This window comes from Larimichthys crocea, chromosome XXI (assembly GCF_000972845.2).
Source record: "Larimichthys crocea isolate SSNF chromosome XXI, L_crocea_2.0, whole genome shotgun sequence".
NCBI classification, from domain to species: Eukaryota; Metazoa; Chordata; class Actinopteri; family Sciaenidae; genus Larimichthys; species Larimichthys crocea.
Window position 1 is genome coordinate 21,891,547 of NC_040031.1, and position 72,089 is coordinate 21,963,635.

General features: G+C 39.1%; 1 protein-coding gene across 4 annotated transcripts; it reads right to left on the reverse strand.

Annotated features, from left to right (window-relative positions):
* Nucleotides 1–8,642: 8,642 nt before the first annotated feature.
* ano1b (anoctamin 1, calcium activated chloride channel b) lies at nt 8,643–60,023 on the reverse strand. Of its 4 annotated transcripts, XM_027273115.1 has the most exons (26): nt 59,563–60,023; nt 54,697–55,089; nt 51,465–51,563; nt 50,436–50,540; nt 49,218–49,369; nt 44,960–45,014; nt 44,391–44,439; nt 42,763–42,818; nt 42,512–42,553; nt 41,217–41,281; nt 39,322–39,456; nt 33,627–33,787; nt 31,904–31,986; nt 30,292–30,303; nt 26,784–26,858; nt 23,145–23,213; nt 22,837–23,038; nt 21,638–21,749; nt 21,494–21,551; nt 20,283–20,383; nt 18,049–18,191; nt 16,772–16,924; nt 16,574–16,626; nt 13,204–13,388; nt 11,672–11,777; nt 8,643–9,356 (listed from the first exon to the last, which is right to left on the reverse strand). In XM_027273115.1, the coding sequence occupies exons 1-26, from the start codon at nt 59,665–59,667 to the stop codon at nt 9,099–9,101; spliced, it is 3,027 nt and encodes a 1,008-aa protein (XP_027128916.1). In that variant the 5' UTR covers nt 59,668–60,023; the 3' UTR covers nt 8,643–9,098. The 4 variants fall into 4 exon arrangements, with proteins under 4 accessions (XP_027128916.1, XP_027128918.1, XP_027128917.1 ...); XM_027273117.1 differs by lacking the exon at nt 50,436–50,540; XM_027273116.1 differs by lacking the exon at nt 30,292–30,303.
* Between the last annotated feature and the right edge of the window lie 12,066 nt (nt 60,024–72,089).

Here is a 72,089-nt window from a genome sequence, read left to right on the forward strand (position 1 = left end):
CACGTTGTTTCATTGCATCAACTGCGTCACGCCACTATTCGGCCACTTCACCGAAAGCCGAAATGCACTTTTGGGCCATTTTCGGCCGAAAATTTTCGGTGGCCGAATTTTCGGTGCATCCCTAATTATTATTATGCTTTGACTCCATTGTTTAGTCCGCTGGTTCCCAAAGTGGGGGTCGTGATGCAGCAAGGGAGGGGGAATCTAATAAAATTTAAAAACTTTTAGAAATAGCATATTTTAGCCATAACTGTAAGAAAACATAAAAAAGTAGTTAAATTTAAAAAAAGCCTTTCGATTTTCTTTGCCCTCTTCTGACCCCTGATGTGATTACGACAGATTAACAACTTCAGCAGCAGAAACATCATTAGCTAAGGTCTGTCAGCATCGTGCTAAACATTACAACATGTAACAAGGACAAATCATCTGACATGTGGCAATAGTGGGGGTCGCAAGTCACTTGTGGTGGTTTTGGGGGTTACAGGCTGAAAAGTTTGGGAACCACTGGTTTAGTCTATAAGATGTCATCTAATCGTGTAATATCCCCATGATCATTGTGATAGCCTAAAGTGCCATTTGAGAGTTTAGAGATACAGTGGTCCCTCGTTTATCGCGGGGGATACGTTCTAAAAATAACCTGCAATAAACTAAATCCGCGAAGTAAGTTTTACAATTATTCTACATGTTTTAAGGCCGTAAAACCCCTGCACACACACTTTTATATACCTTTTTACACGCATTTTGTGCAGTACTCCCTTAGTTAATCAGGACGCAGAACACATGTGCGGTTCTCCCTTAGCCAATTTAGGACGCAGAACACAATGCGCGTTCATACTGTTCAGTACGCAGTAAAAAAAAGCATGCAAAATTACACTAGAAAAATCCGCGAAACAGCGAGTCCGCGAAAAGTGAACCGCAATATAGCGAGGGACGACTGTATTTGATTGATAGATATGTAAGGAAACCAGCAAATGCTCATAGTTAGGAAGGCATTAATAAAGGAACTGAAATGACTGAAAGATGATTCATTGCCAAAAGGACATTCATTTTTAAAAAACGTGTAGTGAAGGAGGGGTCATTTTCATATGAAAGCACTGAGCTTCAGGTTCATCGGGTACAGCTACATCACAGTATGTCTGTGAATTGTCACATATACACCGTAGATCCTTTGTTCTAACATCTACAGACAAATTGAAACAGTTGAAACGTTACAAACACATGATTAACTGTCTGCAGGCAGGCCATCCAAACAAGGCGCTACGCTGCATTCATAAAGTCTGCATATAGCATGACAGCCATGCAGCCTGATGTGTTTATACTGGACTGAGATGAGATTTTTTTCTCACACATGCTAAGACTTTTGGATTTAAACAGATTATTGCATTGAATATTTGTTTCACATGTCGGCCAGACAAACACAGGTCACGACAGGAACACTTAAGCCTGTCACCTCCAGTGATTTCTGAATGGAGCAGAGGAATATCTGGAACATTTGTCTGATCATCTGAGTGCTCGTATTTTTTTGACCTGTCTGACTTGTTTTTAGTGATGTCACTGTCTTCATAGAGCTTAGCCTTTACTTTTAGGACTACAATCATTTTTACAATCTTAATTAGCAAGTATTGTTGTAATCTATTTTTTAATCTACATAAAGAAGTTATGATGCAGATCATGTATGGCCCTGAGTCATTTATGAACCTACACTGCAACACAGAAGCACGGGTTAAAGTGAGTATTCTGTGAATGCTATAGAAGGTAGATTTGTTTAAGAGTTTAAGAATAATTCAGTGATTTAGAATCAAGTTACAGACTGAATTCTTAAGGGATGTCAGATGAATTTAAAACATCTCTCTGATATGAATGTATGACTACATCTGTTTTTGAAACTTAAATATAAAAATGACATTTAGTGTGTTCCCTCCAAATCAGTTTTTACATTACATCTTTATCAGTGCCTGATAATGTTTTAAGATTTTTTTGGGGGGGCCTTTTTCAAGTTTTATTTGATAGAGAGAGCAGAAGAGTAAAAGGAATGCTGGGAGAGAGAGATGTAGAATGACATGCAGCAAAGAGCCACAGGTCAGATTCAAACCCTGGGCTTCTGCAGCAAGGACTGAGCCTTTGGACATGGGGCGGATGCTCTACCAACTGAGCTAACTGACACTCAGTGCCTGATAATGTTTGACAGATTATTTTTACTTAAAGGTCCAGTGTGTAAGATTTATTGGCAGGAATGGAATCTAATAACATTTTTATTAGTGTGTAATCACCTGAAAATAAGAATCGTTATAATGAGCCTTTATATCTACAGTGGGAGCAGGTCCCACCCAGTACAGACAAACTAAACACTGATCGAGATATGGGCATGGGAGAATATTCAGTTGGTTGTAATCTGCAACTTTACCTCAAGGTGCCATTAAATCCTACACACTGGGCCTTTAAGCAAATGAAATAAAACTGACCCAAAGTCATGTACTGCAGAGTGAAACTGAGCATGTGACATATGACTTCACAGAAGCTCTCTGAATAGTTAAATCAGTTGTTGCACACACCAAAACATTTGGAAATATTACTTAGAATGTATGACGTGCCACTACATCAAAAGAGACACTAAAGTGTACTATGTCCCCATGTAGGCCAGCACAACCTTTGTTAACCAGCATGACAGAATGGATGACATAAGACAGGAGTGTGTAAGCTTTGTTTTCATCCTGAACATTCATTAGAGTTGTAGTTCTTCTTGCAGCTATAAGGGTTGTAAAATTCCAGGAATTTTCAAAGTTGGAAACTTTCCGTGGGAATTAACAGAAATTTATGTGAATAAACGTGAATAAGCTGGGAATTTACCAAGTTGAAGATAGCCCCTTAATGGGGAACATAAATATAGTTGGGGAAGATATATTTTAGCACAATCTTGACTAAAACAACCAGATTTTCAAGTACAGTACATCTGTTATCCCAGCCCCAGGTTTCTCTTCAGCACTGTAGCCAGGCTAACAGAGAATCACAGCTCTACTGAACCATCTATTCCTTTAGGTCTAAGTAGCAATGACTTCATGAGCTTCTTTAATGATAAGATTATAACTATTAGAGACAAAATCCATCACCTCTTGCCCTCAACAGGCACTGATCTGCATTCTGATACAACAAGTTTGGAAACAGCTGTAAAACCTGTTATGTATTTAGACTGTTTTTCCCCCATCGACCTTCATCAAATAACTTTAATCATTTCTGCAGCTAAGCCGTCAACCTGTCTCTGAGACTCCATCCCAACCAGGCTGCTCAAGGATGTTTTACCTGTAGCTAGTAATTCGTTATTGGATATGATTAATCTGTCTTTATTATCAGGATATGTACCACAGTCCTTTAAGGTAGCTGTAATTAAACCTCTTCTTAAAAAGCCCACAGTCAATGATGAATCCTCCATGCATACCAAAGTTTGTCATGGAGTCCCACAAGGTTATGTACTAGGACCACTTCTATTCAGTTTATATATGCTTCCTTTAGGGAACATCATTAGGAATCACTCTATCAATTTTCATTGTTATGCCGACGACACCAATTACATTTATCGATCAAGCCTGATGAAATCAATCAGTTAACTAAACTCCAAGCATGCCTTAAGGATATAAAAAGTTGGATGACCTACAATTTTCTGATGTTAAATTCAGACAAAACTGAAGTTCTTGTAATTGGACCCAAACACCTCAGAAACTCTCTTTCTAGAGACTTAGTTACTTTAGATGGGATCACCCTGGCCTCCAGCTCCACTGTAAAGAATCTTGGAGTTGTTTTTGATCAGGATTTGTCCTTTAACGTCACATAAAACAAATTTCGAGGACTGCATTCTTCCACTTACGTAACATCGCTAAAATCAGATGCATCGTGTCATAAGTGGATGCAGAAAAACTAGTCCACGCATTTGTTACTTCTAGGCTGGACTATTGTAACTCTTTGTTATCAGGCTGCTCCAATAAGTCTCTTAGGACTTTGCAGTTAATTCGGAATGCTGCTGCACGTGTTCTGACAGGAACCAAGATCAGAGATCACATCTCTCCCATTTTGGCTTCCTTGCATTGGCTACCTATTAAATCTAGAATAGAATTTAAAATTCTTCTCCTTACTTACAAAGCTCTTCATGGGTAGGCCAACATCGTAATCTCAAAGAGCTCATAAGACCTTATTGTACCACTTCTAGACCACTGCCGCTCTCCCGGACGCGGGGTCCGGTGGGGGTCCCTTGAGTACCCCCCCCCCCCCCCCCCCCCCCCCCCCCCCCCCCCCCCCCCCCCCCCCCTCCCCCCCCCCTCCCCACCCCCCCCCCCCCCCCCCCCCCCCCCCCCCCCCCCCCCCCCCCCCCCCCTACCCCCCCCCCCCCCCCCCCCCCCCCCCCCCCCCCCCCCCCCCCCCCCCCCCCCCCCCCCCCCCCCCCCCCCCCCCCCCCCCCCCCCCCCCCCCCCCCCCCCCCCCTTCTCTCTCTCCTCCTCTCTCTCTTTTCTCTCTCTCTCTCTCTCTCTCTATCTATCTATCTATCTATCTATCTATCTATCTAGCTATCTATCTATCTATCATCTATCATGGTTATGCCTAGTCAGGCCGGTATGGGTGAAGATGCAGTCACCTCTCTTTTACTGAAAACTCTCTCTCTCTCTTCGCTCTCCCTCTCACTCTCTCTCTAACTCTATTACCCCACCATCAGTAACATACATGTCTCATTAATGCATGTTAACTACTACTAACTACTAACTAAACTTCTCCCTGGAGTTTCTGTGCTCTGTCGTCCAGCAGGTTCTCATGGATCGTGGCTGCTGCTGTGGTCCTGCATGACGTCCACTACACATATTATCACTGTCATTATTGCTGCCATTCTCCATCACGTTTATAGTTAGTTTATGATTTGCTGCTGCTGTGCATCTGTGTCTCTCTATCTCTATCACAGGTTCCACTGCTACTGTAATCATTTTATCATTCATTGTAATTCATTGTCTTTTGTCATTCATTGTAATTGTACAATATGTTTGTGTTGATTTGTCCTGTACACGTGACATCCATTGCACGTCTGTCCGTCCTGGGAGAGGGATCCCTCCTCTGTGGCTCTTCCTGAGGTTTCTTCCACCTTTTTTCCCTGTTAAAGGTTTTTGTGGGCAAGTTTTTCCTCACTGGAACCGAGGGTCTAAGGACAGAGGGTGTCACTCCCTGTACAGATTGTAAACCCTCTGAGGAAAATGGACTTTGTGACTTTAAAAAGTAAAATTGATTTGATTTGATTTGAAAGGGCACACCTCGAGCTAAAGCTCACGTCTCACATGAAAGAATGCGACAACACCCAAAGGCTACCCACCCAGTAAGACTGGGCTCCTCACTCTGCTCTGCAGGCTGTCCTGCCCTCTCGTTGCTCTAATCACTTATCCCAATGGTGGACGTGTGTGTGTGACTCCTGTTTCCCATCTCTTTGTGTCAGTTTACTCTTGTTAGCCCGCTTTGGTCTGTTGCTGTCCTATTCCAACATGTTTGTGCTCATGCTCCTTCTAAGGGTCTTTGTTTTTATGTCCTGGAGGTCTAATCCCTCCTCTTAGCCGCCCTATTGGCCCCTGCCACTACACCCTTGTGCCCAACTAACAAACTGAGTTAACATTAGCTAACATTAGCTACAGTTGGCTATAGTTTACTTCACTGTCCATCAGGAAACTCTGTAAATCTGTGCTGCCATGTCACAATTTATGCTGTATTATCTTTACATAAACAGTCTATTTGTGGTGGACCTGTATGCATAATTGAAGCAGGGAATCATTCTTTCCTGAGTAAAGATGATATAAAAATACAATATTTATTCAGAGTAAACATGTAAACTCACATTATTCCTCCTCTCCATATTTTATTAAGTAGGAGAGACAGCAACAACTTCTCTAACAGTAGAGGATGATGTACAGAAGTAACGTCATAGCAATTACAATTCAAAATAGGAACATTTCTCTGGGCTGCATATGAAGTTTTTACTTTTTTAAAAAGAAACCTAAAAAAAACCTTGTTACAGTGGCAGGCAAACCAGATACCATCAGTAGAGAACTAATACAAAGCTACAGTTTACAGCTTAACAATCAATGAATTAGAAAAGTAGCTAATTAAGCAACGCTCACAACAATGAGACATCATTTTATCATCATGAAAAAAACGCATCTGCACTGTACACGTCACACTGTGTAGCTATAGTCACTACAGGCACTATACGACAATGTTTCTTTAATGTTTCTTCATGGTTCTGTGTACCCACTGTGACTGCCACCTTGTATTTATGACATTTGCGGTGGACATTGTGTTGAGCCAAATATAAATATGTAGTCTAATAATTTGCTTGTGTGTGTGGAAAGTTATGAAACTGGTTCTCCGACCTCGTGTGTGAATGTGTCCACAATTCTGTAATTGTGTAAAGAGATTTGTGAATGTGTAGGCCTACACACGTAGAGAGTACTCAGGTGTGTGAATATGTACTCATATTTCATGTTTGTACATGTGCAACATTCAGATAATATGTATTCATTAATTCATTGTAAAAAAGCCTTTTATTAATGAATGAAACAGTATTTTACTTCAAGAGTTTGAAAAACAGAATTCTTCCACCACAGGTTTGCATGTAATTGCTGTCTTTCAACATGTGACTTCTCTACACTCCTGCTGTGCCTGAGATCTGTAAATGTGTGTGTGTGTGTGTGTGTGTGTGTGTGTGTGTGTGTGTGTGTGTGTGTGTGTGTGTGTGTGTGTGTGCGTGTATGTGTGTGTGTGTGAGTGTGTGAGTGTGTGAGTGTTGTGTTGCCTTGGTATATCAGGGTCCGGACCTCTAAATTAGGAACTTCTAGCAGGCCACAAGAATGAGAGCACTGAAATAGCATAATGGCATGACAGTCAACCAAACTGCACCATCCAGTCTCACTGCTCCACTTAGAGCCTCTTAGTCCTCAAGCAGGCTTTTCAGCATGTTAGCTTATGGGCTGCAGTTAAACATGTATGGGAAGTGTTGAGGGATACTAAACAGTCTCAGCAGTGAGTACATACAGCTATGATAGGTCCAGAGGACATACTGTAGCATGTGTGTCACCACCTTGAGCAAAGCCAGCACAAAGCTCTGTTTGTGCTGCAAATGCTATTGGACAGTTCTTGACTTCACACCAAGCAGAAACAGGCTTATGTACCTTTTCACAACTTTCCTGACTGCCGGCTTGGTAGCATTGCAAATTTTGTAATCTGGAGACTGTTTGTCTCTCAGCTGGACCCTCACAGCATCGCATTCACTTGGAAGGAAAAGGAGAAGGAGAGAGAGTGAAAACTACAACAGATATCACCGTGTCAAAGCTCTTGTCTCCAGGATCTGAACCAGCTTGAGGCTTGACGGTCCTTTAGAACAAAATGCAATTTGCGCTGTGCTAACCACTCAGCTTGCTGCTCAGTGCAAACCACCGGCAGATCATTGTACTGCGCCATTATAGATATAATGAGTTTGCAAGAGCAGTGCTGCCATTGTTACGTTATGTGGAAGGGCCACTACATGGTTGATCTGCACTGTTGCCCATAAAGTTGGAATCATTTTGTCATTTTCATCTTTAGCTAATATGTGCATAATATGTTTGACAGTCAATAATAGATAAATAGATAACAGATAGATAGATAAACTAGGTTGAGATATGCAGCATAGACCAGTGTGTATGCCTACTGCAGTGCACATATACAGTATATAGCTAGTTATATAGTTATAACTAGTATTTTTGACCTGAACCTTTCAACCCCTGAATGAAGATTTGGATGGATCTTTGGTTATTTATTTGGCCATCGAAACAAGTGCAGTTTGGTTAGGTTTAGGCAGCAGGACTGCGTGGTTAGGGTTTGGGTTATTTGATTACTGGCACTGGCAATGCTGCTCCTTAAATGCCACTTTAGCAGTTTCTGGCTAGTTTAAAACATTCTAGTTTTTCAGCTTTCAAAGTTACCAACCCTACCAAGTCCATCATCAGATGAAAGTGAAAATGAAAAATGTAGATCCACCTGTTTCTGTTTGTTTGAGGAGCAGTTAAGAACAGTATAATGACATGCACACTTTGCGGAAGGGTCTGTGAGCTTGTCATATGTGATCCGTGTCATACATGTGACCATAGACATGTATTATTTTGAGGTGTGGTCTATAGAGTGTAGACTGTAGCAAAGTCACTTGAGAAGCATTCTCTGATTTTCAGCTCTTGAAGCTAAATACCTCAGAGAGATATTCACTAAAGATTTCAGGTTTGCATTTGTTAATTACAAATTAGATTTGTCCTTATATACTGGGGGACCACAAGAAGTTGGTAAAACAATAACTAATAAATAAATAAATATCACAAACACATAAAATTGAGATTAAAAAAAAGTTTAGCTACAAACCTTTTGCATTTACATTTGTAGTCTGAATATCTGATGTTTTTTCAGCCCTGACAGTAATCTGCATCATGTTTAGTAAATATCCCACTGGACTTTTCACTCATTAATAAGAAGCCATTTACACTTTTTTTTTTTTTTTAAAGATTGGCCTTTTCAAGCTTTATTTTTGATAGAGACAGCTGAAGAGTGACAGGAAATGTGTGGAGAGAGAGATGTAGAATGACATGCAGCAGAGAGCCACAGGTCAGATTCAAACCCTGGGCTTCTGCAGCAAGGACTGAGCCTTTGGACATGGGGCGGATGCTCTACCAACTGAGCTAAACAACACCCTGTTCTTTTTTTATTCTTATACAAATGTAGAAATGATATGTGCATCGTGTACACAATCTGAGCATGCATTATTCCCGTACATATTCTCAAATTTGTGTGCACATTTACAGGTTTGTGTACACATTCATGAAATTTGTCTGAGTACGGACGTATGGATTAAGATACAGACTGCAACATATTTGGCCCCACACATTCACCTTTACTTTCCTTCCTCCATTTTGACACCTCATCAGCAAGCTGCTCTCCCAATTGTTGGAATGTTCTGAACAAGAACAAAAACAGTTTAGATTGGCCTGAGCGAACAGGCTGCTAGCAAGCTTTGGGTTGCTAACTAAGACTGAACTAAGAATTCATTGTTACTAGAATCAGAGGCTTTTAGTGCTGTCGGTGTGCAGTCTGGAGCGTGGGTGAGCCGTTGTGCTGTTGTTGTTGTTGTTGCTCTTGCTGCAGTTCTCTTTGGCTGCTGTAGACAACCTACTCTCACGGAACTGGAGCTTGACTTGCTCTTCTTTCATGAACAGATCTATCAATAGAATCTTCTCCTTGTGGATCTGGAGGCTGATGTCTTTAGGGATGTCTGGAATTAGCCAGTCCACGATGTCGCTCATCAGCATCACAACATTCTGGTAAAAATAAATGGAAGGGAATCATGTAGTCTTTATCCTGATGAACTTATTGGAAATGTGATTTAGAACCCAGATTCTTTTTCCATACCCAAATGAGACATAAACTAGGCACAAAAAGTAAGGAAATTTGTGTTTGGTTGATTATTTCTATGTTGTCACAATGCTTCTTGTCAATAAATCTCATATCATTGAAAAGCCTTATTTAAATGGTGCCACATTTGTAAGGATCATGCATTTGTCGGATGAGCAGCAGAGCTGAGTATGTGGGTTGCACCCACAGCTTTTCTTTGCTGTTGACTCTTGTTTGGTGTTGTTTGGTAGATTGGATGATTGAAATCTGAAGAAACAAGACATTGACAGTTCCTTACAAATGTGGCACCATTTAAAAGGAAAATAATCAGGTTTCCCAATGGTATAAGATTTATTGCCAAGAAGCATTATTACAACAAATAAATAAACTACTCAACACAAATTTCAATACTTTTCCTTTACATATAGAGAAATGCATGTAATGCAAAACATGTCACAAGGAAAAGTTACAGGAAATATCAAATAACGAAATTGGGTTGTCATGACTTTTTTGGAGATGTCAAGATGCCACAATAGTTTGGGCATCACATTAAGATGCAAGAGAAAACAACAAAGCACTAAACAAACGTGGCACACAGTAAAAGTAACAGAGGTGGGAAGACCTGTCCAAATGGGTTGCTGTTGTGCTCCAGTTACTGTCCATCCACCCATCCATGCATCCATCCATGCATCCATCCATCCATCCAAGCTGGGGCCTTTCTATGTGGAGTTTTCACTTAATGTGTCTGCCAGGGTTCTCTTGGGGTACTCCAGCTTCCTTCCACAGTCGAAAGAAATGCAGTGACTCCAAACTGTGAATTGTTGTTTGTCTTTATGTGTCATCCCTGTGATGAGCTGGTGACTTGTTAAGGGTGTACCCTGCCAAAGTCAGCTGGGATAGGCTCCAGCCCCACCGTGACCCTAATGAGGATAAGCAGTACGCTTGTATGTTTGGTCAGGCGCAGGTGGTAGTGTCCTCAGACACCATCCAGCCATCACAGCCATATTAATTGTAGTCTTAAGTCTAATTGATATTTTGCTTATATTTTATGGTTTAAACATCTCTCTACCACTCAGTCATACTGTACATTTGTGTTAAGTTTACAGACCCTTTTGTAAGTTATGCAGTGATGGTTGCATAAATGCTTGGATCCACGGGCTCTCGCTGTGCTTCTTATGTGAGGAGACCAGCAGACAAACGCTCCACGAATAAATGCTAGGCGCTCTACGTGTGGCGATCGACTAGTGTTAAGTGAGGAGAGTCAAATGAAATCACATTTAGTTGAATGTGGTGTTGTAATCACAGGTTGATTTGTTGACACATAGTGGCAGTCCTGTCTTTGATGCCAGCCACAGGCTGTTGTTGTTGATAGTTAAAGTGAACTAAATTAGCATAATTAGATCTTAAATTACTTACGCTTTGCCATGTGAATGCCCTGATAATGTTTAAACAAAAGTTCTATAGTTCAGAAAATTCACAAACCGCCAGTTTCTCATCTCTGGCAAAGTCAGTGCATGACAGTAGTTACTACGTTGTGTAGAAAAAAAATCCATTAGACTCCAGCTACAAGTGGAGGTGTACGATGGCGATGACCACAATAGTTTCTTGGCATTGCCCTGATTTTCCTCCCTTGTCGGCTCGCATCTCATTGAAAGTGAATTACGAGGCAAACATATGCTCACACAGAAACAGTCTTAAACTTTGACATAAAGAAGATAAATGAAACTTTTAGTAAGTTTCAGGGTTACTCTTCAGTGTTGACTGCAGTCATTTCTGAATGTTGGAAAAATGTGGCTTCGGATCAGTAGATCAATTAATGCACTTTGAATGATGTATAAAAGATAAAAAAAAAAAATATATATATATATGCAATGCTCCTGCAATTGTAGATGTGGTTAATATGTACTAGGAAGAAACATGTGATTCAATGCTGAATTCTTAAATGTTACAAGTTATGATTTTACCTTGTTAATGTTCTGTAGGTATTCTGTATTTTTGTACCTTTTGTTATAAACTAAACTTCTTTGCTGGTCACTCCTTGTTGGATTAGGAGACCTACTGAACATATATTTTCATATACATAAGACCAAAGACACAAACCAGCAAAGTTAAGAGAGGCATATTTGGATGTCTGAGATCACTGACATAGATGACAGTTCCACATAGATTTAGTTCACCTATGTATACTCATCTTTCTGTTATAAGTAATCTATTTGCTACTTATCTGCATGTGACACCATACCTGGAAAACAATGACGAAGGCCAGTCGGACAGCCAGCACTGCCCAGAATTCCTTGGAGATCTCATATGGAGTGGTTGACCAAGGAGGTTCTCTGTAGTCCTTATACCTTTAGAGACAAAAACACATCTTTTGGGTGGGTTTTCAATTCTGACATTTGTTGATAACAACTTTCTTCTTAATGTATCAATAACCCCTGTTCCTAGCTGCAGATGACTGACTGCTGGTGGCAGAAAAATTTAAATATTGTGCTTCAGTCCATACATGTTGGGCCAGCAGCATGCTCATTCGGGATGAGGTACAAAAGTCAATAGACTGACCTGCAGAGAGAACTGACCTCAACTGTCTGAGGTGTCCATGTTTAAAAGCTTGACCTCATCAGTTGTTAACAAAGACACACAAAGACACAAACACATGTATGTATATATATAAGACTATATATGAATATGTGTGCATGTGCACAGCACAGAAACTAAAGCTCAGTATGTCAATGTCCGTTGTGTCTCTCTGTGCTCTCCTCTGTGAGGACTGCAGGAGAACAGCGACTGGACAGCAGACACACAGAGACTCTTCTTGAGTTGTTAATTCACCTTACAAGTGTAAATCCATTACTCAATGAACAATGCTTCATTTCATTGCAGATCATCATGGCTGATCATCACATGGAGACAGGATTGTCTGTATTTAATGGACTAATAAATTCGGACAATGAAAAGATATTTTATGACACGGTTCTATGTGTTGTTGTGTGTGTGGGACAGTGTTTTACAGAGGTGAACTTTTTTGTTCCTCAAACACGTGTCTCCTCCAGGTCAAATTACTGCAACCAAAATTGGCAATTCTGGTTAAGCAAAGTTATGCTGACCAGTTCACTAGAACCAACACTAATAAATTACAGTTTTTTACATAAAAAGCAGTAAATCCAGCAGTAAATCCAGATGAGTTTCCTGGCTGAGGGCCACAATAACCCAGTATACTCTAAAGACAACATATGCAGTAAATCAGTCCAATCCTTTCATGGCAGGGGCCACATGGTGAAAAGGGTACTAATAGTCATAGTAACACAAATATTCATTTCATTTTATCATTACTTGATTTCATCCTATCCATATGTTTCCATCCACTTATCCAGAGTCAGGTCGTAGTGGAAGCAAATTAACAGGGCGTTCCAGACACTCTCCTCCTCAACAACACATTTCGGGCCCTCCCAGAGGATTCTCAGGCATTACAGGGAAGAAGGGCTACATAATCCCTTCAGTGAGTTCTGGGTCTATGGTTGATAATTATTGTTCTCCGGTCTTATCTTAATGAGAGAAAAAGACCGGAGGACAATAATTACTGCCTTCGAGTTCCTCATGGCTGCACAGGATCTTTGAACAACAGAATACTGCAGCATTCTGAGATCCTCACAAAGCACCATGAGACAGAGGCCATGGATTATCTCAACACTGTTCTTAAATAATTCTTCAACACATTTGGATTGACACGGGTCTATTGATTTCTAAAATGCTAAACAGTGCGAGCTGACTTCCCACCTGCAGATCTCAACGGGGTAGCCAAGGTGCAATGGATCCAAGGTTTCTTTGCCTTCCTGGAAGTGGCTGACATTAAAATAGGACAGCGTATGGTTGACAAATCCATGCATGGAGCCATCAGGGCTGTACATGTACTGGTAGACCATTCGAGGGATGAAGTCTGATGTGAAGGAGATGACAAATGCCTGGGGATTGTGGTTGGGGAGGATGGTTCACAGATTAGGGACAGAAATGGGAGTTAGACTAATATGAAAACATATTTCATGTATATACAAGACAGTGTGTAATGTAACAAGTTATAATCAGTTTGAAGTGAACCAATCCACTGTGATTTAGGACTGTTTTAGTAAACCAACTGAGAATGGCAGTGTGACTAGGACATAAAATAAAATCAGATAGATAGATAGATAGATAGATAGATAGATAGATAGATAGATAGATAGATAGATAGATAGATAGATAGATAGATAGATAGATAGATAGATAGATCGATCTACTAGAACATGGAGGACACAGAATCACAAGTGGTGGAAATATTAAATGTGATGAAAAGTTAAGAAGACAACTTAGTGTGTCAGTATACAGTATGCTGCCTGCAATAGCTGCAGGTAAACAGGAAGTACTTATGAAGCTGTCTACAGTAGTTCTTGTTCTGTAGTCTGACATGAGGAAACAGTAAAAACATGTAAATGAAATAAACTGCATTGTACATTTGGTTGAATTAAAACACAGCACAGGAGTTAACAAGAGGATGGGACAAAGCTGAGGTTTACCAGACTGACTCATGAGAGTATCAGGATGTCTGTGTAGTGTTCTCCAGCATGGCAAGGGTCTTTATTTTTTTTGTCCTTTATCTCATCTTATTTTAGATGATCGACATTGTATTTCAGCTTCCCCTTGTTAGACTGAATGTTAAAATTAAAACAGAAGAGATGGTTTTTGTGTTTAGGTCATGAAGTGTCAGTTTTGAGAAACAGAGTAGACTGGATCTTTAAAGATTATTTTTCACTCACCTACAGCAGCTCCAACCTTCATTTTGTCATTATGTAATTATTTCTGATATAATTATTACCTTCTACAAGGTACATTATAAAGATTAAACATCTTCAAGAACTGGCAGTTCAAACTCAAGACCTAGGAGAGATGCCTTTGTTAAACTTACCCGGTGTTGCAAAATATTTAAACAAATTTGGAGAAGTGGCAAAAGATAAAGCTTATTCTGTGGGGAAAAGTCAATATTATTAAAATGATAGTAGCCACTCAATTTAATTACTTAATAATGATGCTGCCAATCACAATACCGTCTGCCATTTTTAAGAAGTATGATGATATAGTTAAACAGTTTTTATGGAATGGGAAAAGAGCATAGATAAAACTAAGCAAACTTTGCGCCCCCATGGAGAAAGGGGGATTAGATTTACCAGATTCAAGGTTATATGGGATATCTTTTGAAATGGCTAAATTAGCCATATATTGGAAAATGACAGAAAACAAGCCAGACTGGATGGAGATTGAGAATGTGTTATGTTTACCATTTAGTCCAAAGGAGCAACTCAACAAAGTATTACAACAAATCCAATTCTTGTTCACGCTAAGGAAGTGTCGACCAAGGTACACGAAATGTATAAGTTGTCGCAATATGTACAGACATATGCTTCACTATGGTTTAACATATTGGTAAAACGTCAGTGTTTTGGAGGCAGTGGCGTTCAAGGGTGTATATACTATAGGAGACCTATAATGGACAATTCATGTCTTATGAGGAATTATCGCGTCAATTTAAACTCGAACGCAAACAACATTTTTGGAAATATGTACAAATTAGAGACTGTAAAATTTCAAATTGGTAATTGTTCAGAAAATGATATTTTGGACTATCTGAATGTGCCACAGGAATGCTGCACAGCTTCACAATTTTAAAAATTAACAAACTATTCAATAAGTGGTGAGTCCTCTAATGTTAAATTGTTATGGCAGAGAGAGCTGAGAATAAACTTTACGCAGGAGAAATACTAGCTAGGTACTGGGTATACTAGGTATACTAGCAGATTGTGGAAAGTAATGTAAGGGAGGCAAGAGGGAAGTTCACACAATATAAGATCATACATAGATATTATCATACCCCTGTGAGATTAAATAGAATGAAATTGATGAATGATAATATGTGTTGTAAGTGTAAAACAGAGGTAGGAACATTTCTGCACTGTGTATGGGAATGTGCTTTAGTGAGTCCATTTTGGATAAAAGTTGTAGACTGTATGTTTATTAGGGGACAGATTGCAAATACCAAATGTATCAACAAGAACTCGTTCTGTGATTATGGTGGGCTTGGTCACAGCTTCCAACGTTATTTTAGGACTGCTGTATCTCCTAATCTTAGAGACTGGTGTAATGCAATGTTGGAGACCACATTTTACGAGTCTATGCTTCACAAACTGTCAGCTAACAGGAGGAGGGATGACCTCTTGGGATCTTTTTTGGACCTACACAAGGATATAATGAAACTCAGCCTAAGCAATAATAAATCATCCCCCATATTTATATTTTCTTCTTTCATACTTGATTCTCCTTTTTTTTTTTCTAATTTCATATTTCCTCTGAGATATGTCATAATGTGTTTATGCCAAGATTCCAAAATGTATGATCAACCCCATACACATATACTCTGCTATCAAGAATTCAATACAAATTTAAATGAGAAAAAAAATAATTTGCAGTTCTACACTGTAAAGACTTAATGTCCTCAAATAGTAAAATTCATATATACAATGCCAAAACATCTTATCTTCTCCACATTAGAAGAAGTGATTTTAATGACTTTTCAAGGCAAAGAGTTGACTCCCTCCTGTATGATTTTCTGGTTGGAAGGTCTCAGCTGTCCTCAGAAGGATGGATAACATATATAGCATGGATAAAAGATCTTCACTAGGATTTATCAGAAATGATTGGGTGAAAATGTGAGGAAAGACAGAGGTCTACAAAAAGTTCTTACCCTAAACTTGTTGGCCTACTGTCCTAACCTAGTCTGGTGTACTCATAGATTTGATATTAACCCGCCAGATTGCAAAAGCAATGGCTATTGACAGGACCCCAAAGGGTTAATGCTACAGACCCTTGTACTAAATCATGCCAAATGAACACTTTTATTGGGAGGAGAGGTTTAAAAGGAATTTATGTGATAGGTGATATATGTGCCAGTCAATTGAAAAAAATCTCATCCAGTCTTTACACAAATGGAATGATCAGTTATCTGTTACATTTTACGTTTTTTTCACTGACTTTTCTGGACCTGCATGGTTTGATGGATTACAGAGCCAAAAACAGACTGTACATGTGTCAGCAAAATATAATATGTTCATGTTTTACTTACATTAATGATGACGGCCACTTTTGCCACCCCTCTCAGTATGTTGTACCATATACCTGCAGACACAACAACATGTATGAACTGCTGGCTTTTACAGATTCTTCTTGTACAGTGAACGGATGTCTTTACTTTTACTACTGGCCACTTTCATGCAGTTCCTGCCTTAATTATCAGAGCTGCAGTATATTGACTATAACACACCTATGTCTTTGGCTCTTGCTGCCACTGGTCTTCGTAACTCAGCCACAAATTTCTTGGCATCAAGTCGGATTTCGATGATATTGTTGAGCAGAGCAAAAAGAGGAGCCAGGGGGAAGGACGCCACGAACAACGTAACGAAACCAAACTGGATGACTGGACAGAAGAGCATATTAGAAAGTCTTCATTATTAATATATGTGATTAAATCAAGCCTAGACTGATGTAAGTATATTCTACTTCGATGTAACTTACTAAGTAGTAACATGCATTGTACTGAAAACCAGTCTTTATCAGTTCAGTGCTGGAGCCAGATGTAAAAACACAAAAACATGCTAATGCCATTTAACACAGGGCTTCACAGGAGTCCTGCCATAGATACCTCTGGTTTAGGTGCTAATTTTTAGCTCAGCATTATTTCTCCTGTTGATAGAACCACTGCAAGATGTATTGTATGTCTGTCATTGTTACTTAAAGGTACAATATGTAGGATTGTGCAGAAGATATCCAGCAGTTAAAAATGAACACCGCAGCTCAAATTCATAACACTGGAGAGTCGTCTCCCCCCACATCCCCCTCCCCCAGACCGAAGCTCACGCAGGTTGCACACTGAAGACACTGAACCTCCAACATGGTGTATTTCATGAAGCAGCTTCTACGTCTGAGTCTGACTTCAGTCTGTGCTGCAAAATAACAAGTTTAATTCAGTTTGTGTCTGTTTGTTTGAGAGAGAGACACACACACACACTGACAGAGGGAGAGAGAGAAATACAATTTGACTTTCTAATTATTTTACAGCAGTCAAGTTCAGTATAAATAAACTGCTCTAGACCTCCTCTAGTAAAGAAAAGTCCCACACAACCTCTCTCTGCTCCTCTGGACTCACACAGGTAGTAATAAGTAGCGCTGCACCGCTACTGAATGAATACAGGGGAAACACTGGCAGATATTTTTGGATTTACAGAGGAAATCAGGTGAAAAAAACAGCTGCTGGTCCTTCTGGGCTCTTTTAGCTGCGTTAGATGTTTCGGCATGAGTTGTGTAGACATGCCGGATCAAAACACAAACAGAGAGCCGACAAGACAAATTTGAAAATAAGAAACATACTGACTATAGCATGTTTCCTTAATCTCTGATGACACAGCATATTCATATTATGGTTTATTACAGTACATATCTTACATACATATTGTACCTTTAATGGTTTTATGCTTCTGTTTTGTCTGCTGCTGAAGGCACAAGTGTGTGAGTGTGTGTGAAGTTCTGAAGTGTGGTACTGACTCATTTCCATATATTCTGGCGTTAAACCAGCGAATGGTTCCAGGAAGTGGTCAGTTTCATATCTCTGGAGCTTCTTCTGTCTCTCTTCTTCTTGGAAAGCCACTTGCTTTGACTGAATGTAGCGAATCAGCTTCTTCAGCTTACTGAGGAATACACACACACACACACACACACACACAGCATATGTAAGTATTAATAGTGCAGTGCTCGTAGCTTTTCATTATATTATGACATCAGATCAGAGCTTAGAGCTTCTTGCTATATCTCTATGAACAGTATTATTGTATGTATTTAGTTTGTTTTGTTTTCACACTATGGAAGTTTCCTCTCCATAATAGACACAGACATAGACCGACTTTATTGTCATCCAACTGCACATTTCCAATGTACGTTTGAACGAAATTTCGTTGCAAAGGGTTCAGAATAAAACAAGAGACACTGCAAAAGCAGTATAAATATAAAAATATATGAAATATAAAAGAGAATCATCCTCTACTTGTTTTGTTTGACCAATAGTCATTCAATAAAAACTAAAGTATAGAAAAAAAGACAAAAGCAGCAAATTCTTCTATTTTGTGAGGCCAGAAACGTGATGCGGTCCATAGTGACGCATGCTCTGTTCGGCCCAGCATACACCTCTTTAGGTCTGTTCTTGTTAGTTGTTGTTCAGTGTTTATTGGAGAAGAAAGAAGCATTGTTCTAGACCAGGGGTCGGCAACCTGCGGCTCTTTCATCCTTACACTGCGGCTCCGAGTGGCTTGGGAAAATAAATTACTTTTAAAAAGTATTTACCGTATTTTCACGACCATAAGGCGCATATAAACGTCTTATATTTTTTACTAAATGTGCGGCGCGCCCTATAGTGCAGTGCGCCCTATGTGTGTTGTTAAACCTGTGTTGAGAACAACGTGCCCATCTCACAGCCGATGTGAAAAAAGAAGTGAAAGAAATGAACGCTGCACTTGCTGTTATTCCGGGAGGTCTGACAAAGGAACTCCGCTGGACATCGGTGTGAACCGGCCGTTCAAAGTAAGGCTGCGAGCGGCGTGGGAGCGATGGATGACCGATGGAGACCACAGTTTCACAGAGAGTGGCAGGCAGCGCCGGGCAAGGTACGACACGGTTTGTGGATGGATTGTAGATGCGTGGACTAACGTGTCTACTGGCACTGTTGTTCGAGCTTTCGCAAAAGCCGGCATCATTTCCGAGGGGCCGCACGGCACGGAAAGTGACTCTGACAGCGAAGAAAGTGGAACTGGCATATTTGATTTAGCGCAGCTGTTTAACTCAGAAACGGAGGATGAGGACTTCGATGGGTTTGATTATTGACGATTACCGGTAATGTGTGCTGTGGTAATGTGCTTAAAAAATGTTAGTACTTTGTAATAAAGACTTAAATAAAGCACAATCAAACTCAGTTTTGCTCCCGCTCTATTTTTAAATACGCACACTTGTATGCTTGTGTGTGTGTTGTTGTAAGGCGGTGCGCCATATGTGTGTGTAGACTGCGCCTTTTCGTACGGTGCGCCTTATGGTCGTGAAAATACGGTATGTGTATTTTATTTGTGTTAGTTATTGTTTTAGTGTTTTAGTTCTAAATTGGAAGATCTTGATGCGATCTTGAAATATTAAATATTAAAATATTAATAAAATAAGTATATTTTATTGTTTTTTGTCGCTCAAAATAAACGTCATACTCGCGAAAGCCGGTATTCCCGCCCCAACGCCATCCCAACTTTCAACCCCAACAAGGCCAGATATGGAGAAATCTAAAAAAAGAAAAATATCAGAGGAAAATAGATCGTTCAATGATGCTTGGGCAGACTCATTTGCTTTTCAAGAATGTTCAAAATGTGTTCATTAGAAATTAAATTTAATTTTCTCTGTAGCACTTTGTGGATTTCATAAGTAACACTTTATAGCCCATCTTCAAAAGGGTAGTCAAAGCACTAATAAGTGTATGTTTATTTTTGACTTTCTAATAAATGCGTTTTTTCTCCATTTTAGATGTCAAAAAGTATTTGCGGCTCTCAGTGGGGTTTTTTTTGTGGAAACCGGGTTCAAATGGCTCTTTTGGTGTTAAAGGTTGCCGACCCCTGGTCTATCTGCTTTCCAGCTGAATATGAAGCGTTTTTCTGCAACTTAATTGAGAATTGAGAAGGATGATTTCTGGTTTATGACGATGTGCTGTGTGTAAATGATGTGATGAGCAGTTTAAAGTGATGCATACTCACGGTACTCCAATCTCAAAAAGGTTGTTCTGAATTAGCTGCTTTCCTAACATGGTGATACTCAGCTGTATACACAGCTCCATCAGACAGCCTCCATGAGCACACTGTAAAATAATCCAAAACTATTTAGTCCACCACAGCAAACATTACAACACTCAGCCTGAAGCAAAATAACAACAATAATAGAACAATAGTTTAAAGGACTGCGGATCAGTAAGAATAACTAATTCATGACAACACACTTTCTTTCTTAGATTTAGTGTAACCAAAAATATCATGTTCTGTTTGATTCTGTCTTGTTGTCTATGTCTGGGTTGATATTGTTAATGTGCTGGATTGAGCTGTCGATCCTGGAGCAGTGCATCATGGTGAAGGTGTTTTCATACTGGGACCAGATGTCAGGTGAGGTAGTAGCCATTGTTAGAACAATCTGTTCAATAGATTAGTAACATCAAGCTTACTTGTAAATGTTGATCCAAGCTGAGGTTGGTAAGCTAGCTCAACTCACCAGCTGTGTGATCAACAGAAATCTGAGTGAACTCAACGTTCAGAACTCTCAGGAAAGCTGCTAATTTCTCATGACTGACATCTCTTCTTCATGTGGACCCACACTATTATCACCTAGGCTAGGCTCAAAAATGACATGATGGTACTTTTTACACTTAGACAAAAACAGCTTTTCATATTTCAGGTTGAAGGGGGATTCTTTTTCTCAAAGCACCATTAAAATTAATAATTTAGATAATTAATTGCAATGGGCTAAAAACATTATATGAATGTCTAAATATAGTCTGATATATTTAATCAGTCTGCTGGAGTTACAGCTAATTACAGTTAATAAATAAAACAGATTAAATTTGACTGAAATATTAATTACACCACTATATACCTGAATGTTCCAGCCTGAGGCTGAGTCTCTCTGAAAGGACTGTCTCTGTCAGATTTCCCTTCTGCTCCCTTCTTTTCTGTTGTAGTAGCTCCGAGTTCTCTTTCTCCGTTTTGTATATGTTTAAATGAATCGTGGACGTGTGGACTGTCTGCTCTCTGATCCTATTGACCAGACATGGTATCAGGAGTATCAATATCTTGGGATTGAAGCTCACACCCCCTGTGTCACATCCAACTTTATTCTGACATGGTGGTACAATAACAGAGGAGCATATGTGCTTTGGTTGTGTATGTAACCTCAAACAATTCAAACAGTGTAAGCTCACCTCTTCCATCCTGTAGGATTCAAACACATACAGGTAGCTGCCTGGTCTGCCTACCAGTCTACAGAAGAAAATAATGAAATGGGTTAGTGTTCGTTATTTTAAAACAAATGGAAGTAATGTTCTGAGTATAACGGGGTTACTAACCTTCCTCTGAAGAAAGCGATGTAGATGATGGGGCTGAAAGCGTTGACAAACTTGAGAATGAAAGTCTTAAAGATGAGTCGCTCCTCGAAACTCTTGTCTGTTTTAGGAACCTCTAAAATGACAGAGAGACATTGATATATATATATAATATATATATATATATATATATATATTATATATAATTTTTCATTTATTGCTATTTCCAATGAAAAACAGGAAACACTTTTAGAACCCTGATAAAAGCAGTGATGCTGAAACACGTGTCTTGGCATTGACTTAAGATATGAAGTCACGGCATGTTTGTTTTCAGCCTGGCTCCTCACATGCAGACATTTCTCTGGAACTATTTTCTTTTCAAATAGTGAAACTGTAAATGTCTTGAAGCGTTGTTCTTAAACTGTTTGCAGTTTCTCACAAAGTGTTGAACCAGGTTTTACACAGATTTTATGTTGTATTTCTGAACATATATACAATTCATACACAACACAAGATGTGTTGACAGTTCTACATATATAGAAGTAATGGAAGGATAACATATGAGATGAGAGCAGGAAACTCTGCACACTTCTCAACTCCATTTTAGAAAAGTTCACAGATCTCAAACAATACTGCAGGTGGTTTCTGCCACTGCAAAAAGAAGGTGATTACAAATTGCAAACAAATGAGTTTATGTTAGTTAATGAAGTGCAGACTCAACAAGGGATTCAAAACGATTCTGATTTGTTAAGAGGATTCAGTCTGGATTAAGATTGGATACATTTAACCCCACTGAGTGTAAAACAAGACCTGCTAAATTATATAGCCTGTGTCAAAAGGAAGTGGATAACAGGTAACTCTCTGGAACACCAGCCAAAGTGACGATTTTTCCACTCCACACCAAAGATCTGATATTTTCAAGATCAGAGCTGCATGCAAATGTCACCAAATCTATCTGAATTCAAACTTATTAATCACTGACATAAAAAGACCTGTAACAGGTGACTCCCTTTTAATTAGAACCTTGCATCAGTACACACAGAAACCGTGATCATCTATGTACTTCTCTAAAGACCATAAACACAGCAAACATTTAGTGAAAACCTTTCAGATTATTTTGTCACAGTCATGGTGTAAATGGGGTGCATTTGGAAAAAAACTATTTTAAGACATGAGGTGCCTGCACGCCTGACTGAGCCAGTTCTCCTCCTGACCTAACTTACCGAGCACAGTGAGCCATCGTGCAACCGCTCCATACACCTCGTCCAGTATGAGGATGACCACCAGGTTGATGATGGCGGCGGTGGTTTTAACTGTCAGCTGTACGTGGTTACGTGTGATTGGATTGGAGCTCATATGAAGAGCAGCTTTGGTAGAGATCCGGTAGAGGATGACACCGAACACGATGGCAAATGTAACACCAATCTGACAATGAAAGATTTGGGTGATTACAGACAGGATGGAAATAATAAATCCACAACCTTTCTGTAAATCATCATGTATGTACAGTATGTGCAGAGGTTCTTCTTACCATTAACAGCATCATGACAATGTTAGTCATGTAGGCAGGGAGGCGGTCTCGACATGAGAGCTTTTCAGTCTGAAGATAATGAATAAATAAAATCATATTCACTAAGAACATTTTTACAAATGTTGTATAATGAAACTGACAACACCAAAGATGTTAAGAAAAGACAGCAGAAACTCTGACTGAGTGTTCCTCTTCTTTCCCCTTTGATTCCCATGGATCATTATTATTATCATTATTATGTTATTGTTTATATCTCCACAGCAGTGAGTCAGTTTATAGTCTGATCTTTTTTTTATTAAACACAGAGACATCAAGTGTAATGTGGCTGGATATCCAAATAGAAGAACCCACACTGAAGACTGTAAATGAATCTTCTATTTGTCAGGTTTGTGTTTTGTTTGATTGGCTTTATGGTTGCATTAAAACAGACTAATATAATATTAAAGCTCAGACTTTATTATGACGCACACAACTGTGACAACAACACTGATTCAAAAACTACGGATTTGGGCCACATACATTTATTAATTTTTTTTTTTTGAATTCTGACTTTTAAACTCAGAATTGTCAGGACCAGTTGCCGGTTTCTGTGGCAGTGGCCACTTTCCTGGTGGTGTCTGGGGCAGTTACGATTGCCCTGCCACGGCAACTACTGCTGTTTTGGCATTTGTGTATAGTTTTTATTTTATAGTGTTGTATTTGATTCGCTGGCAGTAGCATTTCCATTGCATGATTTCTGCTTTAATTTGCAAGGTCTTTTCTCTCAACTGCTGCCGCTGTGCAGGGAAGCTGCCACTGAAATGCTGCCCCAGACACCGCCAAGGCAGTCTCAGCGTGCATTCAGACAGGATCAGGGAAACTGGCAACCAGTGGTGGGGGAATGCAGCAGGAGGGGAAGTGTCGCTATTTGGCTTGGTGCATGATGTCATTTTGGTGGCATTAACGCCCAAAATCAGAAGGTGGAAGTAGTGAGCCCAAATCTGTTTTCCTAAAGAAGAGAAAAGACGCCCATAAGAACTTTGACCCGGAGCTTTTCCTTCATTTCCTATCCCCTAATCAAGACAGATGGATCCCAACGTGAAGAAGCTTCTTGCGATTGAAACACACGACCCCCACTGAAATTAATTAAAAGACTTCCGCTTTTGCCGGTTTCCCTGATCCTGTCTGAATGCCCACTCAGGCTGCCTCAGACACTGGCAGCTGAAGTTGCCACCGGCAGCAGTTGGGAGATTAATTAAGAAAACCATGCAAATGAATGCAGAAATCACGTAATGAAATTACTATTTCGAGCGAGTCAAATAAAACACTCACGACTGCCACTGACCTGCAACCTAGTCTTTCAATTCCCCCTTTCCAGAACAAAATGATGAGCCCCTTCCAACACATTGCGAGTTGCGAGCTGCGCTTTCCCTGCTTTGCTCGACCAAATAAAAAGTCAGTGGCAGTCGTTGAGTTTTCAGAGCGCGTTGGTTCTGTTGTCACGTTGTATAATAGTGGGAGTGTATTAGTAGCTGACTGTGTGTTTCCTTCCCAGCAACAGTTTGCTGCAGAATGACACCCATAACCTGTTAACCTGCCGCTGTTAACTACTAACTTTCATAAACTAAAGGTCATTTCAGTGGCAGCTGCCCACCATTTTATAAAACAGTCGTGTTTTATTTGAGTGGTTGAGAGATTAATTAAGAAAACCTTGCAAATTAAAGCAGAAATCACATAATAGAAATGCTATTTCCAGCGAATCAAATACAACACTGACAACTGTTTTATAAAATAAAAACTACACAAATGCCAAAGCAGCAGCAGTTGTCGTAGCAGGGCAGTGGTAACTACCCCTGACACCACCAAGGCAGTGGCCACTGTCATGGTGTAAGAATCTTGGAGTTGTTTTTGATCAGGATTTGTCCTTTAACGTCCACATAAAACAAATTTCGAGGACTGCATTCTTCCACTTACGTAACATCGCCAAAATCAGACGCATCGTGTCTCAAGCGGATGCAGAAAAACTAGTCCACGCATTTGTTACTTCTAGGCTGGACTATTGTAACTCTTTGTTATCAGGCTGCTCCAATAAGTCTCTTAGGACTTTGCAGTTAATTCAGAATGCTGCTGCACGTGTTCTGACAGGAACCAAGATCAGAGATCACATCTCTCCCATTTTGGCTTCTTTGCATTGGCTACCTGTTAAATCTAGAATAGAATTTAAAATTCTTCTCCTTACTTACAAAGCTCTTCATGGTCAGACACCATCGTATCTAAAAGAGCTCATAGTACCTTATTACCCCTCTAGAACACTGCGCTCTCAGGACGCTGGGTTCCTTGTGGTTCCTATAGTTTCCAAAAGTAGATTGGGAGCCAGAGCTTTCAGCTATCAGGCTCCTCTTCTGTGGAACAAACTACCTTTCTGGGTTCGGGAGGCAGACACGGTCAACACCTTTAAGAATAGACTTAAGACTTTCCTTTTTGATAAAGCCTATAGTTAGGGCTGGCTCAGGTCATCCCTTAGTTATGCTGCCATAGGATTAGACTGCCGGGGAACCCCCCCTGCCCTTCTCTCTCCCTCTTTCTCTCCCTCTCTCCCTCTCTCTCTCTCCCTCTCCCTCTCCCCCTCTCTCCCTCTCCCTCTCCCTCTCTCACCATCTGTGGACATGTCTCATTAATGTATGTTACTAACCAAACTTCCCCGGAGTTTCTGTGCTCTGTCGTCCAGCAGGTTTTTTTTATTATTGTATTTTATCTGTTCCCTTCTCTCAGTACTGCATCATTTTTGTAATGTCAGTTTTTGTAAGACCTTTTCTTAGTGTTAGTTCTTCTGCTGCTTTTCGATCTTTACTTTGTTCTCCTGAAACTTTCCTGTTTTTTGGATCTTCTGCTCCCTGTTGGATTTGTTTGACTGCTTAGTTTTGTAATTAACTGTTTCAAACTCTGCTTGCACTATTGTTACATTTTCAGAAAAAACTTAATAAACTGATTTGGGGAAACATAAATCTAAATCTCAGCACCTAATGTTTGAAACAGATGGAGCGTCACATAGGCAGGGTGAAGCAGGGTTTATTATCTACTACCAAGACTCCATTTTTGTAGTGTGTGGTTGAGTGACATCCTCACTGTGTACTTGTTAAGTTTTGCTAAGTGTGAATGCAGTTGGTTGTGCAGGGTTTGGAGGCTAACTGATCCTGAATATTATCTGTACTACTACCTGCAAGCTTCTGGCTACTAATCAAATCTATATTATGTGACAGTGACATCACTTGAAGAATTTTCATGTAAACCACGTTCTAATAGATGTCAGTATGGTTATTCATCCAGTCCTGCCTGCAGGGTTGAGGCAGCTTCACCCAACTGTCATGGAAAAGTTGGACACTTTAAGTACCACTGCTAACATTTTAACATTATATACAGTATTGCCATAATATTTGAATCCATTCATTATGCTTAGCCTTTACAAGGCGATGAGGAGGTGCAGCCTTTCCAAGCTATACAGCTCAGTAAACAACTCACTGTCTGCCACAGGGAGAAACATACAGACATTCCTTATACACAGACTGAAGGGTTTGAACATGTGAAATATTGTAGACAAAAAACAACAGAAAGGTTATAAAAAAACAAAAATATGAATGGACACAAATATGTAAAGCCTACCTTGTGTTGTAATTTCTGATCTTTGCTCAGAGACTTCTGCATCACTCTGAATTCATATTCAGCTCTGGGGTGGTCCTGTGATGGTGACATGAACAGAAACACAGAGAGGATAAGAGAAGACCAATGATACAGCCCACAGTTCACCACCAACCACTCCAACAACGTTTCCATCAGATTTTCCCCAGTCAGCGATACACCTGCTAAGAAACCATCTCTGCTCATTGGCAGCTCCATTTTGTATAGTGTGAAGTTAGCGACACCAGCGACCAAAGTCCAATGCATCCCAGGGGCCAGAGCGGGTGACATTGAGTCAAATTTGAAACTGCTGGCTAAAGATAAACATAAATACAGTATAAGTTATTACCCGGTTATTCATGACAGTGGTAATGAGACACAGTTATGACAGTCAGAGGTCACTAAAATTAATGTTGTTGGTGTGTGAATACGCCAAAACAATGTCGGACTCCGTAGTTTTCTCTGGACCCTTGTCCAATGTGACCAGTGATGACATGTTTAGCCGCATGTCGTCATTCCACTGCTGGCTGTCGAGGTGGTGTCCAGCAACTGATGTGGGCTTCATTTTCTGGGGAAAACCTGGTCTGATTAGGAGAGACGGCATCCATCCCACTTTGGATGGAGCAGCTCTCATCTAGAAATATGGCCAAGTTTATTAGCTGACCAAAACCGTGACAACCCAGAGTTGAGACCAGGAAGCAGAGCTGCAGTCTTACACGCTTCTGTAAACCTAAACTAAATTTTAATTAATTTGAAAGTTCTTAGCCTTACTCACCCAACCCAGAAAACATACAGGCAAATCTATTTGTTACAGTATATAACAAATAGCATCTGGAGCTGAACACCTCCAAGACCAAGAAGATGGTTTTAGACTTCAGAAGGAACAAATCACATCTCCAACCTGTGTCCATCGAGGGGGTTGATGTGGAGGTGGTCAGGATTTACAAATATCTGGGGCTGCAGCTGGATGACAGGTTGGACTGGGCAGCAAACATGGACACAGGAAAGGACAGAGCCGTCTGCACTTCCTAAGTCTTTCAACATCTGCAAAAAACTGCTACAGATGTTTTACCAGTCTGTGGTGGCCAGCACCCTCTTCTATGCTGTGGTTTGCTGGGGAGGAAGCAGCAAGAAGAGGGATGCTGCCCGACTGGACAGACTAGTGAGGAGGGCTGGCTCAGTAGTGGGCACAGAGCTGGACTCTCTTGTGACTGTGACAGAGAGAAGGACCCTGGACAAACTGCTGTCCATACTGGACAACGCCCACCACCCTCTGCACAACACCTTCATCAGACAGAGGAGTGTGTTCAGTGGCAGACTGCTGTCTCAATCCTGCTCCACCAACAGACTAAAGAAGTTTTTTGTCCCCCTAGCCATCAGACTGTACAACAGCTCTCTGTCATCTATCTATATCGTGGTCCTGGGTCTTATTCTGAACTTGCATCTGAATTAGCAGTTTGCATCAGGCTTGATCCTTAAAACAGATAAAGTAATTATTGTAGGTGATTTTAATATTCATGTGGACGTCCATAATGATAGTCTCAGTACTGCGTTTATCTCTTTTACCTCTCTCTCTTTAACTCAACCAGTCATGGTGCATGACCATCTACCAATGAGCTTGGTTCTGACCGAGGTTTCTGCTTGTTACAAGGAAGTTTTTCCTCGCCACCATCATCAAGTGCTTGTTAATGGTGGAACTGTTGGTCTCTGTAAATAATATTATAAAGAGTACATAAAGACCTACTCTTTATGAAAAGTGTCATGAGATGACACAGAACTTTATGATTTGGCGCTATATATATAATAATATAATTGATATGTATGCCTGTCGTAGTAGAGACTCCAAGAACTGGTTTAATAAGGCGATTAAGAATTTTTAACTGTTGGGCAAATGAATCGAAAGTTGGAAAAATAACTCAGTGCCTCATATAGGTACTAGTGCTGTATATTTGTTTACAACATTTTGGTCAAAAGAGACAGTTCAGCACTTGGAAACTAAGGACATGGTTTTAGCACAGACTCCTCAGCTCTTGTAATCTAATGGTGGAGCAGGGTGGAGCGTCTCAGCCCAAACATACAACTGCAAATGAATCCAGCTTCATGTTTCCTCCCCCACAGTCACCCCAGCTTCAGGGATGCTAGACAAGTGGACACTCCATTTAATGAGCACAACAGTGGACTCCAGTCATACTTACCACCCAAACAACTGGAAGTATTTTCATATAAAATACATGGAAAAAGAAACATTGGATAAGAGAATGAAGTGAGCGTTCACAGCTCGAGTGAACTAAAAAAAAAAAGAGGTGAGGTGAAAGGAAATAATCCCAGTACTTAAAGGAAGTGCAGTTTATGGAACCTGGAAATGGATTTGTTTCCACAATATCTGAAATAAAGTCAGTTGATTCGACCCTGTGGCACCTATGAGGCTATAGTTTGTGTGTTGTTATATTGGACATTTGGATATTTTGACCACCTTATGTAGAAGTATATTGTTTTCCTGCATCCATCCCAGGCTCCATTCAGTGTGACTGACAGAGAGAAGCAATGGTGACAAAGTGAGCAAAGTGATTTATGATCATGAAGCAAACAAGAAGCCTTTTGTTCTGTTGTATGATCTCTCACAATTGGTGCACAATAAATGGACTGTACTTATATAGCGCCTTTCGACCACTATCTCATTCACACACCGATGGCACAGCCTTCAGGAGCAATTTGGGGTTCAGTATCTTGCCCAAGGAAACTTCGACATGCACACTGGAGGGGATCGAACTACTGATCTTCTGATTAGTGGACAACCTGCTCTGCCTCTGAGCCACAGCCACCCGAACAATAGTGTTTCAAAAAGAGGCGCTTCAGTTTTATCATTCTGTGTGTGCATTAAATCATTTATACATGTGGCTTCTGGCCTGTTTTACAACTTACATATTGTTGTTCAGTATTTTAAGTATTCACGATGACTCCTCTTTATAGATAATATAAAGGAGCCAGATACATAAACAATGCACATCTGTGCAAACCGCCATGTATATAAAAGAAGAATGTGCTGACCTCATCCAGACTTAAGAACAGTATACAATCTGTGGGTGATAAATAAATCATAAGCAGAGACAGAATCTAAATATCAAACATACAAAGATTACAGACGTAGGATTATGCTCCATTGTTAAGTGTCAGAAAGTTTTCAGCCAGGACATGAACCCCAGCTTTGTGAACAGATATGATGAAAACTGGGTCACAGATTCTGACTCTGTTCGTTGGGGATGTTTTAGTCTGTACTTCATGTATTCTTGCCAAAATGCAAGTGTGATCACTTGTTCTTGTTGCAGTTAGTCTAAGTTTGGCATTATGTTGTACATCATGTAAGCAGAACAAAGACTACGTTTGCAAATATCATTTACAGTAACAATGAAGGCTTGTGTGATATGATCAGACGTCGGCAGCAGCAGAAAGGAAAAAAAGAAGAGTTTATCTAGTAATAGGAATTCATCCAAACCTTGAGAGCTTCCTGTGAAAAATAAACCCAGAGAGAAAGAAAGAAAAAAAGAGAGGAGAGAGGTGGGGGTGTTAGTAAAAACAGCCAGGTTGACTCAGATTACTATATCAAAATCACTACATGTATAAACACATTTTAAATTTGAAAAGTCATCTGAAAACATTTCCTGCACTAGATCATTTTTAGTTTGGTGACCTGTTTTAAAGCTTTTCAGGTTCCTGATATGAGCGTGATCGCAGAGTGATTACAGAGTTGCTACAGAGGTTTTTGCTGCACTGACTAGCAGTCACACAATGTGACAACAAACAGCAATTATTAATAGTGACATGGTCACTAAACAAATCATAAGTGAACATCTGTGGCATTGTGCTGTGTGATGAAACTGAACATTTTAGCGAAGCCTTTTATTGTGGCCAGCCTAAGGTACACACCTGTGCAATATATTTATGCTGTCTAATCAGCATCTTGACATGCCACACCTGTGAGATGGGATGGATTATCTCGGCAAAGGAGAAGTGCTCACTATCACAGATTTACAGATTTGTGAACAATATTTGAGAGAAATGGTTATTTTGTGTATATAGAAAATGTTTTAGATCTTTGAGTTTAGCTCATGAAAAATGAGAGCAAAAACAAAAGTGTATGTGTGACTACTGAGTGTGTATTGTGTGTATATATCTTGTTTTTTTGTTTTATCATGTCCTGTTTTGATTTGAATGTAAACCAAAATTTCACCTCAAGGTTGGTCACATTTATTTGGAGGAGAAAACAAAGATCAGTCTGTTGTGAGATATTCTCAGTATTTATCAAGTGTTTGCTGTCATAGATAAATACAGTAGATGCTCCATTCAGGTTTGTGCAATATATCTCTGCCATCTCATCCCGGGGTACTGATGTGATAAAAGAGGAGACGAAACCAGACTTTTATCCTGATGTTGAATGTTCTAACAAAAGAAATGCAAGAGACATTCACAGGTGAGGGATTCTTTTACAGTATTTTGCTGTGTTGAATTTGATGTGTGTTAGAGCTAAAAATGAGTTTCTAAATGAATGATCATTTTTATCCATAACTGCTGAATGTGTACATATCAATGTCATATCAATAATGTCAATATTGTATTCACATGTTTCCACTGCTCCCAGAGTGATCCAAAAATCAACCATTAAACTGATTTTTTAAACTTTTGTATGGGTTTTACATTTTGTATCATTCCAGGATCTGGAGTGCATTTCCTTAATGTTCATGCTTTGTTTGCTTCTGTATGGGTTTGTCCTTACACCATACACCATACACCATACATCTAGAGTAGAACAAGGAAGGAACTATTTATGGAACACCTGAATAACATTTTCAGTTTTTATTTTAATTACAATTAAACGGAAATCAAAGGCTCAACAATTTGAATAACACAGATATGAATTAATATCCTGACTTTCTTGGGATAAAACTACCAACCTCAATATGATTCACACCTGTTCTTTACCATCATACAAATGAATATATATCATGAACATCAGTTTATTGCGAAAATAACCATAGCATAATTATCTGATTTTTATTTAATTAATTTATTAATTCTCAGCGTTGTCTGCTGTCTATAATTTCATTTACCTCCTCATCTTCAAACCCGGTCAGGTCCCATTCATAGTTCAGTCTCATCTGCCTCCTCTTCCAATGCTCCATGAACATGGCAGCTTTGAATGAGACAATAAAATTAGACAGACTAAAACATTTTAGAGTACATCCTCCACCTATGTAGCCATTGAGAGAGCAGTTAAGGGAAATTCCTTCAAAACATTCACTCTTGTGCCTCAGATCAACATTTTGACCAAACCCTATCAGTCACCCCAGCAGACGAAACAACCAATCAAAGCTTAAAGCTCACTTGAAATTTTTTTTTTATTAAAACAAGCAACAGAAACCTGCTCTCTCTCCACCTCACCACCCGGCTCACCACTACTCACTTCCTGTGTGTCCTGAACAACAGTAACAGTAACAATAACCCATTCATTGGGCAAAGATCCTAAGCACCTCCTCAGCCACATCAGTAACCACCATCACTGCACGCCTCTCACAAAAAAACGGACAGAACATGGGACTTCTGAGTGGGTCACCAAGCAGGCAAAATCAACCACCGATAAGTGATAAATTGTGCTTCCTCCACTGTTGACAAATCAAGGTCGAGGTTTCCACTTCCCTAATTAATTATAGAATTAATCTGTCTTTATTATCAGGATATGTTCCACAGTCCTTTAAGGTAGCTGTAATTAAACCTCTTCTTAAAAAGCCCACTCTAGACCCAGAGGTCTTAGCCAACTACAGACCGATATCAAACCTTCCCTTTCTGTCTAAGATACTTGAGAAAGCTGTAGCTAATCAGCTGTGTGACTTTCTCCATAACAATAGTCTATTTGAGGATTTTCAGTCAGGATTTAGAGTGCATCATAGCACAGAGACCGCATTAGTCAAAGTTACAAATGACCTCCTAATGGCATCAGACAAAGGACTCATCTCTGTACTTGTCCTGTTAGATCTTAGTGCTGCATTTGACACCACTGACCATCAAATTCTTTTACAGAGACTGGAACACCAAACTGGCATCAAAGGAACCACCCTAAGCTGGTTTAAATCGTATTTCTTAGATCGATCTCAGTTTGTTCACGTCAATGATGAATCCTCCATGCAGACCAAAGTACCATTTGGTGATGATGTTATTGGACTCACACCAAATCCAAATCTAAATTCCACTGGCATTGGAAACATGACATGGATGACCTGCATCAACAACCAGGAAATCAAAGACAGAAATCATCCTCAAGCTTTATCACACATATATCAGATCGGCCCCTCAAAACCATTCAAGAAGAGAAATACATAATGATAACCCAGCTATGACTCAGCTAATCCACGAAGCACATTAGCCCACCATAACACCCATCACTATAAGCCTCCCAAGCAAATGACCATCACTGTTAAAACTGCACCACCGCCATGAACAGTGCCCCCATGACCCTTTAGTACATTCTACATGTCATACATCCAATGCATCATTTTTTATTAGCATGCCAGCTACACACAGTTTTAATGTAGTGATATGTCCTGGGCTAAGAGTTTGCATATAATTAACAATCTCCATCTATGCAACGTACATATTTTTATACAACATTCACTATGTGGAACAAGCAGTGACAGTGACATCACAGACTACAAATGAGCATCCTGATGTCATCTACCTCTGTCTGCAATGTAAAACAAAGCTTGGCAGATGTACAGTAACTAATGAGGATGTTTAGCTAGGTTAAACCCCTAAAGTGAACAGTAGTGAGCAACTCACCCCACAGAGCCATGAAGATGGAGAAGAAAACTGTGGCAGGGTTGTCGAACAGGTGACTGGCCCGGGCAGTTCCACAGGCTGTACTAAGTTTCCAGTAGCTGCATACTCTGTCACACAGAGGACACATGGTGATGTTGTTCTTTGGGTGGCAGATCTCCATGCTGAAAAACAAGACAGACCAACACACACACACACACACACACACACACACACACACACACACACACACATTAGTGTTAGTTAGTAACATACTACAACCTGTGGTCCTTAATTATTAAACTCAACAGAAACTAGGATTGTTCAGCCAATTACAACCATAATTATCATAATACATAAATAAAAACAAAGCAAACACATAATGTAAAATAAAATACACATCATTATATGCATTTCCTTTTATGCATGCATTTCAATGAAAAATGCACTTCCAGGCCATCAGCACCAGATCCCCACAGCTGTGTCCTTTCTCTTCTACCCCTCCCCCTTTACAGCAACACTGCACCTTCAGTCATCAATCTGTCAAGCTCCTGAATTTTGGGGCCACACCACTCCCCTGGATTCATCTCAGATTGGAATGGTTTGACACTGACCATCTTGTGATCTGGTACAGTCACAACAACTTGGAGCTCAATGTTCTAAAGGCAGTGGAGATGACTGTGGACTTCAGGAAGAGCGCCGCCTCACCTGCCCCCCATCACCCTGTGTGACTTCCTCAGGTGACACTGTGGAGTCCTTCCTCTTACCGGGCACCATCATCACCTCAAATGGAGGCAAATCCAGTGGCTGAAGACAATAGTGATACCATCCATCCTCAACTCCTCCATCATAATCTGGTACTCTGCTGCAACTACGGACAAGGGCAGACTGCAGCTTGTCATTCACTCTACTAAGAAGATGATTGGCTACCATTTGCCAACTGCAGTACCTGTATGCCTCCAGGACATGTGTAGTGTCATGGCTGACCCCTCTCATCCTGGACACAAATTTTTTTAGACATTCACTTGTGACTACACTTGTGACTGCAGCTGGCCGTCATTTTCATGGAAAGACAATTCAGACAATTCCCAATTCAGGAGAAGCCCTGGTATTCTCCCGGGGTTCAAGGCACCAACACTGTATCACATGGTCTCTAGTTCAAATCTATTTTTATTGAATGTCATCAACGTGTTCCTCCACACCATCTACCATCAATACATATAATAAAATTTCTGCTTTAAAACCTAAACAATATCAATAATTATCAATGGACATTCAATCTGAAAATTGCATGAAACAAAAATCCATTGTTTTAGATGATTTCTGTGTAGAGAAATGATTCATAGTACTCAATATTGCTGAACTAATAAGCCATTCAAATTTTCAAGCATATAATTCTATATGCCAGCAAAATGGACATATAAAGAATCATGTTAAAACATAAGGAGCTCCTTCTTTTCAAACAGCAATGTCTCTTTCCTTTTGAGCCAGCCAATCACTGCCTACGTCTACACTAAACTGTTCTGTAATCCAGCTGTGAATATGACCACAATTCAATTTAGTTTTATTTATATAGCTTTGGTAGCAATAATGACAGTAATATTATATGTAGTGGACGTCCCTAACCCTAACCCACAGCAGCAGCCATGATCCATGAGAACCTGCTGGACGAGAGAGCACAGAAACTCCGGGGACCACAGTGTCCACACTAGCATTTGTATCTGAGTAGAGACCTCTGTCCACATGAAAAATCTTAACGTCAAGCCAAATCTTGTTTTAATACTGCTATGATTTACTTGTTCTCATTGACATATTTCTCTGTTTCTGTGGAGTTTATTTGTGTCTCATAAACCCCCTAAACTGTGGTGCAGTGCTAACATCATTACTAGCTGTGTGCTGTATCCACATTTAAAATGAGAGATCATCAGTCCTTCTGGCACACAGTCCCTGAACCTCACTAGGGAGGCTTACATCATTGTTTTCCCCATTCACACTGCAACTCCAAGCCAGCATTTCAAGATTTACATACTCTGGAGACCATTTTGGAAGAGTTCAGTTTTAGGATGAGGAAAATGTTGTTTTAATCCAGATGGAGGACAACCTGAAGAAAATATGGGTTTCAAGAGAAAACATTCAAATTAAAAAGTCTAAGGAGAACTGAATTAATAGATATGGGGGGCTGAAGCCAATCCCAGCCGGGAGGTGGGACCCTGGACATGTTGCTTCTTAATCAGAGGGTTGACACAGAGACAAACAACCATTCACAAATTAACCTATAAAGTTGTGTCTTTGGACTGTGGGAGGAAGCCAGAAAGTATGGAATTAGTTTTGTGTCAAATCAATCCAAACAAAACTTCTTCAATGTCAAACAAAAATAAGAACTTGAGAATGAATAAAATTAAAAAATACATTTTTTTGTTTACAGTTTGCTTTGTCTCTTTTACAGTAAACAGGGTTTTGCTCTCGCTGTTGTCTTTGTGGTTTCACTGTGGTTAGCCTCATTGGGTAAAGCTAACTTCGCTGGCTACATATCAGAGTTTATCTTAACTTCTTACTTAACACAACAAAACAACAAAATGTTTCGTAGAATACAGACAACATAGGTATATAATGAATACTTACACTTTATTAAAGTTGCAGGAATTAATTTACACATAGATCGTCTTGATGGCCAGCTGGTACAGTATCGGAGACGCTTCTGCAGTGTACGAGTTCTGGAGCACTGAGCTGTTAATCACAAATGCCTTAGCCCATGAGGACACACCCTTGAAAAAGCCCACCCACTTGAGAGGTTTGTGTCAGAACTGAGAGCAAAAAATTAAAAAATAAAAAATATATTATAATAATAATAAAATAAATAAAAAAATTGGAGAGCACAAATAAGAGAGAGGTGGCAGTGAAACCACAAAGACAACAGCGAGAGCAAAACCCTGTTTACTGTAAAAAGAAACAAAGCGCACTGTAAACAAAACACATATTTATCCAAAAATTTTCATTTGGATTTTTTTTTCAAGTTATAATTTTTATGTTTGAGATTACATTTTTTGCTGAGTTTTTTTCTCTCTTAAATTAATTTTATTCATTATCAAGTTCTTATTTTTGTTTGACATTGAAGAATTTTTGTTTGGATTGATTTGACACAAAACTAATTCCATAGGAGAGAACACATACAGACAGGGGAAGAACATGCAAACATGTTTAAGCCAGCTGTGGGTTTGAATCAAGAAGGTGACAGTGCTATCCACTGCACTGTGCTGCCCCTTACATCACATATAGTTAATTAAGACTATATCTGCAGACAAGGAGGGCAGAGGCAGGAAAAGAGGTCTGAGTCTACCTGAGGGATTTTGTGACACACATCCAAACAGAGCACTATAATATTATCTAAAAAATACTTAAGAGAAAAAAAGCTTTCCTAATTTAGTCAATTTATACTGTGTGATTTCCATTCAAATTGTTTTCATGCTTGCTGTTCATGATAGTTTTGCTCCAGTGTGTTGCACTTTGTTTCAGTCTCTGTGGCTCTCTTTCATTCCCTATTGGTAATATCCGGGCTCTGTAAACACATCTGTTTCTCCGTGGGAATTTCCTGTTTGAACTCCTCAACTTTACTGTTGACCTTAATGTATTTTCTATCAACACACACACAGGTTCATATCATATCAGTCAAACCATAATGCATAGACATAATACTGTTGGATGTAGCTAGTTATTCTTTCAATTAACAGGCTTTAGTATAAGCAGAAGTGAATCCATCTTGAAATGAAAGAGAAGAACAATCATGATTGACAGACAAACATCATATTTAGGCCTTGCCACACATGAGCTCAGGATAACAGAAAACAAGTTTACATTTAAATGTATATTTAAAAAATATTTGAAATATAATTATTTAATTGGTGATCTAAAACCTTTGGAAGATTTCTGTCAGCTGTTTCTCCTTAAAAAACAATTCTACATTTCTATCAGGGAGTCTCACTGAAGCATTCAGCGATGTGACACTGCACTCTGCTGAACCAGCCTGAAGGAGACAGACAGGATGTCTGGTTTGTCTTACTGTGCGGCTGTGGGACAGGGTGAGACTCTGACATTAACACTTAAAATGAGCGTGTGTGGTGTGTGTCTGCACTGAGTGTAAATGTGAGCCGGCAGCATGTGTCATAATATCCTGTGGATGATGAGACGCAGGTAGAGGAAGCACAGGAGGCCCGAGTCTCTCAACTCATTCATCAAGCCATTTCCTTTGTCTCCCCCTCTCTCTCTCCTATTTGTTCTTTTTTCATTTCTTCATCCATTTGTTAAACAGTTTACATTAGTAACTGCTAGAGGGCATTATTGAGTCCTAATATTTAATTTACCAAGAAGAATAGTCTGACTTATATATAACCTATTCATTTCAGGGACTATCACCTAGCCAAGTCTAGCCAATGATGATGCAATATTACTGTATACATGTCAGATGTTTTCTGCTGCTTCCTCAGGAAGCTCCTGTGTTCAATTTTTCAAAATAAAAAAAAAAGTGTCTCTTCAGTGAGAGAAATTGTTGTGACTCTGCGAATCTGTGATTTTAAGTGAGTGAATGACTGCATAAAAGATAAATGCAACAGTGCATAAAACATGCACTCACACACGGTGAATGAAAAGGAAGCAACACTCCGTTCAGCAGTGTCAGTTTGAGAGTCTGCTACTCTGAAACTACTTGATGCAGGTTTTGTGGTTGTTTCATTACAAGAAAATGTTGAAACTAGTCCATTTGAATGACAGAGAACTAAAAGATGACTAGTTTGTGTTTAAAAGTTACAATTGGAATAGAGCAGTTTGCCATTAGGCGTGTAGTGATTTGTGTTAAAGACGAGGGTTGCACTTCTGCTATGCCAAGATACTGTCTGCAGTGTTCTTTACGCTGTTTTATGTATTTATATAAACAGGTGGAAATGTGAAGTTGATGTCCAATAAAAAGGCACAATATATTTATCCACATTTTGCAATCCAGGCTTTACTTTGTAGGAATGTATGCATTCAATTTACAGCCCACAATTACCCATCATGCATTGCTGGACTGCAAGTGAGTTTGCTGTTTCATTCTACAAATGTTGCTCTTTGTTAGTGTCTCTTCAGAACAGTGTTATAGTTTTAACCTTTAGTGAAGTGACTGTTACATTTCTTGAAATTAGCTGTATTTTTGCTACAGTGAGACAAGAGTGGGACAGAGCCTTGAATGATTCCGTTTGACCCGTTCATGTAAGATTTAATGCTTTAGTTAGGAATCTCCAAAACCAACCAAGACAATGTTTACAAATTAAATGATGTTTGAAGTCAAATAAATCTAAAATATACACATGCACAAGAAACGATAATGATAGTGATATAGCTCAATCACACAGTAATGATCTTAATAATGACTGCACAGCAAATTCATGGTCTGCTTTCTGTCCTGCATCTTCTCCTGTTCCTATGCTCCAGGTTAAAAATGATTTACAGAATAAAAATGGAATAAATCATGAGATAACATAAAAGTCTTTCCTCATCAGAGAGGTAAATATGTGGAGAGAGATAGGAACAGGAACAGGAATATGTAGTTTATGTTTTAGTGCTGTATGCCAACATTTAAATTGTCCTACTGTCCTGTGTGTGTGTGTGTGTGTGTGTGTGTGTGTGTGTGTGTGTGTGTGTGTGTGTGTGTGTGTGTGTGTGTGTGTGTATGCATGTGTTTGTTTACCTTGGTATGTTGTCATCGACTGTTGCACATCCATACAGAAAGACAATGACCCCCACGAGAGAGGCAGGAATCAGCATCTGGGTATACAGACCCAACCAGGCAAAGTACAGACCAATCTTCTCACCAAAATACTTCCTGAACAACACAAATGATTATATTATTAATGCTATTATAGTATTCAGACATGGAAATCTGAACTGGACTGCTTGTTCAGAGCTGTCTAATTCCAGAGTAAAGAGTAAGAAACCAGCCTTACATTCAGTTATCAGATTTAAAAACTCAAAAAATGAAAAACCTTTTCCTCAGCAGAACATACACATATTGTGATTTGGCATTATGTTTTAAATGTATCACAGCATTAATATGGACTTTTTTTTTCAACCAAATGACATTGTGTTGTTTGCAGCATAAGCTGAACCTAGTTCAACTTTTTGCCCACATTTGCACCCATGCTGCAGCGATGTGTTTATATTAATAAGAGGGCTGTGTTTGAATGTCTCCTGAAATTTAAAAGAATCTTTATCACTGAATACATTTCAATGTCATTATGCATAGCATCTCTATGGAGCAAACTGCTAATGTCAACATTTAGCTATGCTAACATGCTTACATTTAGAGAGTATAATGTTAACAATGCTAACCAATAAATAGAGCAGCTTTTTTAGAAAAAACTATTGTGATACAATAACTCAAATCTGAAGCTGTTCTGTGAAACATTTTTCTAACAAACATAGAAACATCTGGCCAACTCTCATACAACATCATCAACATCAATTTCAGGCATAAATGTATGATTTCTGGTTGGCACCACCTACGTCTACATCGCCCACCTATTCAGAACACAGTTTCTGAGGACTTTGCAGTTAATTCAGAATGCTGCTGCACGTGTTCTGACAGGAACCAAGATCAGAGATCACATCTCTCCCATTCTGGCTTCCTTGCATTGGCTACCTATTAAATCTAGAATAGAATTTAAAATTCTTCTCCTTACTTACAAAGCTCTTCATGGTCAGGCACCATCTTATCTAAAAGAGCTCATAATACCTTACTACCCCTCTAGAACACTGCGCTCTCAGGACGCTGGGTTCCTTGTGGTTCCTATAGTTTCCAAAAGTAGATTGGGAGCCAGAGCTTTCAGCTATCAGGCTCCTCTTCTGTGGAACAAACTACCATTCTGGGTTCAGGAGGCAGACACGGTCAACACCTTTAAGAATAGACTTAAGACTTTCCTTTTTGATAAAGCCTATAGTTATATTTATTGCTGATTAGAAAACTATCAGCTTTGAGCTTCAGATCAATAGTTTTGATCACAATAGCAAACAATTTACAACACAATTTTGCAACAGTGAATACAACACATGTTGTTGCAATTATGAAGTAAAATGAGTTTTCATACTCAATTTTTTTAACTCATTATTTTTTTTATGATTAGTGTGATTTTTTTCTTTTTTAAATTTTTTATTTCCACACCAGGTGTGTGTGTGTGTGTGTGTGTGAGAGAGAGAGAGAGAGAGAGAGAGAGAGAGAAAGAGAGAGTGTGTGTGTGTGTGTGTGTGTCTGTGTGTGGGTGAGAGAGAGAGAGAGACAGAGAGGGAGAGAGAGAGAGTGTGTGTGTAGCTTAATTTGTAATATTTTACTGCTGATACTCGTTTCAGCCGAGTATCTGGCCTGAGGTTTCTGCTTGTTACAAGGAAGTTTTTCCTCGCCACCATCACCAAGTGCTTGCTCATGATGGAACTGTTGGTCTCTGTAAATAATATTATAAAGAGTACGGCCTAGACCTGCTCTGCATGAAAAATGTCATGAGATAACTTTTGTTATGATATGGAGCTACATAAACAAAAAAAATGTATAGATACAAATAATTGAACAGATACAAAGAAATATGTCCTTACCGCACAAGTCCAATGGGCTGGTACTTGTAGAAGACACTGTAGTTTGCCCACTCCTCATACAGAAGCTGAGGAAGACAGTCAACATTTTTGGTTTCATTATTGTTCCAGTTTTATCGCCCCTATTTTTTACTGACATAACACAACAACTGGGTGTAGTTCCTTTTTTCTCAGTATTAAACTGTGACTTCATGTCTGTTCCATATACAGGATATTTACTGCTGTACAGAGTGTGTTTGCTGTTGTCCTGCATGACGTCCACTACACATATTATCACTGTCATTACTGCTACCATATCTCCATTACAGTTTATAGTTAGTTGATGATTTGCTGCTGCTGTGCATCTGTGTCTCTCTATCTCTATCACAGGTTCCACTGCTACTGTAATCATTTTATCATTCATTGTGATTCATTGTCATTTTATCATTCATTGTGATTCATTGTCATTTTATCATTCATTGTGATTCATTGTCATTTTATCATTCATTGTGATTCATTGTCATTTTATCAGTCATTGTAATTCATTGTCATTTTATCATTCATTGTAATTCATTGTCATTTTATCATTCATTGTAATTCATTGTCACTTTATCAGTCATTGTAATTCATTGTCATTTTGTCAGTCATTGTAATTGTACAATATGTTTGTGTTGATTTGTCCTGTACACGTGACATCCATTGCACGTCTGTCCGTCCTGGGAGAGGGATCCCTCCTCTGTGGCTCTTCCTGAGGTTTCTTCCACATTTTTTCCCTGTTAAAGGTTTTTTGTGGGCAAGTTTTTCCTCACTGGAACCGAGGGTCTAAGGACAGAGGGTGTCACTCCCTGTACAGATTGTAAAGCCCTCTGAGGCAAATGTACTTTGTGACTTTGGGCTATACAAATAAAATCTGATTTGATTTAAAATTTAATCTAATTTTACCTGGATATAAGTCTAAAATTAAACATTGTACTGCTTGCTCTAATCTTGGATTTAATATTTTTATCAATATGCTGAAAATAGTGCATGATTTTCTGTATGTGGGACTCAAAATGTGGCTGACATGGTTGTTTGGTCTTTAATAGTTTTTGATAATAATGGAGCTCTATGGCACAGAAAAATAACAAGCTTTGAATATGTATATAATACTTAAGATCAGATCAGTTGATTGTTTGATTGGCTCTTTTAGCAGCCACAGCAGTCGAGGACTCCACACATACTGAAAAAGAAAAGCTTTCATAGGGTTCCTTTGGAGCCCTGCAGCACGTGATGTATGAGACCATTAGCATTTTCAAGCAGTCTTGAAATAAAGTTCTCACCTTTCTGTCATTGGGCTCTGCACTCTCCTCGTTAATATCTCCCTTTACAGAAAGAGAAAAGCTTGTTACTGTACACACTGACTGGACACTGTAAATTCTGAATGATAGAGCTACATTAGTTTTCTAATGCTTTATCTTTTTACCTCCTCTTCTAGTGAATGCAGAAATGTCAGTGATTACAACAGCCTCAAAATCCAAGCATATGAAGCTGCTTTGCAAAACATAATGATGTTTAATTAGTGCCAACTCACATCATGAAGAGGGTAAGCTGCTGTATAGACACCACTTCCCAGCAGACTGGTGATACCTACCGGGAGAAAACAAACACAGAAGCAAGGGTTCCATGGATTTATTCCCTAGTTTAGTGAATGGGTCCCTGTCTATACAATGAATTTGCAAATATTAACTAAATGTTAACTAACATACCTGGCAAGTCCCAAAAATGAGTAAAATATTCACTGACAACGTGTTCCATTCTTTTCCCAACAAAACAGACGATTCTGCAGTACACGATCCAGTCATGCCTACAGAATTATTAATATTTACAAACTCTCTACACTTGCTATATCAACTACCTCCTTGTGCTATGTCATGTATCCTGAAGTTTTTTATTCACTCGAACAAATGTTGTCTGTAAACATAATCTAGGCAAGAAGTACATTTGTCATCATGTTATTAGGAAAAAAACATCATGTTGATACATTGGCAGATTCAGGTATCAGACTTTATGTTGGCCAATGAGTAAAAAGAAATTGGACTGGAAATAGAATGGAAAAAGCTATTTCTGCTGGTCATGCCAAGTGCCCAATAGCCTCTTTGGCTGGATCACAACAGAGTGGGGCCAAAAAAGTCTGTCCCTGTAAGTGATACAATTCCCCCTGCTCTTTCACAATAAGTACAACAGATGTAAATGTTGGTGACATACCAGATTATGTATAAAAGTATAGATGCAGTTCTGTAAGACTAATGAAGACTGTGATAAAGCCCCCTTATTATGTGAGCCCAAACCTGGTTTTAACTTCTTGTACAAGTTGGATTGAAAGTGGACAATCAGCTCCCAAAAACAACTTTTCTTCCAGCTAGATACAGAAGAGAAACCAGAAAGAAAACCACACTAATGTTCTATTTCATATATGTGTTGCCCTCTAATGTAAGGTGGGGCAGCTCTGCTGTGTAGATGTATATGAATGATTAGCTACCAAACTAATAATAGTTGTCATCATGCATGGCAGCCAATGGCATCGATGTATGAATGTGTGTATGAATAAGATATGTAGTGTACATATACAATACAATCCATGCCCCACAGTTGATTGATCTGGTACCCACAAATGCAATTCATGAAAAATCAACCAGGCCATACTCTGTAAATGCATCAAAGCATTATGTTGCATCACACATACACCATATCTGCGCACAGACACAGTACAGTCCCTGATATTTACAATTAGGGAATGAAACAATATAAAAACCTACTCCTGAGAGAAACATACTGTAGATGGTGGTTATGTGCTGTTACACTGCAGCAGTGTAGGAGAGAAAATAATCACCATTCACCAAGAGGCATGAGGAGGATCAAAACTGCTCATAGCGTGTGACAGTTACTATTTCCAACAAACCTGCTGTTATATTATAAAATGAATCGTTAACAGGAGCATTGATGCTGTGGCTCTCCACAACTACAACTGTCCATTTTAATCCCATGAATGAATGAATCTTGTTTGAAGAAAGTTAACTTGGTTTTCTCTGTAGAATATACTGGTGAAAACAACCACTGAGCCATGTTAATGTATGAACAATATGAACATCCTGATTTTTTACACATTTGTAAGGTTAATGTCATCTTGTGCACAGTGAGATAAAAGAGATCCAGACTTACCCATGTTGTACTTGGCCTTGCATTTTGTTCTTTTTAGTATTTCAAAAACCTTAAAGGGAATTAAAACAGAAAAACTGAATTGAATGAACCATGCTGGTGAAGATCAATCAAATGTTCATGGTTTTACTGATCAACATTGAAATAAAACAATAAAGCTCTAATCTGCAATAACAAAAATCAAGAAAATTTCTGGTTGTTTTTGTTCGAACTGAGCTAGTGTTTCTAAAAGTTAACATGAAGTCTGTGGGACTGAGAGTGAAAGATCATATTTTACATCAGTACTGTAAATGCAGATCTAGGGGTTGATTAAAACCCCTGTACAATACCATATTATCTATTGTGACAGTGTATGCATGTATTTGTAGACGCTCTGTAATAAGTGTAATAGATGGTGTCATGGTGGGACAGACCCTACTCCTCTTTAGAACAACAAACTGCTAGAACTTTCTAACAAACATCTGGACAGTTGTCCTTCATGATCTACAGTAAATGTGTTTGGTAAAGCAGTAGTGGTGTAAATGGAAAGTTTGCTGTTGGTGGATACGTCACAGAAACTTCAGTGGACTTACTATTGAACTCCTGGTTTTGCTGTCAAAGAAGTAATCTTTGTCTGAGAGGTCAAACCTGTTAATACACACACAAACACAAAAGCACACACTTGTTTCAGTCTGTTAAACTTCAAACTCCTTTCTGTAATGCACACCACAGTCCACAGCATCACTACATAAATACTGTCCCAGTTTCCAGTGCAGATGGAGTTTGCTGTTGTTATTTACATCTCTCAGCCTAGATTTGAAATGAAATGAAATGTGAGTGTAGCATGCTAACCTGCTAACATAAGTCATTGATGGTCATTTCAGCATGCATCCGCTCATCATTTACATTGTTACTGAATTTTATTAATACATTCACTTGAAATTCATTTATTGATTATATTAGTTATTTCAGGTAACCAAAATGTTTGCTGCATGAGAACTCATCCATCAAATCAAATTTCAAATGTTATTTGTATAGCCCAAAGTCACAAAGTACATTTGCCTCTGAGGCTTTACAATCTGTACAGGGAGTGACACCCTCTGTCCTTAGACCCTCGGTTCCAGTGAGGAAAAACTCCCTCCATGCCTGCTGCTCCAAACAGGAAGCTAAGCCGACAACTTGTGCTGTTAACATCTCTGTGTTGGAACATTTATATGTTAAGAGGTTACAGAAAATGGACGGATGGATGGATGGATGACTATGCAATCATTTTTGGTTCAGCTGGAGGAGGAGCTTCCTGTTTAAAGAAAGTGGTAGAAGCTCTTAAGGGTGAGTTCACAATTGTAACTGGTTGATATGCTTCAGTTCAGGTGCAGATTTACTGAATGCTTGCAGTTATTTGCCCAATAGCCGTGGACCTAGACCTAACTTCATTGTTGACGGTGAGATGATATCATTTGTCTTTGTTTCAGTTTAATTTTTCATTCGCAGCCTCACCAAAACCTGTTTTTGGTCTGTGTAAACTTCAAACTAAACATATTTTATCATTAATCAAGTGTCAAGTAACATATTAATAACATATATATATATATGTATCACTTCAGAAGGAAGAGGACTCAATGAAAAGATATATTGTAGATTATACATCAGTGAAGACGCTGATGTCTCACAGACATCACAGACATCGGAAAGAGATCACAAAGAAAGACAATCTAAAACAAGTGAGATCAGACATGATCAGCTGCAGCCTCTGCTCTCTGACATCAGTCTTATCATCAATTTGTATAGATCCGTATGTATCTGATAAAGTTTCTTTCAGAATGCAATGGCATACACACAACCTTGTCATTCTTACATGTTTTCATTGTGCTTCATGTGACTGACGACAGACAGGCTCATCTGGGATTGAAAGTTGTGCAGTGTGAACAGTACAGAGCTCTGACGACTTTGAGAGTCAAAAAAGTTTGTAGTGTAACCAAGGCATTAGGTATCACACTGTGATAGTGATTGTGATGTCACTGTGAATGCAACTCTCAGGAAACAGTGTGAGATCCAGCTGCTAGAATAGAAGTCCAAACATCTCTCTTTGGACGTAAAAACTTTACTTTTTTTCATATTTGTTCACTTCAACATTGGACCATAACACAACAATCAAGCATTCTGCACCACATGGAATAATACATAGATGAGTGCTTGTACAGGCATTGTATTATGAACAACAACAACACAGAAAGGGACAAAGCCACAAAATTCAAAAGATGATTCAGAAGTCTGGATTCACTCTTCACATCATCTAGAGTACACCACCATCCACTTCTCCATCTCCACAGCCACCGTGCTGCACCGACATACTCTTTTCCATTAAAAATAAACTTCCTGCCAGAATTGCACTCATTTAAGTCCTGCACAAGAAATTCCAGGCACTGTGCCAAAGCTTAAAATACAGACAGGAACAAAAAGAAAAAAACACAAATCACCCCCCAAAATGAAACTATGAAAGAAACTATTCTGGACTGACAAGCATGCAGCATGAGACACAATTAAGTTGTCAACAGCATTTGTGAACAAACCCAAGATGATATTCACACACACACGCACGAACACACACACACACGCACGAACACACACACGAACACACACACACACACACACACACACACACACACACACACACACACACACACACACACACACGCACACACACATGCACACATCTTACTCATTTTTCTCATTTTTCTTTCAGTTTACGACTCATTTATGCATTGCCTTCTTCTTCCTTGCAGAAATTCATCATGAACTCATCACACATCCGGTCCATTCTAGCACAACTCTTAAATGAAACAACACATTCAAAACGAGAGTCACCACCACTATCTATTATCCATCAAAAGACAGACTTTTAAATAAATGCATTATTCATCACTATAACAGACAGTAACCATCACAGTCATCTTGGATTTTTGTTTACCACATCAAAAAAAATAGGCCTTTGGGGAATTTATAACTGGATTAAATACAAAAAAAAAAAAAATCCAAATGCCCAAACATTTAATGAGACAGCTCTCACCCAGGTCACAGATGGTTTGTTTCAGACTACTCTAATAGCTTGAAAAAACGTCTGCACTACAAAACACCACCTACCGCATTATCCACAGGTCACATGACATATCTTGCATTTATGTTTCCTCCAGGTTGTCAGAAATGTTTAGACTAAACTTCAACACTGGACACATCTTTCACATTATGGGGCAAAATAGCCACTAAATACAAAATGAGAATAAGATACTAATCAGCAATAGCAAATATTTTCTTTGAGGAAAACAGAATACTGATTATTAATTAATAATATACAAACATAATTTCTAGGAGACAGGGTTGGCCCCCACCTAGCCTCAACTTCACACACACTTTATGCTATTTTTAACACTTTATGCTCTATTAGACTGTAATAGCTGGAGAGATGGAGGGCGAGAGAGGATAACACACAGCAAAGGACCCAGAACCCGGGTCACTGCGGTAAGGTAAACTTCATTATTCTTATTAGTAGTTAGTAATTTTAGTCTCAGTGGTCTTCTACAGCTATTACCAGTACCACCATCACCACTACTATGTCTTCCCTACAATGAATATAGCAGACTAAACCAGCACACAGGAGCGCAAAAAGTACAATGCCGTGTTACACAGCACAAGGATAGGACTCAAATGCAGCACTCAGGTAAACAGTCTTTAATGGCAGACAGAGGTTTGGTACACAAAAATCCAGTCAGGTAAACTAGGCAAACAATCCAAATAAGGCTGAGTCAAAAACAGGCGAGATACAAAACCAGTTACCATAAACACACCGGGAGGAATGATGGTGAGTAGGACACGACGGACACTGACAATCTGGTACGGGGGGAAGACAACCATGAGGAAGTCAGGTACAGGTGTAGGTGACTATGGGCGGGACAAACACATGGCAGGAACTGGCCTCACTGATCAGTGGCTTTCTTATGGCTTCACAGCTGTTTAATCCCAATCCCTTGAGTTCCCTTCACATTGTGCGTGTGGAAATGGTCTTACTTTCACTATTAAACATAGCCATGAGTTGTACTGTTAATTTCTTACGATTTGATTTGACCGAACGTTTAAGTGATCTCCGCTCACAAACACGTTTCAAGTTTTTTCCAACCACATTTCTTCCTCAAAGATGTGCTTCCAGGTTTTAATAATGCGTCGGACAGTTCTTTTTTGAGTAGTTTCAGCAGTCTCCTTGTTGTTTTCTTTGCTTGATGCAGGCCAATAATTTGACCCTTCTGAAAGTGATTAACATCCTTTCCACGACCACAGGATATGTCTCCAGACATGGTTGTTTATAACCATGGTTGCCCATTGGTTTGATGGGCAGTGTATCTTTACTGACATAGAGCCTAGCAGTTAAAATAACACCAAAAATGCACTAATGGAACCGCAACACTTCATATAAGCATGTCTTCGAAACAATGCACTAATAAGCCACAATTATTGATGTGTGAGAGAAACAAACAGGCTCCTTGACTGACTCATGATTTCTACTTCTTTCTAACCACCATGAACACAATCTTCTAACATCCACCAGGCCAGGAGGGCAACAAATTAGCAGTTCTTAAAGCAGACTTAACTTTGTCAGTTCACATTTATTGCAAGTGTGTTTTTTTATTTATTTTTTAAATAACTGAATGCTAGGTTCAATGTTTTTCCACAATGAATCCTGCTCACAGTAGACACTTAATTACTTCACTGCTAGACAGTGACTGACTGTGTTACAACCTGCACAATCATGTTAAACTACAGGGGTTAAACTTTTCCATTAAGAAGTAAGGATCTACTTACAGGTGTTGTTTTTCTCTGGAGAAAGTGTGTGACAGGTGTTTGATGTGTCTGTGTCGACGTTCCTCAACATGAGGGTGGAGAGGCTCCAGGACTTTACTGACCAGAGTGTTGATCTTCTCCATGACACCACTTGACTCCTTGACTTCAAACATCTAGAAATCCCCACGAACACATACACATTTCAATTTAGGTTATGTTACATACAAAACAGTACTAGAAATAACTCTCCACGACCCTTTTCAAAAAAGTACCATCATAAGACACCATGAAACAAGCACAATAGGTTTCACTGCATGCATGCTAATATTTTAATTTCATAGATTAACATAACTATGTGTGGCTCAGGCAGGAGTGTGGAGAATGTGGCTTCAGCTTTGCTTATATTTAACAACACTACAAGACGTTAGCAGACTTCTGAAAGTCTTCAACAATTTAGGAGGCAGCCAATTTCTATCCAACTATGAAGAATGTTCCCATGTATCGTTTGCATGCTTATGTCAAATAATTATTGTATTATTGTGTAGATTAGATTTCAGCACACCTCCTGATAGTGCATTTAGTTCAGCAGCCTCTCATTGCTTCTGTCAAGTAAGAGACTCTGTGGTTCTGAAGGGAAGCCAACATAGGAATGCTAAAACTGCAGTTCCTCAAACATCCACTTGAGGCTGGCTCCAGAAGTGAGTCAATCTTTGTACACTCCATGTTAAAACTTCACAGCAGAAAAAAAAATGTTTACAGCCTGGTTCATGGTAACTGTACTGAGGTTGAATTTTTATAGAACTCACCTGTTCAAATTATATTAAAGTTATATATTAAGTTGTGCATACTTAAGAGCATGGCTGCTATGACTAACAGGTGGGTGCCGTCATAGGTGTCTGGTTTCAGTAACCAGGCTTCATTCAGCCCGCCTTAGCTCCACCTATGTTTCATGTCTGCCCATTTTTAGATTAGCCCCAGGACTGCCTTTATGTCAGCCACAAAAACAAGATTAGAATAGAAATAAACACCCTCCCATAGTTTTCTCCCACTCAATGACACATTAGTTTTGCAGAAACAGGCACATATTTCTCAGTAAAATGGTTTTATTTCTGATGGTGACATTTGGTACTTAACATAGTCCTTGTCAGACAGCTGGTTGTGAAGTAGGAGGCAGACTTAAGAGGTTGTGTTGTAGATCCCCATGGGTAAACATTTATTTATAAAAAAAAATCTAATTACCAGCACTAGTCCTGGCTGCACATTCCTCCCAGACAACTGACTATATGCTTTCCTCCCTCTCTGCAGGCTGCACCAGACCAGACCATCACTACATGGTGGAACTCTCTCAAATATACCAAGATACACAAACAATAAGATAAAAGAAAGAAACATTACTTACAAAAAACACAAAATTCCTAGGGTACATGAATGCATCACCAAACTCACCACTCTCCACCATTCACAAAATATGAGCAAAAATTAAATAGTCAGCACATTCCCCCTTCAACGTGGTATCTCCCTGACAAAATTGTTAGTCACAAAATGCGTAGTATAATTTTTCCTATCTCATCCCTGCAACTCCTTGGGCTTAAAACACTAGTTTGGATTGTTTGGACTTGTCTCTCATGCCTGTAAGCGTCTGTATCTTTTCATTTGACAATACAGAGAGAGACAGGAAAAGACTTAACAAACTAGTCAAGAGGTCCAGCTCTGCCCTGGACTGTCTTGTAGCCTCCATAGAGGAAGTGTTAGCAAAGCTGACATCCATCATCTCTTCTCACTGCATCAGACTGTGGAGGCCTTAAACAGCTCCTTCAGCAACAGACTGTTACTCCCACCATGTAAGAAGGAGATCTACCACATTATTATGAACCTTGTGTTCATGAGCTGCTGTGACAATTGAATTTCCCCAGTGTTGGATCATTGAAGTCTATCTTATCTTATCTTATCTTATCTTATCTTATCTTATCTTATCTTGTCTTGTCTTGTCTTGTCTTGTCTTTTTTGTCTTCACTAAACTGTCCCCATCTGCCTCAGAAGTCTACATCTGAGCCATTCCCCTGCTGCCTCATTCACACCTCCTGTGACTGTGACAAACACATACTCAGAGACGTACCTGCCTGCCTAACTTGCACTCAACCTGAACCTGGTTAACCTAGTTAGGTATAGAAGCGGGTTTGGTGTTGAGCGAAGCTACAAATGGTTGAAAAGTGTTAAAAGGAAAGTTTTACAGCAAGAATAGAAAGAGGCATTAAGGGACAGTCTTACCTTCTTGGTGGGCATCTTTAGCTTCATTAACTCAGCCTCTCGACAGAGAACATTCCAGGGAGCATGAATCTTCACAAAGCCCACTCCTTGAATCTTGGTCTAATAGACAAACAATATATGACTCAGTTATACACCACTTACTTATGTTTAGATGTAATTGGCAACATATAACAGAAACTTTTAAAATGAATAAAAAATGTTGCATATCAAAAATCTGATCTTTGTTGCTCACACATGTTTGCAGTGGGACTTTGTGCCCAATTTCAGAAAAATATGAATCAAGACCTTCCATGTGGTACTGGCAACCTAAGACCAGCCATTTCAGGTCTCTGCTGTGGAGAGACTTATTTTCTATTTATATGCTGGCATTAGGACATCTTATACATAGGCAGAATATCAGTTTACACGTTTACGCATCTGATACACAGATATATCTAAGCTGCAACGCAGCAAATAGTTTGATAGATATTGGCTGCCTCCTAAATTGTTGAAGACTTTCAGAAGTCTGCTAACGTCTTGTAGTGTTGTTAAATATAAGCAAAGCTGAAGCCACATTCTCCACACTCCTGCCTGAGCCACACACTGTCTAAAATGTTGTTTAGTTGTGAAAACGCCGACCCTCGTGGTAAATGCTTACATTAAATATGCCTCAATATATCTAATATAGAGAGTACAAATCTCATCTATATCTGCAGGACGAAGCTAAATTCTGGTTAAACTTATCAGACAAGGAGAATGAATCTGATGTGAGTACAGTAATAGTTGTTAAGATGCATGATGAAAAGTGGTATTCTTAAAGGTTCTCCTGGCTTTATTCAGTTCATACGAGTATTACAGTATTACATTACATTACATTGCATTTAGCAGACGCTTTTATCCAAAGCGACTTACAGAGGAGGACATAAGCTGAGAAAGGTGTAAAGGACACAGAGTAGTTGTTAGTTTTGTTAGGCAGGGAAGCATTCTCGAAACAGAAAGGTTTTTACAAGTTTTTTAAAGGTAGAAAGGGATGTTGCTGTTCTTGTAGCCGTTGGTAGGTCATTCCACCATTTGGGGACGAGTAACTGCACAACATCTAATAATTAGGCATGCACTGCCAACCAGTGGTGACAATATGCTTTGTCCACAACCTGTGCTGCAGTGAAATAACATGTCACTATAGTACCAATATATATAAAATCAAATGAAATCAAATCAGATTTTATTTGTATAGCCCAAAGTCACAAAGTACATTTTCCTCAGAGGGCTTTACAATCTGTACAGGGAGTGACACCCTCTGTCCTTAGACCCTCGGTTCCAGTGAGGAAAAACTTGCCCACAAAAAACCGGGAAGGGAAAAAATGTGGAAGAAACCTCAGGAAGAGCCACAGCGAGCCTCCCCCAGCAGTCTAATCCTATGGCAGCATAACTAAGGGATGACCTGAGCCAGCCCTAACTATAATCTTTATCAAAAAGGAAAGTCTTAAGTCTACTCTGAAAAGTGTTGACCGTGTCTGCCTCCTGAACCCAGAATGGTAGTTTGTTCTACAGAAGAGGAGCCTGATAGCTGAAAGCTCTGGCTCCCAATCTACTTCTGGAGACTATAGGAACCACAAGGAACCCAGCGTCCTGAGAGCGCAGTGTTCTAGAGGGGTAGTAAGGTATTATGAGCTCTTTTAGATACGATGGTGCCTGACCATGAAGAGCTTTGTAAGTAAGGAGAAGAATTTTAAATTCTATTCTAGATTTAATAGGTAGCCAATGCAAGGAAGCCAAAATGGGAGAGATGTGATCTCTGATCTTGGTTCCTGTCAGAACACGTGCAGCAGCATTCTGAATTAACTGCAAAGTCCTAAGAGACTTATTAGAGCAGCCTGATAACAAAGAGTTACAATAGTCCAGCCTTGAAGTAACAAATGCGTGGACTAGTTTTTCTGCATCCGCCTGAGAGACAATGCGTCTGATTTTAGCGATGTTACGTAAGTGGAAGAATGCAGTCCTCGAAATTTGTTTTATGTGGACGTTAAAGGACAAATCCTGATCAAAAACAACTCCAAGATTCTTTACAGTGGAGCTGGAGGCCAGGGTGATCCCATCTAAAGTAACTAAGTCTCTAGAAAGAGAGTTTCTGAGGTGTTTGGGTCCAATTACAAGAACTTCAGTTTTGTCTGAATTTAACATCAAAAAATTGTAGGTCATCCAACTTTTTATATCCTTAAGGCATGCTTGGAGTTTAGTTAACTGATTGGTTTCATCAGGCTTGATCGATAAATATAATTAGGTGTCGTCGGCATAACAATGAAAATTGATAGAGTGATTCCTAATAATGTTCCCTAAAGGAAGCATATATAAACTGAATAGAAGTGGTCTAAGTACAGAACCTTGTGGGACTCCATGACAAACTTTGGTATGCATGGAGGATTCATCATTGACGTGAACAAACTTAGATCGACCTAATAAATACGACTTAAACCAGCTTAGGGCGGTTCCAATTTTATGTTCCAGTCTGCAGTCTATATGCACAGTTGGGCTCAACAGCTTCAACCATATAGGGCAGTGCAGCTTTGTAGTAATAGTATCTTCAATGTAAGCTGTGTTCATCTAAATCTATGCAAATATATGCGCTTATCTATCCACTACAATTGTGTCATTATTATTAGTTTATCAAGCTGAATAGCTTGTGGCTGGTTCATTTGCCAGTAGGGTGCCATTAAACCAGTGGTTCTTAACCTGGGTTCGATCGAACCCTAGGGGTTCGGTGAGTCGGTCTCAGGGGTTCGGTGGAGCCTCCGCCCTGGAATTTTTTATACCATTTGTTACAACATATCTTTGTGAGCAATCGTTTTCGAGGATGCTGGACATAAAAACTAAGAAAAGGAACAGACTTTGCTGTGAAAATGACATGAGACTGGCACTTGCTAAGGTGAAGAGCCACGCATATCTGAACTGGTCTCTCAAAGGCAACAGCAGAAGTCACACTGAGGTAAGTTGTTGTGAGTTCATGCACTGTGTTGGTTTTGTTATTTGAACAAGGTGATGTTAATGCACGGTTCATTTTGTGCACCAGTAAAAAAATCATATTTTATTTTTTACTAAAGAAGGGTTCGGTGAATGAGCATATGAAACTGGTGGGGTTCGGTACCTCCAACAAGGTTAAGAACCACTGCATTAAACTAATGAAGGAGGAGGGTGCTACAAGACATTTTGTACAGTATAGACTGTACAGAATAAATGATTAAAGATGTAAACTCACATCCTCATCTTTCTCCAGCTCCAGCCCCATGTCTCTCAGTTTCGCCTCAAACTTCTCCCTCGTGAACATCTTATGATCCTCCTGGCCCCCCAAAGTTTCTCCTGGACAGCCCAGCTCCACGTCAGCCCCTGGTGGTGACGGCGGAGACAATGAGTCTTTAGCCTTTTGTGCTTGGTGTTTTCGGTGATGTTCATCACGGCTATGGGGGCCACGGCGAAGGCTCCGGGCAACAGCGTTTTCAATGAGCAGGTGTGATGACTGTCGGGTGGAGCGTCCCCCGCTGGGCTTTTTCAAAGGATAGGTGAGGACATAGTCAACACGACGCTCACCGTCCTCGAAGTAGAGGCCATGCTGGCAGTGGGTGTTTTCCTCTGGGGTTAGAGCCTTCAGCAGCTGACAGCATATACATGGGGACAGACAGGGAAGGGTGGAGATTAACAATGCAGGAAACTGCATGTAGAGGCAGAAGTGTTAAAAAGGCTAACACCATGCTTATGTTTATTTCAGCTACTGCTGGTCAGTTAGGCCCACTTTACCTATGCAGAGTCCTTTTCCATTATTTGTTTTGTCTTGCAGTCACTTTCCATCTAGTTACATTCTCATCTAGTCTAGCAAGCATGTTAGTTAATACAAGCCGTTAAAATGCCTAATTACAGTCATTTCTGTTTGATATAAATACTGTAGGTATAGATTTAAGTATAATAAGTATAATAGATTAAAATTTCAGAGCTTTAGTCTGACATGCTGTTTTTTTTTTTTTTTTTACGAAATGTGATAATTTGCTGCGTTTATCTATTTTATATAATCTCAGAGTCAGTGTTTGAGGGGTTTTACACTGTTTCTTGGATGAAACAAGTAGTTTGAAGGTATCTGTGGAGTCCAAATACTGACATTATGTAATAAACAGAAGAAGAAAGAAGAACAAGAATAAAAAGAATAAAAAGGTTTTCAGGCATGTCAAAAGCTTAATATTTACTGTAAAATAAAAAAAGAAGATTTTCTTTTAAGTTCTGATCAGTGAATAAAAAAAAAAGCTTATACTTTTTTTCCCCTTTACCACCAACCAGTTGGTTAAAAACAAGTCAAAGGTCCAGTGTTTAGGATTTAGTGCCTCCCAGCTGTGAAGTTGCAGATTTCCAGATATATACTCTCCCACACCACATTCTCTCCTTCAAAGCATACAGGAAAAACTCAGGCACATAAAAAGCAAAAGGTAATTTCTAGAGCCAGTGGTTTGTCTGCTCAGGGTGTACTGTAGAAAAATGGCGGTTCAATATGGTGGACTCCGTGGAAGAGGACCAGGTCTCACTGTAGATATAGAGAACTCATTTAAACAAAACACATTTAACAAACACATTAATTTTAGGTGATTGTACACTAATGAAAACATACTAACATACACGCATAATATTATATTTAATTCCTGTCAATAGATCCTCGTTAATCTCACACACTGGACTTTTAAATCCAATTTTTTTTTCTTTTTAACTCCTTCACTCTTTATTTTATTTGGTATTGACACATATTTAATCATCATATTTACCCTGCACAACATATCCTTCTATATCTTCACATTTCATTAGACTGAACTGAAATTACTGATAGATAAATAAAAGTAATATCAGCAGCTACCTCACTAAAGTTAACCAAATAAACTAATTTTCTTTCTCACTGGAAGTCTGCAGAATATTAATAAACTTTATTTATATAGTACCTTTCCAAACAGAGTTATAATAAAGCAGAACACACACACACACACACACACACACACACACACACACACATACATACACAAAAACACAGTAACAACAATAACAATAAGTTAAAAGCAATAAATCAATCAAACTTATAAAAGTGTGTCTTCAAAAGTTGATGCAGAGTTTACAGGCCTGATCTCCGTAGGGCGGGTCGTTGAACATTCTTGGGCCCAAAATGCTAAATAGGGGCAAAGCCTCTCTGGACTTGAAAAGAAATATTGAATTCAACTCTGTAGATAATTAGGAAGCCAGGACAGGTGTGATGTGATCATTTTTCTTTGTCTAAATCAAAATCCTGGCAGCAGAGTTTTGGATGAGCTGACGAGAGAGGGATTTTTCACTGATGCCAGAGAGCAGTGAGTTACAGTAATCTAGCCGGCTGGTTATAAATGCATGAATAAATGTGAATGTGAATAATGTGATACAGGGAGCATGTAAATGAAGAACAAAATTAGACCTAGAACTGAGCCTGAGGCACCCCTTAGTGAACAGCATTTGTAAAAGACCTGGCATCAGCAATTCCATATTTTAGATATGATTTAAAATATTTGAGAGCAGTGTCACTGACACCCATCCAGATTTTCAGAAGAGGATTTAATGAAATATCTTCATGAGGCCCCTTGATAAAATGTGGTCCTTAACTTTCCAGGAATACACCCATTAAGTTTACAAGTCTGCAAGTGAGATTAAGTTATATCCAGATGTTTTGATTGAGCCTTCCCTTCTCTGTGGCCTCATAAAGGACACATTACTTCCTGCATTAGTATCCATGAATGATTGATCTAAAATGCACATCGTTCTTAATTTTAACACTGCAGCCTAATGTTTCAAATCACATCCTGTGATAAACATATTACTGTAGGCAAGTGATGATGTACCAGCAGCCCTGTAGACTGCGTTTTTATTACTGACCATGATATTGTGAAATCTAATTTAGCATGCAGTAAATTACATTAATCCCTGACTTGTTTGAGTTGTAGTTTACACAGAGTTCTGATGCCCCTGCAAAGCCCCAGATGCAGCTTTGCAGCACAGTTGTTGGCTGGCTCGCTGTGTGAAAGCAGCTGTGCAGTTCACATGCCTGGCCCTATGTCCTGTTTTGCAGGATTTTAGTTGTGGACTATAACTTCTGAATTTCCAGGAGTTTGGATGGCATACACACATGGTGAATGAAAATTATAGGGGGAGGGGGGCATTTGGGTGCCATAGTAGGGGTGGCAGCTGCTGTGCCCACCATGGTGTTTCATAAATAGTGTGTGAATTATGAGCTGTGTCGTGACCTCAGCCTGTTACAGTATTTCTCCTTATGAAGTCTATTCATAAAGTCTGGCTGCAGATCAGAGGGAAGGTGTTTACAGATCAAACTCCACATATGCACCAACTTTTAAAAGGGAACTCCACCTCTTATTGCATTTTTAGTTTTACTTCTAATATGATTTTTTTGTTAAACCCTTCCCAGGTAGCATGACAACGTTGATTCAATGTTGAAATTCCATCAGAATCATCATTTTTGTTGAGGTTGAATATTCAAGGCTAGATAACATTAAATGAATGCTGATAATTCTTTGCTATTTCAATGTTGAGAAGCAAAATATTTAATCAATGTTCATTCAATGTTGGTCTGTTATCTGGGTTTTTAGTGCTCAAAAGTAAAATCTCTGCTATTTTTTGTTCTTGTTTGTTTTTGTTTTTTTTGTTTTAGTTTATGTTCTACCTTAGTACTTGTTTTGTAAATCTGCACATTCTACTTTAGTACTTTTTGTAAATATGTACACTTGTGTTTTCCCTCCTTGATTCTATTTTTCGCTGCTGTTAACAAGTGAATTTCCCCGTTGTGGGATAAATAAAGTATTATCTAATCTAATCTAATCTGAACACAAGCAGTAACAAACATGGATGGATAGATGGATGGATGGATGGATGGATGGATGGATGGATGGATGAATGATGAGTGGACAAACAGTCTACATAGCCTAGCAGTTGGTGATCAGTGTGTAACTGACCTGTTTACACTGAATCCATTTCACATGTATCACATGTTTGGGTGAGCTGAACATTGATATTTCAAATTGGCAACTTAAAAACATCTGTCAGCTGTCAGGCACAGTACTGACGTCACAGGACACTGATCACTTGCAAGAGACATGCACACACACCTCCGGCACTGGAGAAAATTCCACTGCAAATACCTGGCACAACAATCTGATATTTAGCGACTCAAATGATATCTGTATATTCAAGTGTGCCAGAAATAGTGACTTATTTTATGGCATGCACCATTACTCAATATCAAGCAAGTCAACAGGCCAGTTTTGTATTATGGACGGAAAAAAAATTCAGAAAACAATCTCAGTAGAAGGTCCATTTTTCATCAAGCTCCAGGACAGCTGTTATATGGGCCTCATAGTGAGACTTTTGTCAACTCTGAGGTCAAGAGTCAAGCCAACATGGACAACAAGTCCTTAAAGAAAAATGTCTACAGTTTCATGATCACTGGGCAATTCAACATGCTAATGGTTGTATGATATGATTTAAAAATGGCCTAAACACTTTTGTTTTAGCTCATGAATATTGGAAATAAAAAAATATTCATGCATCCTGTAAGAACTCTGAGTTTGTTTGGGGTGAGATCTGTGTGTAGGGATGTTTCTTGAAGGAGGGCCCATGTCCCTTCCTTTCTTGCTGTTCTGATCTTCTTTTACAACCTTTCTGCTGCGCAGACCATCAGAGAAGAGTTATGCGTTAGCTACAGTGTTAGTTTTCCTGTCAGTGGGAAGAATGAACTTTGAAGTTTTGATCTTCCTCGTGGATTGACCTCATGGTTCTTATATGACTTCATGTTTGCAACTGTTTATTTGTGAATCAATAAAACTGCACCACTCCATTAATCACAAAGATCTGTCTCATATCTGATGTAACATACTGTATTTTCCCAAGACTTACCCTGGTGTATGTAATCTGTCAGATCTCAGCTTGAAATAATGAGATATTTTTTACAATGCTAGTATTTTAAATCACAACATCAAGTATCTGTGAACCGTCTGTACTGTCTGAACTGATTTCACTCACTGTCCTTTGTAGTCTGTTTGTCTCTCGTGGGCAAACTCACCTTAAACTTGCCATGGAAGATGACATCTTGTAAAAAATGTGGAGCCTGTTGCTCAGGCTCTGAGGTTGGAGAGGGGTCGACTCCCACTTCTGCTTCCTCAGTCATTGTCCAGTCCCAATAGGTAAAAGGTAGAGATAGACTGCTGTGGTGAAGAGTTGTTTCAAAACAGAATAGTCCACTGTGTGGTCTTCCTCTCTCTTTATGTCTGTGTCTTCTGTTTGAAATGTCTCATTATATGACAGCGTTCTTCCTGTTCTCCTTTTTCTTGGCACTTTCCTCTGTCTTCTCTCGTCTCTCTTTAAAGCTCTGTGTGAAGCTCTGTTTCTGTCTCTGCGTGGAGTGGCTGGAGTGAGCCTGCAGCCTTGTTACTTGAGAAGCCGCCTGTGAGCCAAGATCTAAAGTTAGACAACGATAAAACTCTGATGAACACAAGGTGCCCTCCCTCGCTCTCTGTCTCTACTCAACTGTAATCACTGCAAGATCAACCACCCCAATACACACTCTCTCCCCCTCTGCCCACCCCCCACTCAACTAACCCACTTCTCTCTGATGTCAGTGAAAAATGAGAGGGAATGTTATAGTGCTCCTTCTGCTCAATCAACACTGTTCAGGAAATACATATAAAATAAAAATAACTGGCATGCGGTGTATAGTCACTATAACCAGTAAATCAACCACTAGATGTAAAACAAAAAAGTCTGACCGCTTAAAAGAGACAGCTTTAGTATCACTTGGTGGTGGCTTAAATTTCTAATATTAATAATGTATTCAAATAGAAGTATATTAAATTGTAGCTGATTTACAACTAAACTGCAACAACACCACAAAACAGTGCTGCAAAAGACTGACTCATCATTCACTGTATGCATGAAAACAAAAATATATTCATTACTGCTCAACAGGATGTCATCAGATTGGTATTGGGTTTTGGGTATTAGAAAGGTCTGCAGTGAGGGTAAGTTTGAATTTGTGGCATAGTGCTCACAGTGTGTCCATTCAACATGTCAAACTAATTTGTCTAATCTGTGTTTTTTAGCTATGAACAATATTTGGCACATATCTCAGGTTATACAATTTCCCTAAACACTGTATATATATATGTGTGTGTGTGTGTGTGTGTGTGTGCGTGTGTGTGTGTGTGTGTGTGTGTGTGATATGATAAATTATATATATTAATGTTATGTGCTAAAGTTATTGAACTTATTTCCAATGTTCCAATTTGATCTACATTTAACATTATTTAGGAACAGCTGTGCTCATGTGCTTAATGCGGTTAGTCCTGGAAAAATAAAATCCTGGATTTACTCCTAAATCCTATTGCTACTAATGCACAACAGGAGTCAGCGATTCAACAAATATATGTATTTTTTGACGTCTTGCACATGTCTTGGTAAAGATCCAATGCACAGTTTAAAAATAAAATAAAAACAGTAGAACAAAAAAAAATCCAAATAACTTTTATCACAAGCCCGATTTTCAAAAATGTTTGTATTTTTTGTATTGTAAAAATGTATCCTGGAGGACACGATGTCCATGATTTCTTAAAACAGAATGAATGAAATGTGGACTCGTCAGACCACAGCAGCACCATGAGTTCAGGCTCAGAGAACTGGTTGTGTATTCTGACTGTACACATTTCTTGCAACTGTGCATTAATCTTAAACTGTTTTACCCAATGACGTTTCTCACAAACTGGTGAACCTTTCAAGGACGCCCCTTTAATGGCCAAACATAATACTGTCATCGGTTTTTGAGTCTTTTGTTGATCCTGTCCCAACTTTTGAACATGTGGCTTGCATCAAATTCAGTGTTTATTTACTAAGAAACATTAAATAGCTCGTATTTTTAGTGTATTGAATTGAATATAGGTCAATGAGAATTTTTATATAGTTGCATTCTGTTTTAATTTTACACAGCTTTCCAACTTTTTTTGGAATTGGTGTTGTAGAACCGCTGCACTGATATTCCTCAACCTAAAATGAATGCATACCTTATATATAATATATACCCATGGTATAGTCATTAGATCACATAGCAAGAAATACAAATACTGATAATACTTTGTCTATACCTCTATAGCTGCAGAGAATGAAAGAAAGTTTGACAATGACATTATCCAGGATACATTTCTGGGGATGGGGGTACATTCTTTTTGACTGAGCGAATGATAACACTGGTACCTAAAAATCTGGAATACAGACTAAATACAGTTTGAGTAACTGACTTCATTACTGTCAGGTTTTACAGCGGAGCCCAGGAAATGTGACATTTTTCTTCAAGTATATTAAAAAGTGACCAAAACATGAAGCTTGAAGTTAATTTTGTGTAGATTTTCCTCTGTGAAGCTGTTCCAGGAAACTGTCCTTTCTTCCATGATTGTTTACTTTGTGAGAACTCAGATCCAGAAACTTTCTGTACAACCTCTTATTCCTGACACTTCAGTCCCACAAGCTTATGTAACACAGCAGCAACATCCGCACTCAGCTGTATTTTTAGACTTTAAGAGTTAAAAAAATATACAGAGAATCAAGCAAAGGAAAGCAAGGACCTTGTAGAGCACATGCTGTCAAGCTCCCAAGAGATTTCATGTGTCTGACTCGATGCTGGGAGCAAGATGTTGGGGTCAAAGGTCAGTTCTCACAGGAAACAGAAGGAAGTGGTGTTTGTGTTCACATACTGTAACTCAGCTTTTACAACAACAATGGCTAAAATGTTGTGTACACCAGTCAAATTGAGTTTTGAGTAATCTGGATTTTACAGCTCAGTTTAAGGGCCTGTTCAGTGGCCCAGTATTTGGTGTTAGTTCAGAAGAAACTCATAGGACTGAGCCTCAACAATAAAACAGGCTGTATCACTTAAGCCCCACGGTACACAAAACTGTGAGTGTTTATTAAGGAATAAGTAAGGCACAAACCAACAACCTGATAATTAATGAATTGTAAATGAATCTGTGGTACAGGACATATTCCTTTAGTTGACTGTGCAGACTACTCAGATCCTTTAGTTGACGGGGTAACATGTAAGATCTCAGAATTATACAGAGATTGGACACAAAAGGAAATTAGTTTGAGAAGAGTAAGCTAGGAAGTTGGACTGTCGGATAAGTGCTGAAAATAGGTACAGTGCTGTAAAAAAGTATTTTCCCCCTTCCTGACTTCTTAGTTTTTTGCATATTTGTCACACTTAAATGTTTCACATCATCGAACAAATTTTAATATTAGATAAAGATAACCCAAGTAAATAAAAATGCAGTTTTTAAATGATGATTTCATTTATTAAGTGGAAAAACAAACATACATGGCCCTATGTGAAAAAGTAATTGCCCCCTAAACCTAATAACTGGTTGTGCCACCCTTTGCAGCAACAATTGCAATAAAGCATTTATGATAACTGGCACATCGCTGTGAAGGAATTCTGGCTCACTCTTCTTTGCAGAATTGTTGTACTTCAGCCACATTTGAGAGTTTTTGAGCATGAATGACTTCTTTAAAGTCATGCTACAGCATTTGTGTGCCTTTGACTAGACCACTCCAAAACCTTCATTTTGTTTTTTTAAAGCCATTCAGAGGTGGACCTGCTGGTGTGTTTCGGATCATTGTCCTGCTGCATAACCCAATTGCACTTGCTTGAGGTCATGAACTGATGGTTGGACATTCTCCTTCAGGATTTTCTGGTAGAGAGCAGAATTCATGCTTCCATCAATTACGGCAAGTCGTCCAGGTCCTGAAGCAGCAAAGTAGCCTCAGACCATCACACCACCAAGGCAAGGCAAGGCAAGGCAAGTTTGTTTGTATAGCAGAATTCGGGGATGCATCATTTTATCATTTTATAGATTTGTGTTGATATTTAACCTTATAGATTTGATTTTTTCATTGAAAAAGTGAGCAAATTCATTGCATTTTTCTTTTGAAGAGAGTTCTGAAACTATCTCTTTTGGGGGGTTTGTAAGCTTATCAGCTATAGCAAACAGAGTGCGAGTGTTGTTGATGTTCTTATTAATAATTTTAGAGAGAATTTTTTGTGTTGCTGTCTAGCCTTGATTAACTCATGGTTGAAATTACTGAGACTTTGTTTGTAGAGGTTGTGGTGAATTTGGAGTTTAGTTTTTCTCCATTTACGCTCTGCTTTCCTGCATTCTGTTTTCAATGCCTTTACCATCATAGTGGTGATCTCTGTCTACTCAAGGTCATCTTAGTTTTAATAGGTGCAACAACATCCATGACATTTGAGATTTTCAGGAGATTTTTGGGAGATTTTCGGGAAATTTTCTGGAGGAAAGCAGAAGTAACCTTTCTCTGAATTGCTCTCAAGGACACATTTCTTCACTTACTGACACAAAACAAATATGAAGACGTTCAAGAAGGGCACAGGATGCTCCCAGTGATTTCGGTTCAATGATTGGAAATACGGTTTGGCCAGAGATCCCTCCTCTTCGAGGGGTGGTCTCAGCATTTTCCCTCTCTCTCTGTCAGGTTTTCCAACTGGCGTTCCAACTGACAACAGGTGCAGAAACCCAGTGGCGGCCATTTTAGCAGTTATTGGCTTAATTTGAACTTGTCTGTGTAAAATGGCCGACAGAGACAGCAGAGCAGCTAGCGTGTTAGTGCTACCTGTAAAGACATGCTAACTGCTAACATTAGCGGCCAATGCTAAAATTACTGCAAAAGGTAATTGCTAGCACGTCAACGCTAGCAATTAACATTAGCCAATAATAACCAAATACATGCTACTTGCTAATATGCTAAGCTAACATGCTAATGTTAATTAGCATTTGCCACTAAGAATTAAATACATGATCCTTGCTAACATGTTAATGTTAACATGCTAATGCAAATTAACATTAGCCACTAAGAATTAAATATATGCTAATGCCAAAATGCTAATGTTAATTGTTAGCCGCCTGCGCTAGCAATTAATATTAGCCACAAAGAATTAAATATATTATCATTGATGAGGCCCCTTGATAAAATGTGGTCCTTAACTTTCCAGGAATACACCCATTAAGTGTACAAGTCTGCAAGTGAGATTAAGTATAATCCAGATGTTTTGATTGAGCCTTCCCTTCTCTGTGGCCTCAATAAAGGACACATACTTCCTGCATTAGTATCCATGAATGATTGATCTAAAATGCACATTGTTCTTAATTTTAACACTGCAGCCTAATGTTTCAAATCACATCCTGTGATAACATATTACTGTAGGCAAGTGATGATGTACCAGCAGCCTGTAGCTGCGTTTTTATTACTGACCAGGATATTGTGAAATCTAATTTAGCATGCAGTAAATTACATTAATCCCTGACTTGTTTGAGTTGTAGTTACACAGAGTTCTGATGCCCCTGCAAACCCCCAGATGCAGCTTTGCAGCACAGTTGTTGGCTGGCTCGCTGTTGAAAGCAGCTGTGCAGTTTCACATGCCTGGCCCTATGTCCTGTTTTGCAGGATTTAAGTTGTGGACTATAACTTCGGAATTTCCAGGAGTTTGGATGGCATACACACATGGTGAATGAAAATTATAGGGGGAGGGGGGCATTTGGGTGCATAGTAGGGGTGGCAGCGGCTGTTGCCCACCATGGTGTTTCATAAATAGTGGTGATTATGAGCTGTGTCCGTGACCTCAGCCTGTTTACAGTATTTTCTCCTATGAAGTCTATTCATAAAGTCTGGCTGCAGATCAGAGGAAGGTGTTAAGATCAAACTCCACATATGCCACCAACTTTTAAGGGACTCACACTCTTTGCATTTTTTCGTTTTACTTCTATATGATTTTTTGTGTAAACCTTCCAAGGTAGCATGAACACGTGGATTCAATGTTGAAATTCCATCAGAATCATCATTTTTGTTGAGGTTAAAATTTCAAGCTAGATAACATTAAAGAAGGCTGAGACTGCTTTGCTATTTCAATGTTGAGAAGCAAAATATTTAATCAATCTTCATTCAATGTTTGGTCTGTTATTGGGTTTTTAGTGCTCAAGTAAAATCTCTGCTATTTTGTTGTGCTTGTTTTGTTTTTGTTTTTTTTTGTTTTAGTTTATGTTCTACCTTAGTACTGTTTTGTAAATCGCGCACATTCTAAATCTGCACATCTACTTTAGTACTTTTTCTAAATATGTACACTTGGTGTTTTCCTCCTTGATTCTATTGTTTCGCTGCTGTTTAACAAGTGAATTTCCCCGTTGTGGGGATAAATAAAGTATATCAATCTATATATCTGAACACAGCAGTAACAAACATGGGGATGGGTGATGGATGGATGGATGGATGGATGGATGGATGGATGATGATGAGTGTTGACAAACATCTACATAGCCTAGCAGTTGGTGATCATGTGTATTTGTACTGACCCGGTTTACCACTGAATCATTTCACCTAGTCTCACATGTTTGGGTGAGCTGACCATTGAATTTCTTGGCACACTTCAAAACATCGTCAGCTGTCAGGCACTTACTGACGTCACAGGACACCGGCTCACTTGCAAAGACTGCACACACACCTCCGGCACTGGAGAAAATTCCACTGCAAATACCTGGCACAAACAATCGAATTTACCGACCAAATGATATCTGTATATTCAAGTGTGCCAGAAATAGTGACTTATTTTATGGCATGCACCATACTCAATATCAAGCAAGTCAACAGGCCAGTTTTGTATTATGGAGGAAAAAAATTCAGAAAACAATCTCAGTAGAAGGTCCATTTTTCATCAAGCCCAGGACAGCTGTTATATGGGCCTCATAGTGAGACTTTGTCAACTGCTGAGGTCAAGAGTCAAGCCAACATGGACAACAAGTCCTTAAAAAAAATGTCTATAGTTTCATGATCACTGGGCAATTCAACATGCTAATGGTGTATGATAGGTTAAAAATGGCCTAAACACTTTTGTTTTAGCTCATGAATATTGGAATAAAAAAATATTCATGCATCCTGTAGAACCGGAGTTTGTTGGGGTGAGATCTGTGTGTAGGGATGTTTCTTGAAGGAGGGCCCATGTCCTTCCTTTCTTGCTGTTCTGATCTTCTTTTTACAACCTTTCTGCTGCGCAACCATCAGAAGATTATGCGTTAGCTACAGGTTTAGTTTTCTGTCAGTGGGAAGATGAACTTTGAAATTTTGATCTTCCTCGTGGTTGACCTCATGGTCTTATATGACTTCCTGTTTGCAACTGTTTATTTGTGATCAAAAAACTGGCACCACCCATAATCACAAAGATCTGTCTCATATCTGATGTAACATACTGTATTTTCCAGAACTTACCTGGTGTATGTAACTGTCAGATCTCAGCTTGAAATAATGAGATATTTTTTACAATGCTAGTATTTTAAATCACAACATCAAGTTCTGTGACATCTGTACTGTCCACTGTCCTTGGTAGTCGTTTGTCTCTCGTGGGCAACTCACCTTAACTTGCAATGGAAGATGACAATCTGGTAAAAAATGTGGAGCCTGTTGCTCAGGCTCTGAGGGTTGGAGAGGGGTCGACTCCCACTTCTGCTTCCTCAGTCATTGTCCAGTCCCAATAGGTAAAAGGTAGAGATAGGACTGCTGGGGTGAAGAGTTGTTTCAAAACAAATAGTTCCATGTGGGTCTTCCTCTCTCTTTTGTCTGTGTCTTCTGTTTGAAATGTCTCGATATATGACAGCGTTCTCCTGTTCTCCTTTTCTTGGCACTTTCCTCGTCTTCTCTCGTCTCTCTTTAAAGCTCTGTGTGAAGCTCTGTTTCTGTCTCTGCCGTGGAGTGGCGGGAGTGAGCCTGCAGCCTTGTTACTTGAGAAGCCGCCTGTGAGCCAAGATCAAAGTTAGACAACGATAAAACTTGATGAACACAAGGTGCCCTCCCTCGCTCGCTGTCTCCTACTCAACTGAATCACTGCAAGACAACCACCCCAATACCACTCTCTCCCCCTCTGCCCACCCCCCACTCACACAACACCTTCTCTCTGATGTCAGTGAAAAATGAGAGGAATGTTTATAGTGCTCCTTCTGCTCAATCAACACTGTTCAGGAAATACATATAAAATAAAAATAACTGGCCATGCGGTGTATAGTCACTATAACCAGTAAATCAACCACTAGATGTAAAAACAAAAAGTCTGACCGCTTAAAAGAACAGCTTTAGTATCACTTGGTGTGGCTTAAATTTCTAATATTAATATGTATTCAAATAGAAGTATATTAAATTGTAGCTGATTTACAACTAAACTGCAACAACACCAACAAAACAGTCTGCAAAAGACTGACTCATCATTCACTGTATGCATGAAAACAAAATATATTCATTACTGCTCAACAGGATGTCATCAGATTGGTATTGGTTTGGTTTTGGGTATTAGAAAGGTCTGCAGTGAGGGTAAGTTTGAATTTGTGGCATAGTGCTCACATGTGTCAATTCAACATGTCAAACTAATTTGTCTAATCTGTGTTTTTTAGCTATGAACAATATTTGGCACATATCTCAGGTATACAATTCCTAAACACTGTAATATATATATGTGTGTGTGGTGTGTGTGTGTGGTGTGATATGATAAATTAATATATTAATGTTAGGTGCTAAAGTTATGAACTTATTTCCAAGTTCCAATTTGATCTACATTTAACATTATTTAGGAACAGCTGTGCTCATGTGCTTAATGCGGTTAGTCCTGGAAAAATAAAATCCTGGATTTACCCTAAACCCTATTGCTACTAATGCACAACAGGAGTCAGCGATTCAACAAATATATGTATTTTTGACGTCTTGCACATGTCTTGGTAAAGATCCAATGCACAGTTTAAAAATAAAAAAAAAACAGTAGAACAAAAAAATCCAAATAACTTTTATCACAAGCCCGATTTTCAAAAATGTTTGTATTTTTTGTATTGTAAAAATGTATCCTGGAGGACACGATGTCCATATTTCTTAAAACAGAATGAAGAATGTGGACTCGTCAGACCACAGCAGCACCATGAGTTCAGGCTCAGAGAACTGGTTGTGTCTGACTTTACACATTTCTTGCAACTGTGCATTAATCTTAAACGTTTTTACCCAATGACGTTCTCACAAACTGGTGAACCTTTCAAGGACGCCCCTTAATGGCCAAACATAATACTGTCTCGTTTTTGAGTCTTTTGTTGATCCTGTCCCAACTTTTGAACATGTGGCTTGCATCAAATTCAGTGTTTATTACTAAGAAACATTAAATATATCGATGTATCGTATTTTTAGTGTATTGAATGAATTAGGTCAATGAGAATTTTTTATATAGTTGCATTCTGTTTTAATTTTACACAGCTTTCCAACTTTTTTTGAATTGGTGTTGTAGAACCGCTGCACTGATATTCCCAACCTAAAATGAATGCATACCTTATATATAATATATACCCATGGTATAGTCATTAGATCACATAGCAAGAAATACAAATACTGATAATACTTTGTCTATACCTCTATAGCGGCAGAGAATGAAAGAAAGTTTGACAATGACATTATCCAGGATACATTTCTGGGGATGGGGGTACATTCTTTTTGACTGAGCGAATGATAACACTGGTACCTAAAAATCTGGAATACAGACTAAATACAGTTTGAGTAACTGACTACATTACTGTCAGGTTTTACAGCGGAGCCCAGGAAATGTGACATTTTTCTTCAAGTATATTAAAAGGTGACCAAAACATGAAGCTTGAAGTTAATTTTGTGTGAGATTTTCCTCTGTGAAGCTGTTCCAGGAAACTGTCCTTTCTTCCATGATTGTTTACTTTGTGAGAACTCAGATCCAGAAAACTTTCTGTACAACCTCTTATTCCTGACACTTCAGTCCCACAAGCTTATGTAACACAGCAGCAACATCCGCACTCAGCTGTATTTTTAGACTTTAAGAGTTAAAAAAATATACAGAGAATCAAGCAAAGGAAAGCAAGGACCTTGTAGAGCACATGCTGTCAAGCTCCCAAGAGATTTCATGTGTCTGACTCGATGCTGGGCAAGATGTTGGGGTCAAAGGTCAGTTCTCACAGGAAAAGAAGGAAGTGTGTGTTGGTGTGCACATACGTAACTCAGCTTTTACAACACAATGGCTAAAATGTTGTGTACACCAGTCAAATTGAGTTTTGAGTAATCTGGATTTACAGCTCAGTTTAAGGGGCCTGTTCAGTGGCCCAGTATTTGGTGTTAGTTCAGAGGAGAAACTCATAGGACTGAGCCTCAACAATACAACGGTGTATCACTTAAGTTTTGGCTAACGCCCCACGGTACACAAAACTGTGAGTGTTTATTAAGGAATAAGTAAGGCACAAACCAACAACCTGATAATTAATGAATTGTAAATGAATCTGTGGTACAGGACATATTCCTTTAGTTGACTGTGCAGACTATTCAGACCTTTAGTTGGACGGGGTAACATGTAAGATCTCAGAATTATACAGAGATTGGACACAAAAGGAAATTAGTTTGAGAAGAGTAAGCTAGGAAGTTGGACTGTCGGATAAGTGCTGAAAATAGGTACAGTGCTGAAAAAAGTATTTTCCCCCTTCCTGACTTCTTAGTTTTTTGCCATATTTGTCACACTTAAATGTTTCACTCATCGAACAAATTTTAATATTAGATAAAGATAACCCAAGTAATAAAAATGCAGTTTTTAAATGATGATTTCATTTATTAAGGGGAAAAACAAAATACAGGCCCTATGTGAAAAAGTAATTGCCCCCTAAACCTAATAACTGGTTGTGCCACCCTTTGCAGCAACAATGCAATAAAGCATTTATATAAACTGGCACATCGTCTGTGAAGGAATTCTGGCTCACTCTTCTTTGCAGAATTGTTGTACTTCAGCCACATTTGAGAGTTTTTGAGCAGAATGACTTCTTTAAAGTCATGCTACAGCATTTGTGTGCCTTTGACTAGACCACTCCAAAACTTTCATGTTTTTTAAAAGCCATTCAGAGGTGGACCTGCTGGTGTGTTTCGGATCATTGTCCTGCGCATACCCAATTGCACTTGCTTGAGGTCATGAACTGATGGTGGACATTCTCCTTCAGGATTTTCTGGTAGAGAGCAGAATTCATGCTTCCATCAATTACGGCAAGTCGTCCAGGTCCTGAAGCAGCAAGTAGCCTCAGACCATCACACCACCAAGGCAAGGCAAGGCAAGGCAGTTTATTGTATAGCAAATCGGGGATGCATCATTTTATCATTTTATAGATTTGTGTTGATATTTAACCTTATAGATTTGATTTTTTCATTGAAAAAGTGAGCAAATTCATTGCATTTTTCTTTTGAAGAGAGTTCTGAGAGTTCTCTTTTGGGGGGTTTGTAAGCTTATCAACTATAGCAAACAGAGTGTGAGTGTTGTTGATGTTTTTTTATTAATAATTTTAGAGAAGTGTTGCTGTCTAGCCTTGATTAACTCATGGTTGAAATTACTGAGACTTTGTTTGTAGAGGTCGTGGTGAATTTGGAGTTTAGTTTTTTCTCCATTTACGCTCTGCTTTCCTGCATTCTGTTTTCAATGCCTTTACCGTCATAGTGTTCCTCCATGGTGATCTCTGTCTACTCAAGGTCATCTTAGTTTTAATAGGTGCAACAGCATCCATGACATTTGAGATTTCCAGTTGAAATTACCAGGAGTTCATCAACTGTCTCTGCGCTCACAGTGTGGTGACATTGCTATAGCCTCCCATAACTTAGCACTAGTATTCTCATTTATGTACCTTTTCCTAACAGACACAGAGGTTACTGAATGTTTGGAATTATCTGTAAGTCAAAGAACACACAGAAATGATCAGAAAGAGCCAAGTCCTTAACAACAACAGAAGAAATGTCAACACCTTTAGAGATAACCAGCTCTAGAGTGTGTCCCCGAGTGTGTGTGGGCCCTTTCACGTGTTGGACAAGGCCAAAGGTGTCAAGTAGAGAACAGAAGTCTTTGGCATTAGTATCCATGTTATTGTCTATGTGAATGTTAAAATCCCCAGTTACGATAAAAAAGGTGTAGTCAGTGCAGCAAACTCATCAATACATTTTCTGAATAAAGAGCACTAACGTTTACATTACACGTGAAACTATATACTACATATAGTACACACAACACCACACATATATATATATATGTGTGTGTGTGTGTGTGTGTGTGTGTGTACATGTTCATCAATGTGAATATAAACGATTAATCAAAATCAGTTAAATGTAAATATTAGTGCTCTTTATTCAGAAAAACCTCATGTCACATCTACATTTCAGGATCTGGTTATATAGACACAGATTAATGTTAATATAAATATTTCAATATTTATCATCACAGTAACAGTGTTACACACATTAGTAGCTGTAAACACTCAGCATTAGTAAAATACATACGTTGGTTTGGTGCTTACATAAGGAGTAAACATTTATAATCATCACTTTAAAAGTTACATACGTTGTTTTGGTGCCTGTTTTTTCCCAGATATATTAGTGTGTGTGTGAATGGGTTATAAGAGACATTAACTTAAAGAACTTTGTAAAAGGCACTTTATGAAGTTCAGTCCATTTCCTTGTATTAGTTTACGGGCAGAG

Bases quoted from the DNA above. Each gene is read 5' to 3' on its own strand.
- ano1b (XM_027273115.1), bottom strand. From the start codon at position 59,667: ATGACTGAGGAAGCAGAAGTGGGAGTCGACCCCTCTCCAACCTCAGAG. The intron at 44,440-44,959 runs GTAAGTCCACTG...ATTCCCTTTAAG, and splicing joins GCAAAACCAGGAGTTCAATA to GTTTTTGAAATACTAAAAAG. The intron at 16,925-18,048 runs GTCAGTACCACA...TCTTCTGTCCAG, and splicing joins GCCAGAATATATGGAAATGA to TCATCCAGTTTGGTTTCGTT.